Source organism: Helianthus annuus, chromosome 14, assembly GCF_002127325.2.
Source record: "Helianthus annuus cultivar XRQ/B chromosome 14, HanXRQr2.0-SUNRISE, whole genome shotgun sequence".
In the NCBI taxonomy this organism is placed as follows: Eukaryota; Viridiplantae; Streptophyta; class Magnoliopsida; order Asterales; family Asteraceae; genus Helianthus; species Helianthus annuus.
Window position 1 is genome coordinate 70390048 of NC_035446.2, and position 72089 is coordinate 70462136.

At 38.9% G+C, this 72089-nt stretch overlaps 2 long non-coding RNA genes across 2 annotated transcripts; both read right to left on the reverse strand.

Annotated features, from left to right (window-relative positions):
* Positions 1–23903: 23903 nt before the first annotated feature.
* LOC110892105 lies at positions 23904–25010 on the reverse strand. The gene is made up of 3 exons (XR_002565837.2): positions 24649–25010; positions 24140–24563; positions 23904–24059 (listed from the first exon to the last, which is right to left on the reverse strand). It is a non-coding gene; the product is annotated as an uncharacterized LOC110892105 (long non-coding RNA).
* Positions 25011–25508: 498 nt separating this feature from the next.
* LOC110892104 lies at positions 25509–26409 on the reverse strand. The gene is made up of 3 exons (XR_002565836.2): positions 26272–26409; positions 26027–26121; positions 25509–25566 (listed from the first exon to the last, which is right to left on the reverse strand). It is a non-coding gene; the product is annotated as an uncharacterized LOC110892104 (long non-coding RNA).
* Between the last annotated feature and the right edge of the window lie 45680 nt (positions 26410–72089).

The window sequence follows — 72089 nt, forward strand, 5'->3', positions numbered from 1 at the left end:
CTCGGCTTGAATTCTGGTGAATTCCTCTCTAAATCAACAAGAACGGCTCGAATTCCAGTGAATTCGTCTTTGAATATCTCGATTCAGCTTCCTAATGCTCTGATACCACTTGTTGGTCCCTGTGACGGGATCTTCCTGTTCGTAAACGTAGTTGAATCGTAAAGTGATCACTGTGCGGAATCCAGATAATCACATAGTAGATACACAAAGACAAAGTACTTCCATGAATCACCATCTGAGATTCTATTAATACTGATGTGAAAGTGTACAAGAACCGAATGAACTCAGACTAGTTTCTAGCTATGAAAGTGTCAAAGGTGCAAAAGTTATAAACAAGCTGGTCGAACAGCTATTTATAGGCAAAGTCAGGTTATGAGAGAGTGCTGGCCGATCGGCTGGGCTAGCCGATCGGCTGGCCATGCTAACCGATCGAACAGCCTAGTCGATCGGTTGGGCTGTCCGATCGGCTGGCAGCTTAGCACTTAACATTAACTACGTCGTAACCTGACTTGCTTTACATACAAAAACATATACAACTGTACAAAATACGACTACATGCTGACGGAAGCTACAGACGTTATTCACTAACAGTACATGTAAATTCTGCCTGGCAAGACACTTTTTGAGGTTCGAAACATGGAAATTCGGGTGGACGTTGCTAAGTTCCTCCGGAAGTTCGAGTCTGTAGGCCACCTTGCCAATCCTTTCCAGGATTTTAAAGGGTCCAACATATCGAGGCGCGAGCTTTCCTTTCTTGCCGAATCTGATCACCCCCTTCCAAGGTGAAACCTTTAGGAGTAAGTGATCGCCAACGTCAAATTCAAGGGGCTTGCGGCGTCTATCGGCGTAACTTTTCTAACAACTCTGAGTTTTCAGTAGGTTGTCTCGAATTTGCAGGATCTTGTCAGTCATTTCTTGCAGCAGCTCAGGACCGGTAATTTGCGCATCTCCGATCTCGTGCCATACAATAGGCGATCGACATTTGCTTCCATACAATGCCTCAAATGGTGCCATTTGAATGCTAGAATGATAACTATTATTGAACGAGAATTTGACCAAAGGTAAATGCGCGTCCCAATTACTACCGAAATCTATGACACACGAGCGAAGCATGTCTTCAAGGGTACGTATTATGCGTTTAGTCTAATCGTTGGTTTAGGGATGGAAAGCGGTACTTAGATTAAGAGTAGTACTGAGAGCAGATTGAAACGTTTCGCAAAGATGCGAGGTAAACCGACCATCGCGGTCAGAGATGATATCGCGAGGCGTCCCGTGTCGACAGATGATTTCGTCAGTGTAGATCCGTGCTAATCGTTCTACCTTAAAGTCTTTTCGTATCGGCAGAAAATGAGCAGATTTTGTAAGACAATCAATGATAACCTAGATGCTATCGTGACCTGATGGCGTGCGCGGAAGTTTTGTTATGAAGTTCGTCGCTATACTCTCACATTTCCACATAGGGATCTCGGGTTGCAGGAGTAAGCCAGAGGGTCTTTGCTGTTCAGCCTTGACTTTCGAACAAGTCAGGCATTTCGTAACATAGACAACGATATCCTTCTTCATTCCAGACCACCAATACCGAAGATGAAGGTCATGATACATTTTGTCAGCCACTAGGATGAATGGAATATCGAGACTTGTGAGCTTCAGTATACAGTATATCTCGAAGGTTATTGCGACTTGGAATCCAGATGTGATCTAGATAGTAATAGATACCATTTGATTTGGTGACAAAATGAGATTCAGCACCACACTTCTTCATTTCCTCTCGCAAGGTATTCTCAATGAAGCAGACGTGCTGAGCGTCATGAATTAAGGCTTCGAGGTCATGTTGTGCATGAGTATTACGAACGCTATGCAACTAGCTTCGTCGACTTAGAGCATCGTCAAAGACATTTGCTTTGCCAGGATGGTAACGAATCTCACAGTGGTAATCGTTGAGGAGTTCAACCCATCAGCGTTGGCGCATGTTTAGTTTCTTTTGATTCAAGATATGTTGTAGGCTCTTATGGTCTGTGAAGACCGTACACTTAGTACCGTAAAGGTAGTGTCGCAAGATCTTTAACGCAAAAACAACTACACCAAGCTGTAACATCTCGAAAAATTACGTCCAATAATGCATTGACACGTGTCATAGGCTTTGCATATGCGAAAACATACTTTAGAGGGACTAAAAATGACAAACAGTGAAAACTATGGAACGTAAGGGTCCAAAGTGTCAACAATGGATAAATAGACTCTATAATAACCCTACATGGTGTTTATAACCCTAAACGGATAGATCATGGATCATACGAAGCGGGAAATGCACGAAAGTGAGGAATTACAAACTACAGGGACTAAAAGTGTCAACATGTTGAATTTATACCTCTGAGTGATCTTTTAGCAGCCCCGAAGCTTTGTAATGCTAGAATATACTCACTAGGATATGTGGTAAAAATTTCATGAAGTTTCGTTATCGTATGAGAAAGTTATGGCCAAAACCGTACTTGAAGGGTTAAAAGCGTCAACGTCGAATTTCATGACTTTTCGGGTGAGCGCAAAGTTAACCGAGGACATTACCATGTTGGTAAATGTCCCAAGGTTCTTAAAAATCAGATTTGAGGGTCTAGGGGTCGAAATAAATGGCCAAAACCTCGTAACCAAAGTGCAGGGACCAAAACTGCAACATTTGACAAAAGTTTGGAAGCTGCAGACCCCAGGCGGCCCGCCTGGGCTGCCTTACGTGGGCCGTGACCCACTGCCAGATGCAGAAACTCGCGAACTGAAGTGTTTGGGTCCGAATTTTGAGTTGTATACAGCTATCAACACCTCCAAAACTCACCAATCATCTTACATGCAAGTATGGACACCTGTTGCACTCTCCAAACATCTGAAACACCCTTATAATCAGATCAATTCATCACTTTTGAGGACTTGTGATAGTAACCAAGAGCACACACAACATTCAAAAATTCACAAGGCAACTTCTGGAGCTTCCTGGACGACAAGGCACCTCATAGTGATTCCTAAGCTTCATTAGGACTCTTGTAAGCATTCATAACCTTCTCTAATTCGTTTTAGCTTTGATTATTAGCCGAAAGTCAATCCGTAGTAAATATAGTTTGACTTTTCGATTAAACAAAGATGGCTCTGTCATTTCTCAAATTGAAACTACTTACATGTTGGTATTTATGTGGGAAACAAACCCTCAAAAGGGTATTCTCTGATTCCCATTCTAAGCATGCTATTTGTCGAGTCAAAGTTGTTCTTAAAAAGTCAACAGGAAGTGTTTTTTGCAAAATCTAGTATAAATGGTAATGTAGATGACATGCAATCAGTTTGATCATCAAAAATAACTTTATAATGAATGTAAGAATATGTTTTACCATGATCAACTCGACAATCTTTAGTATAAGCCCGGATTGGAACCGAAAGTCTTACAAAACGACTTTTTCTTTGACTCTCGATTCGGATCCGTGCATGCATGTTTGAGATCTGCATTAGAGCTTATTTTTTGACCATTTATATTTATGTGTAACTCTCTGGAAATTTACAAATTGAATCAATGCTTAACCGATTCATATGCATGTTTCCAATTTATGCTTAAAGTTGACTATTTTGCCCTTTTTGATATAAAACGTGATTTTTGGAAAAGTGAAAGAGTAGAAATCTTTATTACTGATTTATAAACTTGCACCGAAAATTTGATATCAGTTGGAGGTCCAGATTTCGAGTTATGTCCGATATCGTAAAACTATAGCTTTATGTTAAATAAACGGCACATTTAGCGTATTACCTATTTAAGGCCACTTTTTGATATAAAACTTTTTACCCACTGAGGTTATATAATATTTTGGGATTTTTGAAGATTTTTATTTAATTTTTGGCTGATCGTATCATAGGTCGCTAAAGTTGATTCGGTTAATACCGGTTTTGACCTTTTAAGCCATAAAATGAGTTTTATGCATCCTTTTGACCCCAAACCTTTTTCTACTGATTTTATTTATTAAATAAATTATTTTGAGCATTCTGGAAATATAAAAATCTCAGCTTTCTTTTGAAAACCCGGAAACGGCTCTAAATCGCATTTCTAAGCGTTTTTAACGCATAGTATGCGTTATAACCATATTTAACATATAAGGATTATACCTACTGATGTATTTAGCATATTTTTATAAAATAACAGTAAGTATAAATTTTTGAACTCAGGTTTCCAGTTTTGAAATTTTTAGCCCTTGTGAAATTACTAAAATACCCCTACGGTGCATAGTTTGATTTTAAATGATAAGTTTTGTATATGGGTCATACCCTACTGTTATAATATGTCAAAATAAGTATATTCACTGTATAAATCAGACCTGTAACACAGATTTCCAATTTAACCCGTTTATAATCTTTTAAATGACCAAAATGCCCTTATAAGGCATAAATTGAGATTAAATTCATTCGGGGCATAATAGAACGTAACTTGCTGATATTATAACATATTTAAAGCATATTATCTCAGGGAACTTGCATATGACTCTTTTGGCTACCCGTAACGCTCTTTTAGCGCTCGGTTCGGTTTATGTAACTAGTTTGCATAAATTGACCGAAACGGGTCAAACGTTATCATTTTTGTCTCAAAATCCAGAATGTATTTAGTATACCCATATTATACAAGTATTCAAACTTGTCGGGTCTAAATCACATTCTATCCGGTCTTCGCTTAATCGTGCGCTTGAACCGTATCGTCCTTAAAACTAACCGGTCAAGCTTAGGCTTAAATAAAAGACCCGTTAGGAATCTAATAGGTTATTATAAACCTTTGTTCCAGAATAGGAGGCCCAGTAAAGCTACCCTCACTTGCCAATTGTGATTCATACTTACTCAGGTAAATACTATTAACTTATTTTCCCTATACGGGCTTGGGTTACGGTATATAGAATACCGCTTGATCGAGCGTACAAAATCTTGCACCCTTGGGTGTTCAATTGAATAATTTTGATCGGCTCGTTTAAACAGTCTTGTTTTACTTTAAGCCTTTGGGGGGTTAATGACCATGTCCCGGATATCCTTGGCATCATCTTACCAGATGGCCACGACCAGAGCACGGGGTGTAGGCGTACACCCGTCAGTGTATAACTCTATATTGTGGTGTGTCTATTAATCTTTAACCCGGTCTGTGAATCGGGCTACTGAACGCACGAGTAACATGTAATCCGTTCACAAGATTATATTGCATAATTATCCCAAGTTATAAAAATATTTTATGCCATGTGCATTTAAATCAATTTTCAATCATTTTCAAAATGAGTCAGTTAATTTGTATTTACCAGTGTAAACTGACGTATTTTCCAAAAGGTTAAGTGCAGGTACTACACGTACTAGGCTGGCTGTCTCCTAGAGCGTCCACAATAGTCTCGCAAGCTCGGACGACAATAAAACTGTTGAACAATTATCTTATTTTATTTGATCCGCCTGTGGATCCGTTTCAACTACTCGTGATATTTAATATTACATTTTATTTAAAGTTGAAATGAATCTATTTCTGCTTCCGCTGTGCATTATTATATTGTGTTGTTTGTCTATGATGATGCCAACTACGTCACCATACCCTCCACCGGGCCCACCGGTGACACGTGGAAATTGGGGGTGTGACAGGTTGGTATCAGAGCCAACGCTGAGTGAATTAAACACTAGTATTTTGTGTTTAATCTCAGTTACACAATTGCACATTCCTCGGTCCTCGAGTCTAGACAAAGAACTTAGGAAATATTCAAAATTTATTTTATTTCTAACTTTGTCTTATATATATTTTGTTATGCCACTTGTTTGATTTTTGACAGGTTCAAGATGCCGCCACGTGTAAGAGGAAGGGGACGAGGAGCATTCGCCACCTCTCATGACCATGAAGCAGGGCCTTCGCATAGGCGAACCCCATCAGCATCCCATAACACTGATGCCCGAGATCTTTGGAGATCGTTCGCTGAACCCGCCAGGCACTCAGCATCACTGAGTACCACACCTTCCCTACCACACTCTTTTGGGCCTCATTCTGAAAATGAGCCCCACAACTCCCACCAATCCTACATTCCTCTTCACCAGTCACCTTATGATTACCCAGCACCTGCCTATCAGGGCCTGTACAACCCTGATGATTACTTGGGAGAACCAGTGGGTCATAACCCACTTGGACCTGAAGACCACTTTCCGGGTGGCAACGAGATGGATGTCGATGAGGATACCGATCCTTCCATGCCACCGTCCGGTACACCGAACCACCCCATCGAGATCTTTGATGGGTCACCGTTTTTGGGATCACCTTACAATGGTCGCGACAGTTTCGAGGAGAGATTCAAGCAGCACGACTGGGTTTTTACCCCTAGTTACCATAACTCTCCCATGCACCAGTCCTACCACAACTCTCCCGTGCACTCCCAGCATCACTCCCAGCAGCAGCTTCAGCAGCAGCCTCAGCAGCAGGATCCTTCAGAGGGTTTCTGGCGCGACGTAGTCACTCCGCCACCGCCACCACCTCCGGTTTTGCCTCCTCCGCCTCAGAGGCGAAGGGGAAGGAACGCCCGGATGTCCACACGAGGAGGGATACGCATCGGCACCCCTCCGCATTCTGGTAGCAGCCGATATTCGCCTCTTCACGAGGAGCCAGAGATGGGAGAATCTTCGCATCCCGTCTCAGAGGTGACTTCTGCGCCTATTGCGCCACTGCCACCGCAGAACTTTGGAGAGCCAATCCCTGCGTATGCTAGCGCAGCACAGTTCAACCCTTTCGAGCCGACTTTTCCCCCAGGTTATGACTATACAGGGGATCCTTACTGGATAGCTTCGGGCTACAACCCTCTCAATCAGGAGAGTGCTTTTGGAGGTCCCTGGGCTACGGGACAGTCAACTTTTGGATACTTATCGCATGGATACCAGCAGCCGCAGCCTCCTCAACCACCGTAGTATCAGCCACCGACGCCGGCGCCGATGATGTCGCCACCGCAAGTTCAAGAAATCCTTCAGGGGATAAACGACGTGCGACGTGAATTGCGACATGAAATGCGGGAAGATCGCCGACATAACCGCGGAATGTTTAAGAAGATGGTTGATTTGATCAAAGGGAAGGGCAAGAAGGATTATTAAATCCTTTGTTTGTCAGCTTATTTACTCATGTCCCTGCGAGGACATTTATTCTGTACTCTGCCTCTGCGTGGGCATATTCTCTTGTTCTACCCCTGCGTGGGTATACTTATTTATGTTTGACCCCTGCGTGGGCCTGTTTGTTTGTTTGTTTGTTTGTTTATTTGGTTTAGCCCCTGCGTGGGCATGTTATTTGAGTAAAAGTCCCGTTTAGGACAAAGTTGTACTAGTCTATTTTATTTAAAAATGGTTAATTTAAGTTTTTCATTTTATCTATATGCATGAACATAATATACAAATAAATAAAAAATATCAATTATTATTTAATTTACCATTTTAATAAGAATCTTAAGAAGGTAAAACCTAGCTTGAATGTCTTATTAAAAGACCTGGCCAACATGGTAAAACCTGGTTAAAAAGATTCAAATCCCTGTTAACATCTGTAAACATGTTAACATTCTTGGCTAGCGTGATCTGTAAAATCACACATGTCACCCTTTTAATAAATTGTCCAAAATTATATTGTACACATGTCTGATTATGACTTGATGCCTACGGGTTATGACTAATGTCATATAAAACAAAAAGGCAGCCGTGGTTTATAAACTCCCTGCCAAGCAAAGGATTATTTGTTTTAATTATACAATTCTAATCCTATAAAAAAAATTCTAAATTTAAAATTTAGAAGTTTGTCCAAGTGACTAGGCCTATTGTGCCAATATATATATTTCCTTCTATGATAAAGTTGCTAATAAAAGTGCTGAATGAAATTAAATAAATTAACTAATATGGCTATTATTACCATGGTTAATAAATCGTCAAGAACGATAATACTGTTAGGTTTCTAAATAGACCTTGTCCTTACTTTTATGTAGCTCTTAAAGCTACATGGCCAAGTCGGAAGAAACAAACAGTCATTCTGAGGAAAACCCAGATAATACTAAGATTCATGTAACTGGTGCGGAGCTACAAGCACTGGTAGAAAATGTTGTTGCCAAGGCCATGGATAGGCAATTCAGGGAATCGAGCGGGACTCGAAGTAGGACCCGAACTGTACCACGTTCCAAATCCAAGAAGCATTCAGAGGCTCATAGCAAGCCACCCTCTAAGAATGACGTGTCTAAGAAAGAGGAGCTAAAGAAGGATGATGAGGATAACCACTCCTCTAACCACAGCAGTATCCCGAAACAGGAGATCAAGCAGAAACATGAAACGCACAGCAAGTCCTGTACGTATAAATATTTCATTTCATGCAAACCCAGAGATTTTACTGGGGAGAAAGGAGCGGTCGACTGTATGACCTAGTTAGATGAGATGGATACGGTTGTAGATATCAGCGGGTGTGCTGATCGGGATGTGGTGAAATACGTGTCCCAATCATTCAAAGGGGACGCACTGGCGTGGTGGAAGTCTCTCTTGCAAGCTGCCGGTAAGGCCACACTTTACAGTATGTCATGGGATCAGTTTGTAGTTTGTAGCCCTGATCAAAGAAAATTTCTGCCCGCAACATGAAGTTGAAAGGATCGAATCAGATTTCGTATCCCTGGTGATGAAGAACCTAGACTGCCAGGCATACCTTACCACTTTCAACACTCTATCTCGATTAGTGCCATACCTGGTAACCCCAGAGCCGAGAAGGATCGCCCGTTTTATTGGGGGTTTGGCACCAGAGATCAAAGCAAGTGTTAAGGCATCGAGGCCTATGACGTTCAGATCAGTAGCTGATCTATCTCTCTCTCTCACCCAAGATGTAGTCAGGTTGAGAGCTCATAAGAACTCGGAGGAGAATAAGAGGAAACGTGAGGATGACACCTCACGAAGATCGGAGAAAAGACACCGAGGGAACAACGACCACAGGAAAGGGTCAGGATCTAAGAGAGATTGGCAACCATCAGGGGATAAGCCCAGATGCAAGACCTGCAAGAAACACCATTTTGGGAAGTGTCGTTTGGAATCAAAATCCCAGTCTCAGGCAAAACAATGTGGAATCTGCAAATCCACATACCATAAAGCCTTGGAATGCAAGAAGCTAAAGGATGCAACTTGTTATGGTTGCAATGAGAAAGGGCACATCCGGCCTAATTGCCCAAAGAACGCTAAGAAAGCCGATGATGGAAAGAAGACCAATGCAAGAGTCTTCAAGATGGACGCTAAGGAAGCAGTTCAAGATGACAACGTCATTACAGGTACTTTTCTTGTAAATGATGTTTTTGCTAGAGCTCTATTTGATTCAGGAGCAGATAAGTCATTTGTAGATGATAAGTTATGTAAGTTGTTAAACCTACCTGTTAAAACCTTAAGTGTGAAGTATGAGGTGGAATTAGCCGATGGAACCATAGAAACCGCCTCAACTGTTTTAGATGGATGTGTTATATCCATTAGGAATCATTCTTTCCCACTATCCTTGCTTCCCTTTAAGCTAGCTGGATTCGATGTAGTGATAGGCATGGATTGGTTATCGCGTAACCAAGCCCAGATTGTGTGCAACAGAAAGCAAGTAGTGGTTAAAACTCCGTCTGATGAGTCACTCACTATCCAAGGAGATACCCAGCATGGATTGCCTGAGCAAGTGTCCATGCTCAAGGCATCCAGATGTCTGCAGAAAGGTTGTGTCATTTATATGGCACAAGTCACTATTGATAAGCCAAAGCCAAGGATTGAAGACATCCCTGTCATCTCAGAATACCTTGAAGTATTCCCTGAAGAACTCCCCGGTTTACCATCGGATAGGCAAGTGGAGTTTCGAATAGACATCATCCCGGGTGCAGCGCCAGTAGCGAGAGCACCATATAGGTTGGCACCAACGGAGATGAAGGAGTTAAGGACGCAGTTAGACGACCTGTTAGCTAAAGGTTTTATTAGACCTAGCTCGTCTCCTTGGGGAGTGCCAATCTTGTTCGTTAAAAAGAAGGATGGATCGATGCGTCGGTGCATCGATTACCGTGAGCTTAATAAAGTCACTATCAAGAATAGTTATCCGTTACCCAGGATCGACGATCTGTTCGATCAGTTGCAAGGAGCAAGCTATTTCTCAAAGATCGATTTGAGGTCAGGCTATCACCAGTTGAAGGTCAAGGATGAAGATGTGCACAAGACAGCGTTTAGGACTCGATATGGACATTACGAGTTCCTAGTGATGCCTTTTGGGCTCACTAACGCACCAGCCGCATTCATGGATCTCATGAATCACGTTTGCAAGCCTTTTCTAGATAAATTCGTTATCGTCTTTATTGACGACATCCTTATCTATTCAAAGAACCAAGCTGACCACGAGAAACACCTTCGTTGTATTCTCAAACTTCTACATCATGAGAAACTTTACGCCAAATTTTCGAAGTGTGAATTTTGGCTTCGAGAGGTCCAATTCCTTGGACACGTGGTAAGTGAGCGTGGTATCCAAGTAGATCCCGCCAAGGTAGAAGCAGTTATGAATTGGCAGGAGCCAAAGACTCCTACCGAGATTCGCAGTTTCCTAGGATTAGCAGGATACTATAGGCGATTCATCGAGAATTTTTCAAGGATTGCTGCGCCCCTAACTTCGTTGACTCGTAAGAAGATTAAATTTGATTGGGGCCCTAAGCAGCAGGAATCCTTTGACATTTTGAAAAAGAAATTAAGCAATGCACCAGTGTTGACATTGCCTGATGGTATAGAAGAATTTGTGGTGTATTGCGATGCGTCACACACTGGTATGGGATGTGTACTCATGCAGAGAGGCAAGGTCATTGCCTACGCTTCACGACAGCTAAAGGTGCACGAGAAGAACTACACCACCCACGACTTGGAACTGGGTGCCGTTGTATTTGCATTGAAGCTATGGAGACATTACTTGTATGGAACCAAGTGTATAATTTATTCGGATCACAAGAGTCTTCAACACTTGTTCAATCAGAAAGAATTGAACATGCGACAAAGATGATGGATGGAAACTTTAAATGATTACGACTGTGAAATAAGATACCATCCAGGCAAGGCAAATGTGGTTGCCGACGCCTTAAGCAGAAAAGAAAGAGTGAAACCGATCAGAATCAATGCCAAGCGCATTGAAATAAGGAATAATTTGAACGAAAGGGTGTTGGCTGCACAGAAGGAAGCTGTGTTGGAAGCTAACTATCCTGAAGAGAAGTTAGGAGTAACTGAGGAGCAGTTATCCTACGACAAAGATGGAATGCTAAGACTAAACGGACGAATATGGGTTCCAGTTTATGGAGGACTTCGGGATGTTATCCTCCAGGAAGCCCACAGCTCTAAATATTCCGTTCATCCTGGAGCTGATAAGATGTACCAGGATCTAAAGGCAAACTACTGGTGGATTGGTTTGAAGAAGTCCGTAGCAGAGCATGTAGCTAAATGTTTGACTTGTGCTGAAGTCAAAGCTGAGCATCAGAAGCCGTCAGGTTTGCTTCAAAAACCTGAAATTCCCAAGTGGAAATGGGAAATGGTGACAATGGATTTCATCACCAAGTTGCCAAAGACGAGAAAGGGAAATGATACCATATGGGTCATAGTAGATAGACTGACGAAGTCAGCTCATTTCCTACCCATCAAGGAGACGTATAGCTCCGATATGTTAGCTCAATTATACGTCGATAAGATTGTAGCGCTGCATGGTATACCTGTATCTATTATCTCTGATAGAGATACTAGGTATACGTCACATTTTTGGAAGAGTTTCCAACAATCGTTGGGCACTCGTTTGAATTTTAGTACGGCCTATCATCCTCAGACCGATGGTCAGAGTGAGCGTACTATTCAAACTCTGGAAGACATGCTTCGTGCATGTGCGATCGACTTGGGTGGTAGTTGGGATAAGAATCTACCACTAATTGAGTTCTCCTACAACAATAGCTACCATTCCAGCATAAAAGTTGCGCCTTTTGAGGCCTTATACGGTAGAAAGTGTAGATCGGCCATCTGTTGGGCAGAAGTTGGAGATGTCCAACTATCAGGACCAGAAATCGTTTTTGAGACGACGGACAAGATCGTTCAGATTCGCGATCATTTGAAAGCTGCCAGGGATAGGCAGAAGAGTTATGCGGATCCAAAGCGCAAAGATTTTCACTTCGAAGTAGGTGATAAAGTGTTACTTAAGGTATCGCCCTGGAAGGGGGTGATGCGATTTGGTAAGAAAGGCAAGCTAAGCCCAAGATACATAGGACCTTTCGAGATTGTCGAACGTGTCGGGTCAGTTGCTTATAAGTTAAACTTGCCTGAAGAACTTAGCGCTATTCATAATGTGTTCCACATCTGTAATCTGAAGAAGTGTTTCGCTGACGAATCACTGGTCATACCGCATACGGATATACACATAGAAGAGAGTTTGAAGTTCGTGGAGAAACCATTGTCGATTGAGAATCGACAGGTTAAGAAGCTCCGAAGAAAGTACATACCTATTGTCAAGGTCAAATGGGATGCCCGTAGAGGTCCCGAATACACGTGGGAAGTGGAATCCACGATGAAGGAAAAATACCCTCATTTGTTTCAGTAAATCTCGAGGTCGAGATTTCTTTTAAGGGGGTGAGGATGTAACACCTCGAAAAATTACGTCCAATAATGCATTGACACGTGTCATAGGCTTTGCATATGCGAAAACATACCTTAGAGGGACTAAAATTGACAAACAGTGAAAACTATGGAACGTAAGGGTCCAAAGTGTCAACAATGGATAAATAGACTCTATAATAACCCTACATGGTGTTTATAACCCTAAGCGGATAGATCATGGATCATACGAAGCGGGAAATGCACGAAAGTGAGGAATTACAAACTACAGGGACTAAAAGTGTCAACATGTTGAATTTATACCTCTGAGTGAACTTTTAGCAGCCCCGAAGCTCTGTAATGCTAGAATATACTCACTAGGATATGTGGTAAAAATTTCATGAAGTTTCGTTATCGTATGAGAAAGTTATGGCCAAAACCGTACTTGAAGGGTTAAAAGCGTCAACGTCGAATTTCATGACTTTTCGGGTGAGCGCAAAGTTAACCGAGGACATTACCATGTTGGTAAATGTCCCAAGGTTCTTAAAAATCAGATTTGAGGGTCTAGGGGTCGAAATAAATGGCCAAAACCTCGTAACCAAAGTGCAGGGACCAAAACTGCAACATTTGACAAAAGTTTGGAAGTTGCAGACCCCAGGCGGCCCGCCTGGGCTGCCTTACGCGGGCCGCGACCCACTGCCAGATGCAGAAACTCGCGAACTGAAGTGTTTGGGTCCGAATTTTGAGTTGTATACAGCTATCAACACCTCCAAAACTCACCAATCATCTTACATGCAAGTATGGACACCTGTTGCACTCTCCAAACATCTGAAACACCCTTATAATCAGATCAATTCATCACTTTTGAGGACTTGTGATAGTAACCAAGAGCACACACAACATTCAAAAATTCACAAGGCAACTTCTGGAGCTTCCTGGACGACAAGGCACCTTCATAGTGATTCCTAAGCTTCATTAGGACTCTTGTAAGCATTCATAAGCTTCTCTAATTCGTTTTAGCTTTGATTATTAGCCGAAAGTCAATCCGTAGTAAATATAGTTTGACTTTTCGATTAAACAAAGATGGCTCTGTCATTTCTCAAATTGAAACTACTTACATGTTGGTATTTATGTGGGAAACAAACCCTCAAAAGGGTATTCTCTGATTCCCACTCTAAGCATGCTATTTGTCGAGTCAAAGTTGTTCTTAAAAAGTCAACAGGAAGTGTTTTTGCAAAATCTAGTATAAATGGTAATGTAGATGACATGCAATCAGTTTGATCATGAAAAATAACTTTATAATGAATGTAAGAATATGTTTTATCATGATCAACTCGACAATCTTTAGTATAAGCCCGGATTGGAACCGAAAGTCTTACAAAACGACTTTTTCTTTGACTCTCGATTCGGATCCGTGCATGCATGTTTGAGATCTGCATTAGAGCTTATTTTTGACCATTTATATTTATGTGTAACTCTCTGGAAATTTACAAATTGAATCTATGCTTAACCGATTCATATGCATGTTTCCGATTTATGCTTAAAGTTGACTATTTTGCCCTTTTTGATATAAAACGTGATTTTTGGAAAAGTGAAGGAGTAGAAATCTTTATTACTGATTTATAAACTTGCACCGAAAATTTGATATCAGTTGGAGGTCCAGATTTCGAGTTATGTCCGATATTGTAAAACTATAGCTTTATGTTAAATAAACGGCGCATTTAGCGTATAACCTATTTAAGGCCACTTTTTGATATAAAACTTTTTACCCACTGAGGTTATATAATATTTTGGGATTTTTGAAGATTTTTATTTAATTTTTGGCTGATCGTATCATAGATCGCTAAAGTTGATTCGGTTAATACCGGTTTTGACCTTTTAAGCCATAAAATGAGTTTTATGCATCCTTTTGACCCCAAACCTTTTTCTACTGATTTTATTTATTAAATAAATTATTTTGAGCATTCTGGAAATATAAAAATCTCAGCTTTCTTTTGAAAACCCTGAAACGGCTCTAAATCGCATTTCTAAGCGTTTTTAACGCATAGTATGCGTTATAACCATATTTAACATATAAGGATTATACCTACTGATGTATTTAGCATATTTTTATAAAATAACAGTAAGTATAAAATTTTGAACTCAGGTTTCCAGTTTTGACATTTTTAGCCCTTGTGAAATTACTAAAATACCCCTACGGTGCATAGTTTGATTTTAAATGATAAGTTTTGTATATGGGTCATACCCTACTGTTATAATATGTCAAAATAAGTATATTCACTGTATAAATCAGACCTGTAACACAGATTTCCAATTTAACCCGTTTATAATCTTTTAAATGACCAAAATGCCCTTATAAGGCATAAATTGAGATTAAATTCATTCAAGGCATAATAGAACGTAACTTGCTGATATTATAACATATTTAAAGCATATTATCTCAGGGAACTTGCATATGACTCTTTTGGCTACCCGTAACGCTCTTTTAGCGCTCGGTTCGGTTTATGTAACTAGTTTGCATAAATTGACCGAAACGGGTCAAACGTTATCATTTTTGTCTCAAAATCCAGAATGTATTTAGTATACCCATATTATACAAGTATTCAAACTTGTCGGGTCTAAATCACATTCTATCCGGTCTTCGCTTAATCGTGCGCTTGAACCGTATCGTCCTTAAAACTAACCGGTCAAGCTTAGGCTTAAATAAAAGACCCGTTAGGAATCTAATAGGTTATTATAAACCTTTGTTCCAGAATAGGAGGCCCAGTAAAAGCTACCCTCACTTGCCAATTGTGATTCATACTTACTCAGGTAAATACTATTAACTTATTTTCCCTATACGGGCTTGGGTTACGGTATATAGAATACCGCTTGATCGAGCGTACAAAATCTTGCACCCTTGGGTGTTCAATTGAATAATTTTGATCGGCTCGTTTAAACAGTCTTGTTTTACTTTAAGCCTTTGGGGGGTTAATGACCATGTCCCGGATATCCTTGGCATCATCTTACGAGATGGCCACGACCAGAGCACGGGGTGTAGGCGTACACCCGTCAGTGTATAACTCTATATTGTGGTGTGTCTATTAATCTTTAACCCGGTCTGTGAATCAGGCTACTGAACGCACGAGTAACATGTAATTCGTTCACAAGATTATATTGCATAATTATCCCAAGTTATAAAAATATTTTATGCCATGTGCATTTAAATCAATTTTCAATCATTTTCAAAATGAGTCAGTTAATTTGTATTTACCAGTGTAAACTGACGTATTTTCCAAAAGGTTAAGTGCAGGTACTACACGTACTAGGCTGGCTGTCTCCTAGAGCGTCCACAATAGTCTCGCAAGCTCGGACGACAATAAAACTGTTGAACAATTATCTTATTTTATTTGATCCGCCTGTGGATGCGTTTCAACTACTCGTGATATTTAATATTACATTTTATTTAAAGTTGAAATGAATCTATTTCTGCTTCCGCTGTGCATTATTATATTGTGTTGTTTGTCTATGATGATGCCAACTACGTCACCATACCCTCCACCGGGCCCACCGGTGACACGTGGAAATTGGGGGTGTGACACAAGCTGGAGGTCATGGGTTGTATAATTCTTCTCGTGGATCTTGAGCTGTCGAGAGTCGTACGCGATGAACTTGTCCCATTGCATGAGAACCCAATCGAGACACGGGTTCGAGGCATCGCAGTAGACTACGAAGTCATCATTTCCGTCGGGTAACGCGAGGATAGGAGCATTGCAGAGCATATGCTTGAGAGTTTGAAAGGCTTGTTCTTGTTCAGTTCCCCAAACAAAAGACTCGTCTTTATGGGTGAGAGAAGTAAGCGGACCGGCGATTTTCAAAAAGTAAGCGATGAATTGACGGTAATAGCCTGTCACACCCGGACCACGTTAAAACAAACCGTGGCGGAAACGTCGGGGAGTGTTGCAACAGAATTATTGTTCCACAACCATGGTAACCAAATGTTTCGTTTTATTGAATTATTATGTAATGTACATTGTCTTTAAACCAAAACAAACAAACTACACATTGTTTATAACTGTTTTTAAGTCACTAAGGCCTCGTCCAGGTCCTATGTGACACAAGCTTCCTAGCAAACAGTAAAATAGGGGAACTACGTACTCACATAGTTACCACAAAACATGTAAAAAGAGGGGATCTATGTACTCACATGAAGTGCAAAGGATCCTCAATCAATAGAACTTCAACAAACTCAAGTAAACCAGAGAAATCAAGCAGCACCTAGTAATCGAACCACTAGTCAAACAATAGACGCCTAAATCGGAAGATCGGACAGAATAAGGTCTTGTAAACCAATTGAGTGTTGGAACTCATGTGATATGGTTTAACAAAGCCTACATCCTAAATTGAAACCTAACCTAAGTGATTTCGACCCATTGCGACCCATTAAGGTAGCTTACGCTACTTTAACGCGTCGTGCGTGCAAACCCGCGTTCGAGACGTCTAACTAGTCCTATGACAAGTATTATATGCCTAAACATGTTTAAATAGGTTGCATAATCAGTTTAGGTGACAAAAGTTAAGTTACATATGCTTAAAGTCCAATTATGCATGAAAAGGGCATTTTGGTCATTTACCTAAGGCATATAAACTACCTATCATACAACTACTTAAACTAGGTGACCATAAGGTATAACCTCGGAAGGTTATTCCCTATGCACCTATGGTCACTAATCATGCTTGGTCGGATCCTAATGATCGACCAAACGGGTCGAGTTCGAAAGTCTAAGCGGTGGTTTAGACCGCTTGACTTACGACTCTAAACAAGCACTAAACTAAAAGTGATGAGCTAAGCATGTTAAAACATGCTTAACTAAGTTAGAAAACAGGTTTTGATATCAAAACAAAGTGTTTTGATACCAAGAGTAGTTTGGTTGCAAAATACGCTTAAATGCGCATTTTGACCGAAACTACAACTCGTCACTATGCCTAGTCAACGTCGTAATCAGTAGGTATAGTCACAAGGGACTATAGCCATCTTGATTACGCTCACGTTGCGAAGTTCAAACGAACTTCTCGTTGACCATGGACTGGTCAAAGCTGAAAGTCAAACAGAGTTTGACTTTTAAGTTTTAAGCTAGAAAGCGATAAAAGAACGAAAGAGGACTTACAAAGGGTCCAAATAGATTTGATTCTAAGTATTCTCAGGTAGGTAGTGAATAATCACAACCACTTAGAGAAATATCAGATCAAATGTGAGGAAAATGAAATGAAAGCATGGCCTTATATAGTTTTTCGCAAACCGTTAGGATCATTTCTTGGCAAGGAGGGAATGATCTTGGCCATACAAATGTCAAAGAATGATTGGGGGACTTGTTCTCCACACAAACCAGCCCATAGCATGAAAAACTAGACATCAAAACCATCAAAATCGAGCTAAATGACAAGATTCAATGTTTTTGTCTTTATGTCTAACGCGGGCCGCGTAGCCCCATACACAAACTTACGCGGGCCACCTAGGCTACTTTGGCAGAATGACAGATTTAGACCCTGAACTTGTAAACTTGCATTTCGGCTCATTTTTGACACGTTTAAGCCCCGTTAACATCATTTCAAGGCTCTAGAATGAAGTTAAAGTATTGGGAACTCAAAACATGCTCAAAAACATCTCGGATGTCGGTTCGTTTGGTCGTACAATCGCGTTGTTCGGTTAATTACGACGGAAGTCGTAACGAACGCAAAATCGATCCAAATTAAGCGACGAATGGAATTTTATCATGCCAATCACTAAAATAAAATATTTTAATGATTGCAACAAATTTTTGGTAGTCCAGATATATTCAGAACGTAAGATATGCGCGAAAATGCAAACTTATGCACTTTTGACGCTTTTAGTCCCTTATTGATCAATAAAGTTTATTTTAGCATACCGAACCCCTCAAAGCCTATTTCTAAGCTATGTAAAGGATATTTATGGTATGTTTAACTTATGATCAAGTAACGGAATGTTCGTTACTATACAAATCGGTATATTTTCGCAGTTTGACACAAATAGTCCCTGCGATCGAACAAACTTGTTTTCGACACACCAAACCATCCAAAACTTATTTCTAAGTTATGTGAAGGTTATAGAACACAGTTGTCACAGTCTCCCCTACTTTAGGAAATTTCATCCCGAAATTTTAACTAGAGGAAACTTGTGCGAACAATTGCGGATATTTCGCCTTCATTTGGTCCTCACGTTCCCAAGTAAACTCTGGGCCACGTTTGGACTCCCAGCGAACCTTGACCAATCGAATCCATTTGTTCTTCAACTGTTTGAATGTATGGTCCACTATCTCCACCGGTTTCTCGACAAAGTGCATTGTTTCATCGATTTGGATCTCGTCGAGAGGAATGTGAAGATCAGCGTCAGCTAAACACTTTCGCAAATTGGACACGTGAAAAGTCGGATGAATATTTTCAAGCTCCAGAGGTAGCTCTAGTCGATAGGCAACCTTTCCAACTCTTTCAAAAATCTTAAATGGTCTAACATATCGTGGTGCAAGTTTTCCTTTCTTTCCAAATCTCACCACTCCCTTCCAAGGTGACACCTTGAGTAGGACATGGTCTCCAACTTGAAATTCTAGGGGCTTGCGTCGCATATCCGCATAACTCTTTTGACGGCTTCTAGCTGTCACAAGATTATCGTGAATTTTCTTGGTTTTGTCTGTCGCTTCTAGCTGTCACCGATCTCATTCCAACAGACAGGTGAACGACATTTTTGACCTTAGAGAGCTTCGAATGGTGCCATATTGATGCTAGCATGATAACTATTATTGTAAGAGAACTCGATCAATGGCAGATGAGAATCCCAATTACCACCAAAGTCTATCACGCATGCTCTAAGCATATCCTCCAAAGTTTGAATTGTTCTCTCGGATTGTCCATCTGTTTGGGGATGATAAGCAGTGCTTAGATTTAGTTGGGTTCCCAAAGCAGATTGCATGGTTCTCCAAAAATGAGATGAAAATCGAGCATCACGATCGGAAATGATATCCAAAGGAACACCATGTCGTGATACAATCTCATCAACATAAATCTTTGCAAGTATATCAGCAGATAGAACCTCGTGAATCATAATAAAATGAGCTGACTTCGTCAATCGATCGATAACAACCCAAATTGCATCGTGACCTTTAGATGTACGCGGTAATTTAGTAATGAGATCCATAGCAATGTTCTCCCGCTTCCAAACCGGTATCTCTGGTTGCACAAGCAAACCAGAAGGTCGTTGATGTTCTGCCTTGACTTTGAGACAAGTTAGGCACTTTGCTACACACAAGGCAACATCTTTCTTCATACCAGACCACCAATACCGAGTACGAAGATCCTTGTACATCTTATCAGCACCAGGATGGATAGAATATCAAGATTTATGAGTACACGTTTTGGCCTAATAGACTGTGCTCTCTCACCGGCATACGGCGAATGGCACGCATCCTTTCGGTTATTCGTGCAACTCGAGTCATTGGAATCCATCGAGACTTTGGTGAGAACTTTGTAAAACAAAATGGGGAGCGGAATCTGTCAATAAGATTCGGGTTTCACCCCTAACTTAACGACTTTATTCCTGTTTGTGTGATAAAATCACGAGATAGAGAGGGAGATTTGCGTCGAAGTATGGATTTCACTCCTAATTCAACGCAAATTCTCGTGTTTATAATAAAAATGTCCGTCGAACAAGCGATCTAATCGAGAGTTTGTGGTTTTCACACCTAGTCTCGATCCAATCACTCATTCATTTTTGAAAAGTCATGTGTGTCGCTAGCCTTTGGAAAGGCTAAGTGATAGTGCTCGACCTTAGGAAAGGTCGATAGAGTGTAGTATGTTCGCGAGTCGATCGAATAACAGAAATAGGCTCGCGCGGAACCCCTACCGGGTTCGCCCAAGGTGGTCTGTTGGTACTTAGACTATAGACTAGGTCGTTTGTAAGACATCGACCTGAACTAGGTCGAGTCTTGCCTAATTCCCTATAGTTATGGCTCTGATACCAATCTGTCACACCCCAACCGATGGCGGAAACATCAGGGTGAGGCACTGAGCAAAACAGATTTTCACAGAGAATCCATAACAACTAAAATTACCAGATATTTAACGTTACGTCCCATACCATAACATATCAAATAAAAGCAGTTATTACAGACATAGATGTTCTCAAAGACAAATCATAGTTTCGACAACTCATAAATTATTTAGTTCGTTTCTAGACTCCCCTAGCTTGATTCCACAAAAGCAAGGCATAGCACAACATCCTAAACACCTGTCACATATGTTAAAATAGGTCATTACACATAGTGTAAAGGTGAGCATACAAGTTTAGTAGTATAATAGTAGCGAAAGCGTTTTACGCATAACCAGCATGTAACATGTTGAAAAGTGAAGCATGTAAGCTATCGACAATGAAATATGCACAGACATGACTGCGAGTTGTAGAATGCGCAACACATATCACCATTGTGACACGTGAAGAAATACCCTTAACAACCCGTGTACATGACAGTTGCTGAGTCCAAACTATAATACTATTGTTGCTAAGGTGTCAGGTAACAATCACTGTGTAAACATAAAAAACAAGCATTCTTCGGGTAACACGTATAACATGCAGAGACGGTTAGCGTATAAAAAGTGTTTGCGTTATGTGATCGATGTGATTTGAAATAGGTAACGTATGTAACACCCAAAAGTGCATTAGCGAAAAGGGATCGAGTATACTCACAGTTCGTGTTTAAATGAATAAACACAAGCTTGGATTAAAGGGAGCGCTGGAGAGTTAGCCTGATCAGATAATGACAGTATAAGCGTTGAACGGTGCGTGAAATAGCGTGTCGGTGGAATAAGTGACGAAGGGTGATCTGATCGGATGACCTTCCGGACGGATGGCCGTTCGGTTGGAGGGTCGTCCATCTGGGATGGATGTGTGTGTATGAACTTTGAAGTTTTCGTTGTAGCATTTTAAAAGATGAGAAGTTATCAGGTCGTCCGGTCGAACGGTCATCCGAACGGATGGTCGTTTGCTCAGATGGCGATCCGTTCAAGTAAGATATTTCAAAGATTCAAGTCTCCTGGTAGGATAGTGATTTGATCGGATGTTCATCCGATCGGATGACTATTCGTTGGAAACTATTATTTTGTTTTTGAAGTTTGCGAAATTTGGTTAAGTGTTGGAAAATATCACAAGTCACCGATCGAGCTCCGAGCTTTTTGGACAAACCTACAAACCAGCACCAACGTTGTTCAGTCGGTATCTGTCTGGTGTGTTTCATCACATGTTTAACCCAATTAAGTGTGTTGTTTTAATCAATTCGTGTATACACATCAGTCACATATTAATATCTTTACTTCTATCCACGCGATTTAATCAATTCGTGTATACACACCAGTCACATATTAATATCTTTAGTTGTATCCATGCGAAAGTTTACATGAAAACATTATCCGTATGATGAATACGATCAACGGTTCATATTAATCCATGATATGACAATGTTGTTTTTAAACACCCTATTTCTTTTGCATTCGGGTCCGCTATATATACATTGTTGTACTTTAAAAGGGTAAAACAGTCCTTTAAATTTATTTACACCAATCATTTAATACACATGTAGCCAATTAGCCATTCAAGGGGCCTGTAATCTAGTTACGATGAGTTCAAAATCATTTTGTTGACTTTTTTCCCAAAAAAAATTAATTTTGACAAAGACATGAATGTTACCATCAATTATCAATAATAAACAAAACCTGGAAATAACATACAAACTAAACCCTCTACATGAAAACCTTAAATATCATTTGAACCCTATAAAACAACCAAAAAACACTTGTGATCGTGTGCTGCACTTATTATTCTTACCAAAGTACCATTGACATATGGTCAAATTTGTTTTACCAGAACTTCAGTTTTCACCTGTGATCCTCCACACACACAGCATTAGAATCTCAAAACCATGTTGGAGGATTTATTATTGGCCAAAACCGAAACACAGGGAGAAGTATTTAACTGATTCGGCATATCAGTTAACCCGTCCGCATTACCTTGACCCGTTTGTGGAGAACCTTGATCCATTCAAACTTCAATCCTAACAACTCGTTTCAACTTTCAGCCAATAATTCACAAAATTCTAAGGTGATGTTTGTTTTTTTCTGCGGGAAAAGGTCTGCAGTCTGCGGACCACATCTGCAGGCATCTGCAGGAGAAGAGGTGGACCAAATGTCTGCAGTCTGCAAGGAGAAGATGGTTTGTTTTTTATATAAAAAGATCTTCACACACATAACACACACACACACCTCTGCTCTCTCTCTCTGCCTTCCTCACCACCACCAAGCATCGCCGCCTTACACAACCACCGTCGTCACCACTACACCACCGCCCTTCACCGTCTCTCTCTCCTCTCACAGATCTCTCTCTCCTCCCTCGATCTCTCTCTCTGCCTTCATCACCACCACCGCAAACCCTAGCCTTGAACTCTCTCTCTACAAACTCTCTCTCTACAATCTGTCACCACCACCGCCATCTCCTTCTCCGGCCAGCCGTTTCTCCGGCACACCCATCTCCTTCTTTTCCGGCGCACGGCGGCGTGAAAGACCGGTAAGTTGGGGATCTTGAGTTGGTTGTTGTTTCTTCTTAAAACCGGTAAGTTGGGGATTTTTAGTGGGTTTTTGGATTTGAGGGGTTTTCATGGTGGTTGTGGTGGCAGGTGGATAGTGGTGACGGTAGTTGTGGTGGTGGCCGGCGGGAGTAGGTGGGGGTTGTGGCAGGTGGATGGTGGTTGCAGGTGGGGTGTGATGGCAGGTGGGTGTTGGTGACGGTGGTTGTGGCAGGGATGTGGTGGTGGCGGTGGTGGCAGGGATGTGGTGGTGGAGGTGGTGGCAGTGGTGGCAGGGATGTGGTGGTGGAGGTGGTGGCAGGGAAGAAGAGGTCTGTGCCAAGAAGAGGTTCCAAGAAGACATGGGTCATTGTCTGCGTGGTGAAGAGGTCTCGCAGACCTTTTTTAATGAAAGGTCTGCGAGAAAACAAACAAGCTGCAACATCCAAACGTCTACCCACGTCTGCGCGACGCAGATATAAGTTGCCAGAAGAGCTTCTGGCCAAAAAACAAACACCACCTAAATGTTGACCGAACTATACACGGATCTATGCTTCTGAATGCAAAATGTAAGAAAACAATCAGGATATCACCTCGTATGAATTGATATTCATTTATAGATCATAAAAAGAAAACCTTCATCTGTACTCAATACAAAACTAAAGTTGACATTAATATTTAACACACAAAATTGAGAAGATTTAATCCTTAATAAACCTTTACACCTGATCCAAAGTTCACGATTCATATAATAAATTAGGTCATGAATACATGAACTTCTGAATTTGTGTTTTTATATAAAAACCTGCATAGTCATAAACATACCAGTTTACACCTTTGTCGAAATCCACTTTACATGTGCCTCCAGAGTCTCTAGAAATCATACATGCAGAGACAAATCAACATTTTGCACAGATCATCTCATTGAGTTACATAAAACAGTTAAATCTTACCTGATCTAGAAGGAAACGGGGCATACACTGGACATCGTCGCATATCTGGTCGGAAGGGTAAAATGTGTTCTTTCTACTGTAGAAGGGTTAAATGGGAAAATAAGATGGTTAAACAGTATAGCTGCTTCAAGAAAAGGGCTGCAGTAATGGAACCACCCTGGCAGCTACCGGTGTTGACCATATCGGCCACTCCTGATTTCATTCCATCCCAGTAACTCAACTCGGCCTGACCCATTAACGACCTGAAACATCTCAAACCGAACTGGCCCATTAACGACCTGAAATGTATCGCCCGGTCCGTCATCGACCTGAAATGTCTCGAACTGACTCAGGCCGTTACAGACCTGAAACTCTTGACCCAGCCTGGCCCGTTAGCGAACCGAAACGTGTCGACCCTACCCAGCCCGTTAACAACCCGAAACACCTAAATATCCAAAAATGACTATTTGACCCCAAAGATGTCATATAATATGAAGTAAAACATGCTTATCCTAACATTAAAAACTTACAGAAAGGTGAACACCCTTTGATTTGCAGAAGTCTCTCAGTTTAGCTTGCTTCCATGAAGGGTGACATTCCACCTGGTTGACAGCTGGCGGAACGCGGGCTACATCCAACAAATCTCCCAACTTTTTGGTGGAAAATTTGCTAACGCCAATGGCGCGCGCCTATCTAGAATCATACAGTTTCTCCATTGCTTTCCATGTTGCTAGAATATCAACTGGAACAAGATTCTCGGGCTTAAAGCCCTCGGATCCCTTCTTCATCTTTACAGGCCAGTGGATCTTCAAAATAAATAAGTAACTTTATTCGTCAAATTAATCACATAAAAAAGAAAATTGTTAAAATGGATACAAAAAACACTCCGAATCAAGTAATTGACGTTCTGTCTAGTGCAATAGGTATATCTTCCGGTTCATGATCACGACACCTGCAGATTATATAATAACTAAATAATACCAGGAGCGTATGGATATATATATATATAAATATATATAGGTATCAAGGAATTTGACGAACCAGAGCTTAGAGGTAATCCACAAATCTTCACGTTTGACGACATTTTCTTGAAAGAGTCTCTTCAAAACTAACACAATCTGAAAGACATCAAATTTGAATGTTTTACATATTTAACAATTTGTCTTATCAACATTTTGCTTAACTTGGAAGTGAAAAACAAGACTTATGGTGTACAGAAGCAAAAATCTGTGTACCTCCTTCTCGTTGCCATACACTTGGGCACAATTGATATGTCGATACCCCATCTACATATGCATAAGAACCATGATCTGTAAGAAAATATAACTGGAAGTTATATAACTGGAAATAAAGGTACAACCTATTAAATCATAAAAGCGTCAAAGTTAAACCATACCTTCAAAGTTATAAAGAGTGCGCTAGTGGGAAACCTCTACCATTACTTAAGCCTACATCCGCAATTATTTGCATAAGACTCCCGTATAATGGTTCAAAAATCACAATAAAAACTTTTATAAGTACACCCCTTTAACTTGAATATATTTCTGAGCACCATGTTCATTAAACTAACCGCATTTATCCCATTTGGTTCACGAATTGTAGTTAAATAAAAGCCAAAAATTAAAGTAAAACCCTAGGGGGGTGTTTGGGGTTCCTTCTATTTCAACTTATTGACTTATTTGAGGCAAAAAGGACTTTTCAAAATGTTTGGAATTCCTTTGTGTGTGAGTGAATAAGTCAATAAGTCAGGAAATCCTGACTTATTACTTCTCAAATAAGTTGAAAAGTCATTTTCAAAAGGAAAGCCAAACATGCACTAGATCTACAAGTTTAAAACAAACATAAACATCAGATTCAAAAACTAAAGCATGTGACCTAAACAAATCAAAAGGAGGTCGCCGGACATACCTCAGTTTGTCTATCGGAACCTACGTCAATCACCATCTACAGCCGGGAACTCTTCTCCGTAGCCACCGATCTTTGCAGACTTGATTCCCTATAAACTACACGATGCCCGATTTGGTGAGTTATGAAACCCTAGATCTAAAAATCGTAATTATTGTTCCAAAACTCATGGATACTGAAATCCTATACCTTAAAAATCGTAATTATTGTTCCAAAACTCATGGATACTCAGATTCAAAAACACAAACCTGATGGTTGTTGAATCGGAAAAACGAACTTATTCGACGTCATATCTCCCAGATTTAATCTTCAAATCGGTGGTGTTCTGCGAAAGAGAGAAAAGATGGAGTCGTTCAATATACATGAGAAAGAGAGAAGATGGAGCCAAATGTTGAACCCTTTTTTCAAAATTCAAATGTCACAAAAGCTGTACAAAAGAGGGATTGTAGGACAGCTGTGGGGATCATGATCCGTGTGGAGTTAATGGACGGTAGGATAGGAACATGATAGTGATGGACGGTAGGATCATGCTCTGTGTGTTTTTGTTTGAGTTAATAAGGGTATAAATGGAAAGTAATGTTTTATGATGCTTAAAAGATTTGCACATCATGCTTTAGAGGTGTTTTAAGAAAATTTAAGTGACCTTAAGAAGTCCTTCTAATATACTTTTATATATACTAGCCGGAACCCGCACGATAACCCGCGCGATGCGGCGGCAACAATTTAAAACGCAGTACTCGTTTTGTGTATGGTACATTGGTTTTCTTATCGGTAGCATTGATGTTTGTCAATGACCCATTTATTATCAACCATTATATAATATACACAAGAATCTGTAGATGAGCCTCAACCACGTCATTAAGTTGTAAATATGCACCACAAAACGTATGATGGTAAAGCGGGCGAGTTGAGTCTCAAATCATAAAGCGGGTTACGACTTAGTCAATATAGATTCGAGTTGTCACTTAACTGAAAGTTTATACACAGCTCTATTTAGTCAAAGTTCATTTTCTTTTGTTTCATATTTTTCAAAATAAGTTAAGATATTTTCAAAATCAAAATTATTAACATTTGATTACAACATATAGAAAAATAATCAATTCGTAATAAACACCTCCATTGTTAGTAAATTTTCAAAAATAAAGTACATGTCAGATAGCATGTTAAAACCAAGTCTGTACGTTTTATAGCATAAATTAAAGAATTTTCGCATCGCATATAGTAAAGAATTTCATAATCAACATCTCGCCGCAACGCGGCGGGTGACGTCAACTCGTTCCTTTAACATTTAGTAAGCTCTTTGTTGTGATTTTGTTACACGACCTTTGATTCAATTCACGATAAACAGAAAGTTCCTACATATACACATACAACTTAGGGTATAAGGAGTGGTTAGACACTTTGAGAGTGGCAAACTAAAAAATCAACCAATCAGAGTGCGTCACGACAATCAGTGAAAAGTGTTTAAACTATGCTGAAAAGTGTTGGCAATGGTTAGACACTTGGTGAAGTGGTAAACTTTAAAAAAAAGGAAAAGGGTGTGATTGGTTGAGAGATGGCATGGACCCCACCACACAAACCCCTCTCTCTCTCCTTCCTCCTTTCACCGCTGCGGCATCCATTCACCGTTGTTTAACGAAACCGTTCGGCAAAAGGGGTCGACGGCGGTGTTGCAGCGTGGCAAACCCCCTTGCCGAACTCCTTTCCCGCACCACACCGTATACCCTTATACCTATAGTTGTAATGCATGAAAATCCAAAGTTCTGCATCTTGCAATGAAAAAAGATGGTTCAATAGCTGCCCATGGAGCATTTGAAGCCAACGTCCTTTCCCGTACGACACCAAATCCCAAAAAATGGTCCGCAACCTACAACCTCTTTGACAAAACAAACAAAAAAAATATTTTTAAGCATAAGCGGCTGCACCTATTTATTTCCTCATATCCTCCTCCTATTAAACATTAGAGATAATAATAATGAACAAAAAAATATAGTTTTGATCAAATTACTACTAAAATGCTGGTGACTTCAATACATATACAGATATGATAGCATGAAGCATGTGTTGGTTCAGTTCTGTTTATACATGAGGGAAAACATTAAAACATATCTGTTACAGCAGACAGTGTAGTGGAGAATCCAGTCAGAGATGATCCCATCGTGTTCGACATAATTGTCAGTGATCTTGTTCCTCCTTAGGGTGCTGACTAATGATAGTGACTAAGAAAAACCGACAAGGGAATCGGTTATGGGAGAGAGGAGGTCGATGATGATGATGTTATGATTAGGTTTTCTGATTGAGTGTGTAACCTAATGACCTCTACATAATTCTCCTTATATAAGCACCCAGGAGGAAACCCTAATTAGTTAATAAGGGTAATATGGTCTATCAACAATTACCAACTAATTAAATAATAGGTTATTATATATTTTGATCTATATTATATAAATGATTATAATGGCTATAGATTAAATATTAAATCATAATATATTTAATCTTACATTCTCTCACTTAGCCGAGTAATCATTTACCATGAGTATTAGAAAAGCCTGATCAGGAGTTAACACTCATTTTAGCCTTAAACAAGTACTATAGCAGAGAAATACAGCCGTTGAATCATTATGCGACTCAGGACCCCCATTAATCATACTATAGCCTTAATTTAAAACCTAATCGTCATGATCAAAATACGCATAAGCCCTTTGTTTGATTTGTAACTTTATTTGTCTATATGCCATTATACCGGTTGAGCATATTCTAAGAGAAATACAAAATCAAACTAAGGAAATTTCATTAATCGTAAAACATAAGCTAGTACAATATGCTCAAATATGGTCTTTACTAAATCCCATATTCCGAACATGTTCTTCGTAAACCTTAGGAGGGAGACCTTTAGTCATCGGATCCGCAAGCATATCTTTAGTACTAATATACTCGATACAAAGATTATTTTCCACAACTCGTTCACGTACGAACAGATATTTTGTATCGAGATATAAACCAGCTCTAGTCGAACTGTTACTGTTCGAGAAACTAACGGCAGCTGAGTTATCACAATAAAGCTTCAATGGTCTAGAAATGGAATTAACAATTTTGAGTCCAATGATCAGATTTCTAAGCAACATTCCGTGACAGGTTGCGTTATAAATAGCAATGTACTCTGCCATCATTGTGGAAGTTGTGGTCAACTGTTGTTTATGACTCTTCCATGAGATAGGGCCGCCTGCTAACATAAAGATATAGCCCGAAGTGGATTTCTTGTCATCTTTGCATTTGGCAAAGTCAGAATCAGAATAGCCCACCACTTCTAAATGATCACTTCTTCTATAAGTCAGTTTATAGTCTTTTGTCCCTTGCAGATATCGAAGTACTTTCTTAGCTGCTTTCCAGTGATCTAGGCCAGGATTCGTCTGATAACGGCCTAGCATTCCAGCAATATAAGCGATATCTGGGCGAGTACAGACTTGAGCATACATCAAGCTCCCGACTACTGACGCGTAAGGTATCTGGCTCATTTGCTCCTTCTCAACCTCTGTTGTCGGACACTGGAATGAACCGAAAACATCTCCCTTAACTACTGGAGCGACGTAGGGTTTGCACTGTTGCATGTTATACCGTGTAAGGACACGATCTATGTAAGCCTTCTGGGACAATCCTAAGATCCCCTTGTGTCTATCTCGGTGGATTTCGATGCCAATGACGTAAGAAGCATCTCCAAGATCCTTCATGTCGAAGTTATGCGAGAGTAAACGCTTCGACTCATGCAACATGTCTAAACTATTACTTGTTGATAGAATATCATCTACATAAAGGACAAGTATAGTAAAGTTACTCCCACTCATCTTGAGGTAGGTGCATTGATCCACTTGATTCTTCATAAAACCTTGTTTCTTCATGACTTCATCAAACTTGAGGTACCATTGACGTGATGCTTGTTTTAACCCGTAAATGGACTTCTTCAACTTACAGATTAGATGCTCCTGACCTTCAGGTTTAAAGCCTTCAGGTTGCTTCATGTAAACATCTTCGTCTAAGTCTCCGTTAAGGAAAACGGTTTTAACGTCCATCCAATGTAACTCCAAATCAAAATGAGCTACTAGGGCCATGACGATCCTTAACGAATCCTTACGAGAGACAGGTGAAAATATCTCTTGATAATCAATTCCCTCTTTCTGAGTGTAGCCCTTTGCAACCAATCTCGCTTTGTAGCGTTCAACGTTCCCATTCGGATCCAGTTTTGTTTTAAACACCCATTTACATCCTACTGGTTTGACACCGTTGGGTAATTCTACCAAGTCCCAAACGTCATTTTTCTTCATGGAATCAAGCTCATCAATCATTGCTTTATTCCATTCAGAAGACTGATCACTGCTAATGGCTTCATTGTAAGAGATAGGATCATTGAGCTTTCCGGGATCCATTTCAGTCAGGTAGGTGACATAATCATCCCAATTAGTAGGCCTTCTTTGCCTAGATGAACTCCTGAGTGGATTATCGGGTTCAGCGTTGTCTTGGTTTGAGCGTTTGATGTGCCTTCTTCATGAGGTATAATAGGTTCTGATTGTAGAGGTAAATTTGCAGTTGGTGTTGATGCACAATGTCTAAAGCCTGCGTCTTTGTAATGCTAGATTCATGTATAGGGTCCAAATAGGTCTTTTTGTATAAGTTCAGGGGGTCAAAATGTAATTTTATGAAGTTAATGTTGTAGGTCCGCTTTTGTGGCATGTGTCCACAAAAGCGAACCACCTTAGTTGACAGGTTCGCTCTTGTGGACATGTCACATGAGCGGACCAGTTGTCGTATATATACCCCCTGTTGTGTCTTCATTTGTAACCTTGTCTGAGATTCCACGTCGAACTGCTGACCGTACGACAAGCAATATACAAGTGAAGAAAAGTATTTTAAGTGTGAATTCTCTGTTTCTACTCCATTCTTTTGCTATTTTCTTTGTATCATGCTGAAAATGTGTTTCCGCCACATTTTCAGTAAGCACTAGCTCTGATTGACTCATTCGAGAGGTCAAAACTGATCCTACAATTGGTATCAGAGCCAGTTGTGAGTTAGTTTGCCCGATACAAAGCTTTTTACCCGTACTTTTGGAGATTCAGACAGTTTGAACGGTTGAAATGGACTGAAAAGTTGACATAAGGTGTAAAATCTACTAATAACAAACCCTTGAGAAGATTAGACTCAAATTCAGCCTAAAAGTGACCAAAAACCACTCGAGAAATAGATCCGCTTTTACGTCATCCTAGGTTCGCTTTTCTGGTCCGCTCCAAGGTGAAAGATTTTCCAGTTCGCTTTTGTGGTTCGCTCGAAATGTTCAGTTTCTTTGCTGGTTCGCTTTTGTGGTCCGCTCCAAGGTTCACAAGTTTTCAGGTTCGCTCCTAGGGTTATTGCTTGGTGTGACACCTGTGTCACCGCGACCATCAAACAAATACCAAGCCGATGAAATATTGTATTTCATACTTGGGATCTTGTATAAATATGTGTATGTTTTGCACATATCAATTATTGTTCAATTTCAAACTCTACATTGCTTTCTAGAGCATTATACGCAAACTGGTGCGTAAACGTACTCAGTTTAATGCGACAAATACTCCGGAACATCAACATATACTCAACATACCTTAGATAACCTTTACATAACTTAGAAATAAGTTTTAAAGGCTTGGGTATAGCAAAAACAAGTTAATTCGCTTACAGGGACTAAACTTGACAAACTGCGAAAGTATGCCAATTTGAACTGTAACGAACATTCCGGAACATGTCCATAAGTTAAACATACCCTAAATATCCTTTACATAGCTTAGAAATAGGCTTTGAGGGGTTTGGTATGCTAAAACAAACTTTTGGATCATTCAGGGACTAAAAGTGTCAAAAAGTGCATAAGTTTGCACTTTCGCGCATAACTTACGTTCTGAATACATCCGGACATCCAAAAATTTATATAAGCATCCTTATATTATGCCTTAGTGGTTGGCATGAGAAAAATCCATTCGTTGCGTCATTTGGATCGTCTTTCGCGCTTATGCGCATTCCGTCGTAATTAAGCGAACATCGCGATCATACGGCCAAACGAACCGACATCCGGAATATTTTTGAGCATATTTCAAGTCCCCTACACTTTAACTTCATCTTAGAGCCTTGAAATGAGGTTAACGGGGCTTAAAAGTGCCAAAAATGGGCCAAATTACGTGTTTCTGAAGTGCAGGGACCAAAATTGAAAATTCTGGTCTGGGAACCTTAGGCGGGGCGCGTAAGGATTTACCAAATCCTTACGCGGGGCGCGTGAACATGTCTGACAGAAAGATTTTGCATTTAATGCAAAATCTGGCCTTTCGAACGATCAAAGGACAATGCCTTTTCACCCAAATGAAGGGCCAAGGGTCAGATTCAGTGTATTTAATTCAGGGACACGTGTACGCACGAGATCAAGGCACGATATTCGATAAAACGATCCTAACGGTTCCACCTTTCCTATAAATACCCCCCCCATTTGAGTTAAAACCGACAAAATCAGACCTAAAGCTCTAAGTTGAAACCATTGTTTCATACCTGAGCTATTTGGTCTTGATTAGCACTCGGGGACCCTCCGTGCCGTTTGATATCCCGTGACCTCTAGCATTATCTGGTTATTATACAAGGAATTCAAAGCAATCTCAGGTGAGTACATTGAACCCCTCTTTTACTGTTTTCCAAACTGTTTTGGGGTGAAACACATGTGCCTACTTGCTACTTTCATGCTTTCCGGTTTTCACATCATATACTGCTATGTTCGATAGTACATATATAGTACATGATTTCATTGTGTTTATGCTATGTATGCCCATTGTGTGCGTACTTAGTACATTGCTTTACATCACATTTCATGCTACGTATGCCAATTGTGTGCATACGTAGTACATTGTTTCACATTGCATATCTGTTGCATATGCTCATCCAGCATATGAACACATTATTCTACATTTTGAACCGTTGTACTCTACAATACATTTCATGCTACGTACGCCCATTGTGTGCATACGTAGTACATTGTTTCACATTGCATATCTGTTGCATATGCTCATCCAGCATATGAACACAGTATACTACATTTTGAACCGTTGTACTCTACAATACATTTCATGCTACGTACGCCCATTGTGTGCATACGTAGTACATTGTTTCACATTGCATTTCTGTTGCATATGCTCATCCAGCATATGAACACATTACACTACATTTTGAACCGTTGTAACCATTTGACTATGTGAACCGTCTTACCCCTTTGATTTCATGAACCGTCTGTAACCATTGAACCGTGTAAACCAGTTGTATCCGTTGACATGGATTACATTTGACAATAGACATTTGACTATACATGAACATTTCTACCGTTGTTAAACATTTCATCTTGATGGTTTGGTTTGAGTTAGTGATTTAAGTAACGAGGCATGTGTAATATGATACAAGCATGGTGGATACGCCGCTGGTACTTCCTATATATAAGTGTTTGTATGGTATTACATATCGTAGCGTTATTTGAATCATTTCAATTTGAAACATAGAACATTTTATACAAATAACACGCTTTTCACAAGACATTGATTTACAAACAACAAATCTTATACAAACTCTTTTTTTTTTACATGGTTATTCAGTTAACCATGCATTGTTCTATTATTTATACATATCATTTGATCTTACCGTTTTTCAAATGATTTACAAGACAAAGCAAAATACGAGGTTCGTGACTAAACATTTTCTCAAACTCAAGTTATGAATTCCGTTTTCACAAAACCAATGTATCTCACAGGCATTTTTATGCTGACGTACCTATTTTCACATGTGTTTTCAGGAGATGATGCATAGGACTTATCAAGACATACTTAGGCGGACCTGTGCCTTAGTGACTTAAAATGAGACAAGAACTAGTTAATTTATGTTATGTACACTTTGATTCTTGTTCAGACAATGTAAACTTTCATGTCTGATTTATAAAACAAAACTTCATTTACCATGGATTTGAAACAATTGATTCTGTTACAACACTCCCCGACGTTTCCGCCACGTTTTGTATGTTCTACGTGGTCGGGGTGTGACAGAAAAGATGGTATCAGAGCCAATGGTTATAGGGAATTAGGTTATTAGTAATGCTTTGACCTAGTCTATAACCTTCCTAGGAACCTAACGCGAGTTTACTTGCGTTTAGTCACAAAACAATACCGTCACCTACCCTTAGGCGACGACCACAACAAGAACATAAATTTCGAAACCGCCTTGAAAGCTAATCATCTGTTCTAGGATGATTGATTACTAGGTTATGAACTCTCTATTGTAAGGTTTTGAACCCTTTGTTATAAGGTTTTGAACCCCTTTGAATTTTCAAAACTCCCGTCAAAGTTTTGGGTCCTAAATAGTGTGAACACGTGCGAACTGGAAGGGTGAATGCCTGTACCCTGGGTTTTCTGTCTAAGGTTAGAGTGTTCGTACAAATCCACATAATCGGACCAGTCACTCTTACCTGGGAACTCTTGGGGTGAGTGTCCACTTATAGGCGAGCATGTCTTCGCGATACACTATGAGGATCTATTTGCTTTGATTCAGCCCTGGTGTTGTTTGTTTGCTTCATGATTCAAACAAGTGACCATCAACCGTGATTATGGTCAGTGATTGTAACATCCTATTCTTACCCAATACCATTTTATTTGTTTCCTTTTTTCCTCTTTTAGAATGCCTCCTCGACGCGAACACCAGATAGCAACTGCCGAGCTGGCAGAAATTATTGCGCAGCAGATGGCTGCTCAATTCCCAAATCTCTTTGCTCAATGGAACCAAGCCAACAACAACAACAATGGTACATGCAATTTCAAGAACTTTAACTCGGCTAAACCACTCAAGTTTAGTGGTTCTGAGGGAGCAACTGGGCTTCTCCAATGGTTCGAGAGCATCGAGAATACCTTTCGCCACGTGCAGTGTCCGGAAAATCGCAAGGTCGAGTTTTCTTCGAGTATGTTTCAGAAGAGGGCTCTTACATGGTGGAACGGGGTAATGAGAGACCGTGGTGCAGATGTTGCTCTAGCACAAACATGGGCTGAACTGAGAGCACTTATGATGAGAGAGTTTTGTCCTCGTCATGAACAACGAGCGTTGGAGAAGGAGTTTGATGATTTGAAACAAGATAGTGGCGAACACAGGGCATATACTGATAGGTTTGAGGAGTTGAGTCTACTTTGCCCGACTATGGTCGCCCCACTCGGCAAGGCTATCGAAAGGTACATCGACGGCCTGCCTGACTCGGTACAAGACATTGTCACTGGTAGCAACCCTACCACACTCCGTCAGGCCATTGAGCTATCTGCAACCTTGACTGAATCGTAGATCAGAAAGCATAAACTTTTTCGAAAAGGTGACAAGAAATCGGCCGGGGAATCAAACCCAATCGAGGAATCAAAGACCATGGATGAACAGACTGAATCTCCTAAGAAGTCAAGGAAGCGAAAGGCTTCTCAGAACTTCGCCGTGGTCGCTCACAATGGTCAAGCCGTCCCTAACCAACCAGCTCAACCCCCTGCTAGAAAACCATACAATGGAACTGCACCCTTGTGCAACCAATGTAGCCTCCATCATCACGCCAATGTATAGTGCCGCAAATGCCAAACTTGTGGACTCTTAGGCCATACAACAAGAATCTGCCCAGCTGCAGCTGCACCAAACCAAGCTGGCAACAATCCCGCTCAAGGTCGTTTCCTACCAGGTTCTTGTTTCAACTGTGGCGAGATGGGTCATTTCCGAAGAAATTGCCCAAAGCTTGCTAATGCGAATCCAGCACAAGGATGATCACCCGACTGACTAGAAGACAACATCGTTTAGAACTAATCATGTCTTATGTATTAAGTTTCTTTTGTTGTCAAGATCCAAGGAACAGTTGATATCGTTGTTTATAAATAAATCTTTCATTTACATTGCAATGTATTTCTATGGTTGCATGTATAAACGACATATCCCTTGCAATACCGACAATCAAGGAACCGTATTCCTTGAAGAACAAACTACCCCCAAAATTCTCCCATTCTATAATCGCTTGCGTCTTCCACGGAATTCCTAAGTACCCGTTTATTCTAAGGAAACGAAGTACAAGGCGCAGGTTACAACACAAGACGAATACCCAAGGTACCACTATAAATCCTTAATAGGGTACCTAGGAATTTCCCGTAAGTCTTTAATTGTTGTATACCTTCATTCGAATGTGGTGATTCCTTGTAATCAAAAATCGAATTTTGGGAGATCTTTCTATCTTCTCAGATAGATTCCAGTGAACATTGAGATCCGTCGACAGGTTTCCATATCCGTATTCAATCGATAACAAGTTAATAACAAATTATTATCAAATTAAACAATTATGTGACTATGTGCTTATGTGTTTCCTTATGTATTGTTGTGTGATCCAAATTATGTTATCTAAATCTTCGTAGAATCTTACATATCCGTGTACAAGAGATTCATAGTAGGATGCCCAAAGGTATTACTTAAAATCCTCAATGGACTTCTATGTTATAGTTAAGTCCCTCGGATTATAAAGTACTACTTCATAATTAGACCCCTTGAGTGGTCTAGCTAAACAGATTCATCCAAAAATCTGGTTAGGGATATCATGTGATGATATAGCTGAAAGGACTCCTTGGTGGCCTAACCAAGAGGATCCCCTGTCGATCTAATTAAAAGGAACCGATGGAAGTCTAGTCACCCTCGTCACAAGTTTGATATCCTTCCCCAAAACATTACAAAACAAACTGTGCGGACTGTGCAAGGGATTACGTAATTATGGATGCATACATAATTATGGAATTTAGTGCACAGAAATCACAGCAAGTTCTGTCATGTGTCTAGAGTTAACCCTATTCATTTCCAATTCTGATGAAGCATCCGTTGAGGAAAAATGAACTAGCTATTCATTTTTCACTTCTGAAGAATATCCGTTGAGGAAATGAATATCCGTTTATCCTTCATTTCCAAATCTGAAGAATACCCGTCGAGGAAAATGACTCCGTTTGTTCATTTTTGTTCTGAAGATTTATCCGTTGAGGAAATGAATATCCGTTTATCCTTCATTTCCAAATCTGAAGAATACCCGTTGAAGATGACCCCGTTTGCTCATTTTCGTTTCTGAAGATTTATCCGTTGAGGAAATGAATATCCGTTGTGTAATCCTTCATTTCCAACTCTGAGGAAGCAACCGTTGAAGATGACTCCGTTAGTTCATTTTCGTTTCTGAAGATTATCCGTTGAGGAAATGAATATCCGTTGTGTAATACTTCATTTCCAACTCTGAGGAAGCAACCGTTGAAGATGACCCCGTTTGTTCATTTTCGTTTCTGAAGATTATCCGTTGAGGAAATGAATATCCGTTGTGTAATCCTTCATTTCCAACTCTGAGGAAGCAACCGTTGAAGATGACTCCGTTAGTTCATTTTCGTTTCTGAAGATTATCCGTTGAGGAAATGAATATCCGTTGTGTAATACTTCATTTCCAACTCTGAGGAAGCAACCGTTGAAGATGACCCCGTTTGTTCATTTTCGTTTCTGAAGATTATCCGTTGAGGAAATGAATATCCGTTGTGTAATCCTTCATTTCCAATTCTGATGAAGCAACCATTGAAAATGACCCGTCTGCTCATTTTCGTTTCGGAAGAATGACCGTTAAGGAAATGACAAGATATTGCCTTACATATCATTGGTGGTTATTTGGCAAATTCACAAATAGACTCCTACGAATAAATTTCGGGACGAAATTTCCTAAAGTAGGGGAGACTGTGACACCTGTGTCACCGCGACCATCAAACAAATACCAAGCCGATGAAATATTGTATTTCATACTTGGGATCTTGTATAAATATGTGTATGTTTTGCACATATCAATTATTGTTCAATTTCAAACTCTACATTGCTTTCTAGAGCATTATACGCAAACTGGTGCGTAAACGTACTCAGTTTAATGCGACAAATACTCCGGAACATCAACATATACTCAACATACCTTAAATAACCTTTACATAACTTAGAAATAAGCTTTGAGGGGTTTGGTATGCTAAAACAAACTTTTGGATCATTCAGGGACTAAAAGTGTCAAAAAGTGCATAAGTTTGCACTTTCGCGCATAACTTACGTTCTGAATACATCCGGACATCCAAAAATTTATATAAGCATCCTTATATTATGCCTTAGTGGTTGGCATGAGAAAAATCCATTCGTTGCGTCATTTGGATCGTCTTTCGCGCTTATGCGCATTCCGTCGTAATTAAGCGAACATCGCGATCGTACGGCCAAACGAACCGACATCCGGAATATTTTTGAGCATATTTCAAGTCCCCTACACTTTAACTTCATCTTAGAGCCTTGAAATGAGGTTAACGGGGCTTAAAAGTGCCAAAAATGGGCCAAATTACGTGTTTCTGAAGTGCAGGGACCAAAATTGAAAATTCTGGTCTGGGAACCTTAGGCGGGGCGCGTAAGGATTTACCAAATCCTTACGCGGGGCGCGTGAACATGTCTGACAGAAAGATTTTGCATTTAATGCAAAATCTGGCCTTTCGAACGATCAAAGGACAATGCCTTTTCACCCAAATGAAGGGCCAAGGGTCAGATTCAGTGTATTTAATTCAGGGACACGTGTACGCACGAGATCAAGGCACGATATTCGATAAAACGATCCTAACGGTTCCACCTTTCCTATAAATACCCCCCCCCCCCATTTGAGTTAAAACCGACAAAATCAGACCTAAAGCTCTAAGTTGAAACCATTGTTTCATACCTGAGCTATTTGGTCTTGATTAGCACTCGGGGACCCTCCGTGCCGTTTGATATCCCGTGACCTCTAGCATTATCTGGTTATTATACAAGGAATTCAAAGCAATCTCAGGTGAGTACATTGAACCCCTCTTTTACTGTTTTCCAAACTGTTTTGGGGTGAAACACATGTGCCTACTTGCTACTTTCATGCTTTCCGGTTTTCACATCATATACTGCTATGTTCGATAGTACATATATAGTACATGATTTCATTGTGTTTATGCTATGTATGCCCATTGTGTGCGTACTTAGTACATTGCTTTACATCACATTTCATGCTACGTATGCCAATTGTGTGCATACGTAGTACATTGTTTCACATTGCATATCTGTTGCATATGCTCATCCAGCATATGAACACATTATTCTACATTTTGAACCGTTGTACTCTACAATACATTTCATGCTACGTACGCCCATTGTGTGCATACGTAGTACATTGTTTCACATTGCATATCTGTTGCATATGCTCATCCAGCATATGAACACAGTATACTACATTTTGAACCGTTGTACTCTACAATACATTTCATGCTACGTACGCCCATTGTGTGCATACGTAGTACATTGTTTCACATTGCATTTCTGTTGCATATGCTCATCCAGCATATGAACACATTACACTACATTTTGAACCGTTGTAACCATTTGACTATGTGAACCGTCTTACCCCTTTGATTTCATGAACCGTCTGTAACCATTGAACCGTGTAAACCAGTTGTATCCGTTGACATGGATTACATTTGACAATAGACATTTGACTATACATGAACATTTCTACCGTTGTTAAACATTTCATCTTGATGGTTTGGTTTGAGTTAGTGATTTAAGTAACGAGGCATGTGTAATATGATACAAGCATGGTGGATACGCCGCTGGTACTTCCTATATATAAGTGTTTGTATGGTATTACATATCGTAGCGTTATTTGAATCATTTCAATTTGAAACATAGAACATTTTATACAAATAACACTCTTTTCACAAGACATTGATTTACAAACAACAAATCTTATACAAACTCTTTTTTTTTACATGGTTATTCAGTTAACCATGCATTGTTCTATTATTTATACATATCATTTGATCTTACCGTTTTTCAAATGATTTACAAGACAAAGCAAAATACGAGGTTCGTGACTAAACATTTTCTCAAACTCAAGTTATGAATTCCGTTTTCACAAAACCAATGTATCTCACAGGCATTTTTATGCTGACGTACCTATTTTCACATGTGTTTTCAGGAGATGATGCATAGGACTTATCAAGACATACTTAGGCGGACCTGTGCCTTAGTGACTTAAAATGAGACAAGAACTAGTTAATTTATGTTATGTACACTTTGATTCTTGTTCAGACAATGTAAACTTTCATGTCTGATTTATAAAACAAAACTTCATTTACCATGGATTTGAAACAATTGATTCTGTTACAACACTCCCCGACGTTTCCGCCACGTTTTGTATGTTCTACGTGGTCGGGGTGTGACACTTGGTCCGCTCGAAAGACAGTTTTCTGGTCCGCTCCAAAGACCATTTTCTGGTCCGCTCCAAAGACCATTTTCTGGTCCGCTTTTAGTATCATTTCTGGTTCGCTCCAAGAAACATTCTGGTTCGCTGATAGAGACATCCTGGTTCGCTGATAGAGACATTCTGGTTCGTTGATAGAGACATACTGGTTTACCCTTAGTGTTAGTTCTGGTTCGCTCCTGTGAACATCTGCTGGTTCGCTTATATAGTCAGTGTAGATTCGCTTTTCAGAACAGTTGTTTGAAAATTTCTTCGTTGTGACTGAAAATGGAAAACCAAGACTTTTATAACATGTTTGCGGGTAGTGGTGGAGTTACTCAGAGTCCTGCTAGCATCATGCAGAATGTAAATTTGGAAAACGAGCTCAGAACTATGCAGAAGCCGCCGAAGTTAATGAGTTTGGATGAGTATTCGGGGTGGTCTGGGAGATTCAAAAACTGGGTGCAGGCCAACCATCTAGAATGCTGGATGAAAATCGAAGGCAAATATGTTCCTCTGATGGATGGGTTGAATATGTTGAAAACTATTGCAAGTCTTACAGATGCGGAGCAGATCGAGTTCAAAGCAGAAAAGAAGATGGTTAGCATTCTGCAGCAAGCGATAAAGGAGGATATTCTAGTTCTGCTACAGCACGATGAAAGTGCACAGTCCATATGGCAAGCTTTGGAACAGAAATTCAAAGGCAGTGCGTCGATGATCAAGAGTAAGAAAGCACTGCTAAAGAAAGAATTTGATATATTCACGGGAATTAAAGGTGAATCGACAAAGCAGCTTATCGAGAGGTATTGTCATCTGGTGGTAGAGATGAGAAGGTTGAATATCGAAAAGACGAATGAGGAGTGGATAGACAAGTTATGTGATGCGCTTCCCTATGAGGAATGGGGAACATATTTGATGATGTTGAAAAATAGTTCAGATTTCGTGAACTATAGTTTGAGCGTGTTTATAGAGAAGATCGAGGCTCATGAGTTGGAATTGGTAAAGATCAAAAAGATGAACTCAGCGAATATGCCACAAGATGTGTCTTTGTATTATAAGAATAGTCCAGCAACATCGAATGTTCAGAGTCCGAAGATTCAAACCGGGTTTAGTGCAGACAACACATCTACTGCTGCTTCAAATGCCTATCAGTCAAATCAGTCGACTCCATTTGCCAACTTCGAGCCAAATGTCAAAGTCCTAGAGCAGAATTCTCCTCAAAGTTCTACAGGTTCAAATCAACAGACTTTTGTGTCCGGTGTTCAATGCAACATAGCGGTCAACATCAAGAATGGGAATGAGATCACCGAGAATGCAGCCAAGCAGCACATTACTTTACTGGCATCAGTTCTGGAAGCTTATGAAGGTTTGGTAGCTGGAAGGATCGGTAATCCCGATATGACTAAAGAGGATTAAGATCAGATCGATCCGGAAGAACTTGAACTGATAGATATGAAGTGGTGCATGGCGAGTCTGGTACGAAGAGCTCAACGCTTTATGGAGATCACTGGTAGAAGCAGTTTGTCAGGCCCTGATCAGAAATTAGGGTTTGATAAGTCAAAGGTTACTTGTTTTAAGTGCAAAGAACGAGGTCATTTCAAGCGCGAATGTCCCAATCGTGAAGTGCAGAATCATCAGAACCTGTTTACAAACGATTATTACAGACAAGCTATATATCATCGACCAAATCAACAATCTGCTGCTCAGAGGCCTCAGATCGAGAATAAACCAGAGAAGGCGCTTATTGTAAACCAAGATGATGAAAAAGTCGCTTATGGGTTTAGTTGGGATAAGTTTATACCGGGAAAGGATGACCAAGCAATGATGGCGGAGGTAGTTGAGATTACTGAGACAGTTGCAGAGTTGAAGGTTATTGATGAGGTGGTTACTGAGAATGTCGTTGAAGTAGTTTCTGAGAGTGTTGTTGAGTCTGGTTCTGAGGTGGTTGAGGAAGTAGTTACTGAGATGGTAGATGAAGTTTCTGAGGTGGTGGTTGAAGAAGTTGTTGAGGTTGTTGATCAAGTGATTCCGGAGGTTGTTGAAAAGGTTTCTACAGATAGTTCTGCAAAAGCTGAGGAATCTGTGACAGAAGTTCTCAATTTTCAATCACGACAGGAGGAATTTGTCTATACTATGAAATCAATTCTACCTTCTAACGTTTTTTATTCTTTTGCAGATTATTTTGAAGAGACAAGAACTGGAACATGTCCGAGATTTGAAGCAGAGAAAGAAGAAGTCGAGGAGATGATCGATGTTTCAAAGGAAATGACTGGAGAAGCTCTAAAGGAAATTGCAGATAAAGCGCTGATGAGCAAGTTGAAAGAGGTAGACACAGATCTCCAGGAGTCAAAGTCAGTTGATAAGATGTCAGTTCTAGGAAAGGATATTGGAGGTCTAGAGGTCAAAGTTGTCAAATCATCTGAGTCAGAGTCAATTCAAGTCGGTAAAGTTGTCTGTGAGGATAAGAATGTTGTTGAAAATGTTTCAATCTCTGAAACACCATGTCAAAGTTGTTCACAACCTTGCATGGAGTGTCTTGAAAAAGACACTAAGTATCAGGAATTGAAACAACATACTGATTTGGTGAAGTTTGATTTAGAACAAGTAAAAGAGGCATATGGTACGTTATCTAGGTCAATCAAAATGATCCAAAAAGAGAGTATTGAAAATGATAAAGCAACAAAGCTGGCACAATCCACGTTGTTTGACAAACAAAGAGAAGTTAATTTTCATCTTGACACGATCGCATCTTTAAGAAAAGAACTTGAGTTGGTTAAAATTGAAAATGACAGAATTGATCAAAAATTGATGAGCTATGTGGCTTCATCGTATGTGTTAGAACAAATTGTACCTCAACAGCTACATGCTTCACCTGTCTTTAACAGCGTTCCACCCCCAATGTGGAATCATTACACTCAGAAATATCCAGATGGGGTGGAAGTTGCGCTAAATCTTAAGTTGAAAACTATTGACAGCGATCTACCTGATAACATTGATATCACTTTCACTGCATCTGACACTGATAACGAATCTCAGGTTATCAAAAACGTTATCGATCAGGTGTTGGATGATGAAAGTGAAAAATCTGAGAAAGCTAACTCAGTGGAGTCTGTGAGTGATTCTGAGGAGGATGGGAATTTCATAGATGGTTATTTGTCGAAAACGGATAAAAGTGCGAATGATGATCCGATCTTGGTGGTTTACACTATGGTTGGAACTGACAAACTTTATTCCGACATTGAGTTTCCGCTTCAGAACATCCAATTCGAGAATGTTGAGAAAGTTTTTAAGTTGGTTGAACTAAGTGTTAACGAAATCAAGAAAAATGATTTCTTTTCGAAATTGAAAAAATCAGTTGGTTCTTCACGTCCCACTAGTTCGGAAAAGATAGATGGGGTGGGTAAAAGCCAAAACAAGAAAAATCAGTTAAAGAAAAAAGGTATTGGTTTTGAGAAGAAAATGGCTAAGCAGGTAGTCAAGCCGAAAGATAGGATTGATGATGTGTTTGTCGCTGGTCCTAGCACTGAAAATGAAAAAGAATATATCTTTTGTCAAAAAGCTGTTGACGATTTCAATGCAGCACAGAAGCTGAAAGTGGAAACTGTTACTACCACTTTTGTAGAGTATGATAAACGTGTGTGCTATCGCTGCAATGAAATCGGACATATGGCTAAACAATGTCAGAAAGTTTTTAAAAAACCGGTTGTTGAAAAAGCTGTTCAAAAACAAATGGTTGAGAAACCAAAGGTTGAAAAACCTAAGGTTCAAAACAAGAGTATTTCAAAACAAATGGTTCAAAAATCTCGACCAAAATCACCGGTTGTTGCAAAGGGTAAACAAGAAATGGTTTCTCCGATCCGTATTCTTAAAAGAGGTGAAACTTTGAAGTCAGAGGATAAGCCGAAGTCGTTTTTCGAAATTGGCGAATCTTCTAAGTCTCACAAGACTTCAAAGTTTTACCCCAAAGCAAAAGTTTTAGAAAATCAATCGTGGATCGTGAAATCGAAACCGCCAGTTGAAATCAAGAAAATGGAAAGTGTTTTAAAAAATGAGTCAAATCTTGTTAAAGATGATGTTGTTGAGTTTGAGACTGAGCTTGATAAGTTTTTGTCAGAATTTCCACATTTGAACAACAAAGTAAAACAAGATGTGAAAGAAAAAGAGGCTTCAAATGTTACATTTAACTTTCCTAAAACAAATGAGAAGTGCAATGTAGTGTTCGGGTCTGTGTCAGAAGTGAAGAAATCGTGGGCATCATTGTTTGAGTAATGTGTTTGTGTGTTGGTTGCAGGGGCTGCCCAAGTCTGTTCTTTCGAGGTGGATAATGGACAGTGGAGCATCACGCCACATGACTGGGTCATTAGCTCTCTTGTATGATGTCAAGGCTATAAATGGAAGCTACGTGGGGTTTGCTGGAAATCAAGGAGGCAGAATTGTCGGCCAGGGAAAGCTTACCAATGGCGTGATATCTTTTGACAAAGTGAACTACATTGTAGAGTTGACAAACAACTTGTTGAGTATATCACAAATATGTGATAAGGATTTTAGCGTTCATTTTACAAAATCAGAGTGTTTTGTTTTAAAGCCAGGGTTTAAAGTCCCTGATGAGTTGGTGCTGTTGCACGCTCCGAGGGTTAACGATCTTTACATTCTAGATATGAGCGCTGCAACGCCAACAACTCCTCAAAAACAATGTTTTGTCACTAAATCAAAAGCAACTGAAAAAGAATCGGTAATGTGGCACAGAAAAATGGGACATATTCATGTACGTAAAATGAATTTTCTAGTGCACAATGATTTAGTTGAGGGTGTAAATGTTAAGAATTTTCATTTGCCTGATGATTGCATTGCTTGTAAAAAGGGTAAACAGGTACGAAAGTCACATCCGCCAAAGATGCTCAACACAATCAGGTTACCTCTCGAGAGATTGCATATGGATCTCTTCGGGCCTGTCAACATCAAAAGCATCAGTGGGGATTCTTACTGTTTGGTTGTGACAGATGATTATTCAAGGTTTTCGTGGGTTGCTTGTTTGGAGAAAAAGGATGAAACGTTTGATACTTTGATGATATTATTCAAAAAGATGGAAACGGTGTATAAGTTGCCAATCCGGAGAATTCGGAGCGATAACGGAACGGAGTTCAAGAATAACAAAATGTACAAGTTCTGCAACGAGAAGGGGATACTACATGAATTCAGTGCGCCGTACACACCACAGCAGAACGGCGTGGCTGAATGAAAGAACAGGACCCTGATCGAGACTGCACGTACAATGTTGGCCGATTCCAAGCTTCCGATTTACTTCTGGAGTGAAGCAGTTTCAGCGGCATGCTATACTTTAAACCGAGTTCTCACCGAGAAGAAATATAAAAAGACGTGTTTTGAGCTGCTGCACCGTTACAAGCCAAATCTTGAGTTCCTAGAACCTTTTGGCTCTCCGTGTACTTTCATAGATATTGATGGTAAATTCGGAGCAAAAGCAAATCAAGGGTTCTTTGTAGGTTACGCCAGCCCGCTAAAAAGGGTGTTTGTACCATGTCTGGGGAAGGTGATTCAGGTCCATCATGTGGATTGTCAGAAGCACACGCCATCGCAACAACTTCCCGGACAAAGATTCCTGTTCGACTACGACAAGCTTTGGGAATCGTTTCATTTGCCGTCCGAGCCGAGTGATGAGGAACTTGCTCTTATGTACCTGTATCAGCAAAGTCAGTCGCAAGAGCCAGAATCTAGACCGCTAGATGTTCCTACACCCACCGTGGGTACTCACGATGATGAAGCAGGACCAAGTGGAACTATTCATGCACCGCCAGAGGAGGAACAAGCTCCTTCATTTGACGTTTCTGACAACTCAGAGGAGGAACCCGCTCTTACCTTTGACGAGGAACCAAATGCGATATTAGAAGAGGCTGTTGATCAAATCGTTGATCTCGACATTTCAAATCTGGAATCGGAAGTTGTGGTGCCTGATACTGTGATGCCACGGACACTGTCTTACCACCCTTCAGAACAAATTATCGGCGATCTACAGAGTGGTGTCAAGACGAGACATCAGATAGACCGTGCTTTTACATGTTTTTATTCAGATATTGCTGATATGCAGAAAGAATTCTCACTCAAATGTTTTATTTCGCAGATAAAGCCCAGGACCTACAAAGAAGCATTGACCGAAGACAGTTGGGTGAATGCTATGCATGAGGAACTGCAACAGTTCGAGAAATTGGGCGTCTGGAGACTTGTTGATCTGCCAAAGAATCAGAAGTTGATAAAGACGAAATGGGTATTTAAATGTAAACGTGACGATAGAGGAGTTGTGGTGAGGAACAAAGCACGTTTAGTGGTCCAATGCTTCAGCCAGCAGGAAGGAATAGACTATGATGAGGTTTACGCGCCGGTTGCAAGGCTTGAAGCAATTCGCATCTTTCTAGCATTTGCATCTTGGAAAGATTTCAAGGTCTATCAACTCGACGTTAAATCAACATTCCTGTATGGCAAGATTCGAGAAGAAGTTTACTTGGGACAACCACCAGGGTTTGCAGATCCACTGAACAGAGACAAGGTGTACCTACTGGATAAAGCATTATACGGTTTACACCAGGCCCCGAGAGCCTGGTACGAGACACTCTCGACCTACTTGCTGGACAACGGGTTCACAAGAGGAACAGTAGACAGCACCTTGTTCACAAAAGAAAAAGCAGGCCACTTGCTGATCGTGCAGATTTACGTTGATGACATCATTTTCGGTTCCACCAACGACGATTTGTGTAAAGAGTTTGAGAAAGTAATGAAGAAGAAGCTCGAAATGAGTTCGATGGGGGAGATGAAGTTCTTCCTCGAGTTACAAGTTGAACAGATGCCTGATGGAATCTTCATTCATCAGACAAAGTATGTAAAGGACGTGCTAGACAAGTTTGATATGACAGATTGCAGTCCTGCATCAACCCCCCTCGCACAGAACCATGGGATTTGTCCAGATGAACAGGGAGTGAAGATGGATGAAACGTTATACAGATCAATCATCGGTTCCTTAATGTATCTCACAGCTTCCCGGCCCGACATCATGTACCCGACATGTCTCTGTGCAAGATATCAGTCGAATCCGAAGCAGTCACACCTGACGATCGTCAAACGCATCTTACGGTATTTGAAGGGCTGCCCAAGAATCGGCTTGTGGTACCCTCGTTCTGGTGACTTTACCTTATCCGGTTTCGCTGATTCAGATTTTGGTAGCTGTAAGCAGAACGCAAAGTCCACCACTGCTGGGTGCCAGTTCTTCGGAACTCGGCTCATTACCTGGCAGTGCAAGAAGCAAACTGCAGTTGCGCTCTCCACGTGTGAGGCTGAGTACGTCTCAGCCTCTAGTGTTGCTCGCAGATCCTCTGGATCCAACAGCAGATGCGCGACTTCGGTCTGCAATTCTTGGATACTCCGATATTTGTGGACAATGAAGCAGCCATAAATGTTACTAAAAATCCGGTTCACCATTCGAAAACAAAACACATTGAAATCCGACACCATTTTATTCGAGATTGTGACGAAAAGAAATTAATACGGATTGAACATGTGAGCACCGATGATCAGAAAGCTGATTTCTACACAAAACCGTTTGATAAAAAGAGGTTTTATTATCTTTTAAGGTTAAATGGGATGAAAAATCTGCAATCTGGGAGGGTAATCGAGTGTGAAGCCGAATTGGGTGGCGATCTAACTTGAACCGTATTGTGTTGTCAATTTTTTTTCTTTTGTACAGTTTTTTTTTTTTTTTTTTTTTTGCTTTTCGTTAAAAACAAAAACACAAAAATATGTTTTAGTTTTAGGGGGAGAAATTCGTAGAAAAATACAAAAACATGATAAAATCATAAAAATCCAAAAAAATTAAAAAATTCAAAAAGAGTTGTGTAGTATAGGGGAAATGATAGTACATCAGCTAGACGAACGCAGTACGCTAAAGAATTGTAATGTATAAATGCAATTAAGCAGTCTCGCTAAAGATGTGCTGGTAAGTTCTTACAGAATTAGTAGATCAGTTTGGGATTTAAACCTAAATTTAACTTGCGTTTTCGTGGGGAACACCTCCAGGATATATAGGTAACCCCTGAAATCCTGTTTGAAAGGTCCCGTATTCTGAGATACTAGGTCTTTATGCTCAGTGATATCTGGGGTATTATCCCGGGACTTCTGCTGTATGGAAATACTGACCTAGTCCCCGGATAATACTTTTCGCAAAAAGCTTTGATACATAAGCTTCACCCTCAGCATGCTGATGAAACAATAAAATTGATAGTCGCTGCTGTTGAAACATAAAAGATCCTCTAAAGGGGACCCACCTAAAGTCGAACCGTCATCTCTCTGCTGAACGGAAGTTCTGACCTGAGCTCTCACGGTTTCGCATCTACCCCCAACAGATATCAGCTGTGGTATATTCACCTGTAAAACTGAATACTGGGATCTGGATACGGGAGTATATACTGAGGTGGGAACACATGTTAACGTTTAAGTCTTTAAAACACTAATTACGTATCCCGAACAGATTGAAAGTTTTGCGAGAATTTAAGTGGATCAATATATCGGCAATCTACGCGAACTGTTTAATGCTTAAAATGTAATATCAGCTTAACGGTACTTGTGTTCTGTCGGCAGCTGATATGATCCCCTAACACGCTCGAAAAAATAGTGTGTGTATATAGTTCAGTTTGTACAGTTAAAATTCCAAAAAGATTTTCATTTCTCATTTCATTTTCGACAACCGATATTGGGAATTGGAAGATCAAAACCTGTGTGCAGATCATGTCAGAGACTGATGAGGGTTGGGTAAGCTGAAGATTGCAAACAAAGATTGGTATAGTGTTTAACAGATAAAACGTGCAAATGTTTGAAATGTTGAAAAGTTCATTAATTTGAACTGTTTTTGAAAAGAAACGACAGGGTATTTCATAAATCTAATCATCCAAGGCCATTAATTTGGACTTGGTAGGTCAAACAGTTGACCAGGGTCATTAACTTGAACTTGATCAGCTGGGTGTCAGCATGTTAAATTGAAAAAATTGAAAAAGTGAATAAAAATGAATTTTTTTAAAAAAAATTAGATGCTGGTTCGCTTTTAAGGTCTATTGAGGTTCGCTCATCTGTCATCAGTAACAAATGGTCCGCTCATGAGAACATGTCGTATAAGCGAACCAGACCCCATATAAATAGAACAGGGGTCCGCTTTTCTTGACATAACCCGGTCCGCTTATCAGTCATTTTCTCTGTGCGATTAAGAGCGATTCTACCTGTTCATCAAGATTTCTCATTGTTTGAGCCCTGTTTTTCTTCGTTTCTTGATAGATCCTTATTCGTTACATCATGGGCAAGGTAAGTATGCTTTCAATTTCATCTATTTCATGATATTTTGTATCTGTCGGTATGTTTGTATGAACGGATCGTGTTTTTAAGCCTTTAATTGTCATATTTGTTTGAATTGAACAGTGTTTCAGTGTCGTCTGGTGTTATATAAGGTAGTATTGTGTGTTAATTGCTGAAATTTGATTGTTTGAGTTGTTTGTCGATGATATGTGTATTCAGTGTTAGATCTAGGGTGATTTAGGCAAGTTTGACAAAATCAAAAGACACCCCTAGTCTCGGAATGATGTATAGAATGTGATTTTGGCATCAATTTTAGGGTTTTAGCAGTTTTGACAAGGCTAGGGTTAGAATCGCTTTTGCAGAATTTTAACTTAGGTCCGCTCATAAGTCACCTAATAGATTCGCTCATGTTTACCATATAAGGTCCGCTCTTAGTTACATTCATCAGGTCCGCTCATTAGAACACTTTTAGATCCGCTTATATGTACCACGCAGGTCCGCTTTTAGAGCAAATTTTTAGGGATTCGCTTATGTGTACTAGGTACGGTTCGTTTTTTGTGTGTTTTTCTTGGTAGGTTCGCTTTTTAGTCATCTATAGGGTCCGCTTATAGGGATACATGGTTTATGGTTCGCTCTTGTGAACTTAAACTCTATGGTCCGCTTATGTGGTATTATATTGGTTTGCTTTTGTGAATTATGGACATTGTTCAAAATGTGAAAATTTTCTAAGTCATTGTTCTTGTTGTTGTGCAGGCATCAGCAAATGTTTTATTTGATCCAGTTCACAACAGCTGCATTGATCTAGATGTTGAAAAGAATCCTTTACTGTCGGAATTCAGCAGCATATTAGATTTTATGAACCGAATTCCAGTAAAGAAGGCGATGACGGACCAAAGACCAATTTACAGATCACATATTAGCCGTTTCTGGGAGAATGCTACGTATGACGAGGCTAGCAAAGTGATATCTTCAGTAGTGGAAGTGAATGGAAAGCAGGAAACTATTTTGGTGACAGAAGCTTTAGTCCGTGAAGTGATGAACTTTCCTGATGAGGCCAACTATCCCACAAGATTTCCTGAACGTTTGGTGAAGGGTTGTATGCTACGATTGGGATACAGAGGTGCTTTGAACACCGGGAACTACTTGAAGTCGAAATTTCAGAAATCATTCAAGTTTTTAATTCATTGTATTCTGATTTCGCTTAGTCATACAAAGGGTAGTTATGATCAAATGAGGGATTATCAGATGAATATGCTGACGGCGTTAGTGTTGAACAAAAAGTACAACTTCTCGCATATAGTGTTTCACTATATGGCGGAAAACATTACAACGAACGTTAGAGCATGGAAGTATCCGCGGTTTGTGCAGATGTTAATCGATCACGCATATCCAGGGATAGATAGAAACATTCAAAATGATCTTTTAGTACAAGCTCACATGTCAAATAATACTTTGAAGCAGTTAGTGAAATATCATCCAAATCACCCAGAGCCAGATCTTGTTGTTGAAAACTTTGGGTATATCAAAGATGTGAAGTATGCTGATCCTGATCCAGAGTGTTGGTGCACTACATCTGCTGATTACGTCTTGTATCGAGTCATAAGTCTTAGATGTTAGATCTGGGCACAATATACGAGAAAATGTGAAAATGTATAGAATTAGGGTTATTGGATCGCTTATATAGTCCATTAGTCTTAGGGTCGCTCGAACGGACGGATAAGCATGGATCGCTCGAATGGCAACTTGCTGGATCGCTCGAGTGGACCGCTCCAATGTCATATTGGGCCGCTTATTGGGCCTGTCCAATAAGCGGTTCCAGATTAGTATAAATACCTTTGGGGCGATCTCATTTGTAACAGTTGTTGAATCTCGTACCGAAGTGCTGCCGGATCGAGAACTGTTTGTATTTACCGTCAAATCAATATAGAAAGAGTTTAAAGTGAACTGCAAGTTATTCCTACGTTGATTACTTGTTTTCCGCACCTGTAATTGACGAAAACACCTCTGATCGACTCATTCGGGTCGCCAAACGATCCTACAAGTGGTATCAGAGCTTCAGGAGGAGGAGTTCTACAGGAATTAGCTGAAAATCATCAAAGTTTCTATCTTCTACTCATTCTTTTTCAGATTCAGATACTTTCAACGGTCGAAATTTGCTGAAAATCTCAGGGATTGTGCACGATAGCATAGAGACAAACCCTTGAAAGTTTGGTGTTGAAATTCGAAGAAATAGTATGTCAAAATGATGTCCGAAAGTTGTCCGTTTTTCTGAACTGTTCTGGACCGCTCGTAATTTCACATTTGTGGACCGCTCATTCGGTTAATTGTGGATCGCCTATTCGGTCGAGTGATCTGGATCGCTTGAAATTTCGCATCTTTGTGAACCGCTTGTAATTTTGAATCATCTGGACCGCTCGTAATTTGGAATCATCAGGACCGCTCGTAATTTGAATTTTCTGGACCGCTCATTCGAAAAGACTCTGGTCCGCTCGAACGGACAGTGTTGAACCGCTCGAACGTACAAGTTGTGGACCGCTTATTCATACATCACTTGAATCGCTCGTTCGAACACTTATCAGGACCGCTTATACGGACCCATCTGGTCCGCTTATTTGATTCTGTTGGACCACTCTTTTGACAAATTGAACAGTTTGACCGCTTTTGTGACCGATTGAACATTTTGTCTACTTTTGTGTACAGATTGAAATATTATTCGAAAATTTAAAAATGGACGAGGCTTTCTATAACGCATTTGCTACCCCTAGTACCCCAATCACCGCTATTCAAACCACGATGTTAGAAAACAAAACAGGAACAATGCAAAAACCTCCCAAGTTAATGAACATCGAAGAATATAAAGGTTGGGAAGGTCGGTTTGAAAATTGGGTGCAAGCGAATTATCTTGACGCTTGGGAATGTGTAGAAACAAAATATGTGAGACCATTGAACGATGATGAAGAGCCAGTTCCAATCAAAGATCTTAGAGATGATGAGAGGAAGAAGTACAAAAATGAGAAAATGATGCTTAGTCTTCTTCAACAAGCAGTGAAGGAAGATATCATGGTTCTTTTACAGCATAATGGAACTTCGTACTCGATCTGGAAAGCTTTATGGTCGAAGTTTAGGGGAAGTGAAGAGATGGTTAAAAGCAAGAAGTCGCTTCTAAAGAAAGAATTTGATCTTTTTCGTGGGTTAAAGAATGAGAGTACACGAGAGATTATTGAAAGATACTGTAACTTGCTTGCAAATATGAAAAAGGTTGAGTATTGAAAAGAGTAATGAAGAATTGATCGACAAACTTGCTGATGCGTTGCCATATGAGAGTTGGGGCACATACTTGATGATGCTCAGAAACAAGAAAGGTTTTAGTAATCTGACGCTCAGTAAGTTCATCGAAAAGATCGAAGCTCAAGAGATGGAACAGAGAAAAGTGATTAGAATGAAAGACTTCGATGGTGAACAAGACATCGGGTTATATTATAAAGCTGGGGTAAATGAGAAATCGTCGAATTCATCTCCAAAGATTGTTACTGGCATGAGTGCAAAAAGTGTGTCTGAAAGTCCATCATCTGGATCAAGCAGCAAAACCAGTTTTACTTCATTTCCATCATTCGATCCAAACATCTCTGCAACTAAAAATGGGAGAAGATTACAGTGCAATATTGTATTGAATCTTGAGAATGATCAAGATTATTCTGAAGAAATTGCCAAAAACCAAATGTCTTTATTAGGAATGGTTTTGGAATCTTATACTTGTTTTGTTGTAGGTCGTATCGGCAATCCAATGCTAACCAAAGAAGATTATGACCAGATAGATGCAGAAGAGATGGAATTGATGGACATAAAGTGGTGTCTGGCTAGTGTTTTACGGAGAGCTGAGAAGTTCAAACAAATCACGGGGAGAGATGATCTTCCTGATGCGAATGTTTCTACTTTAGGTTTTGACAAGTCTAAAGTCACTTGTTTTCGGTGCAGGGAAAAGGGACACTTCAAGAGAGAGTGCACAAACCGAGAAGCAAGTGGAGCTCAAAATCCGTTCAACAACAACAACGATTATTATTGCAAAGCCATCTATCACCAAGTTGGTCAATCATCTCAAAAACAAAAACATCAAGCTCAGACTGCACATGGAAGAGATGTGATTGAAGATACCGAAAAGAGAGCTTGTGTGGTTAATCCAAATCAAAAGCAATCATTTACCTGGGACAATTACATTCCAGAAAATGGAAAAGCTTGTTTGATTGATCAAGAAGATGAAAAGCTTGCACAGGGTTTTAGCTGGGAAAATTTTACTTGGGATGATTACATTCCTGATCAAACTACAGCTTACACTGCATTTACAGCAAAGATTGTAGATGATAGTGATGATGATACAGAGTATTGGGCGAGAAAATACAGAGAAGATATGAAGTTGCTTGCTGAGAGTGATAGCGAAGATGAAAAAGTCAAGAAGGAGAAGAAAAAGAAGAAGATCAAAACGCCGGTGAGTAGTGATGATGAAGAAGTGCCGGTGGTGAGAAGGCAAAAGATGACAGAAGTGCCTAAGTTCAAGGTTGATGAAGGTGTTGATGCGAAAGAGGTTCCGGTGAAGTGTGAAAACTGTGAGATTGTGAAAAAGCAGAACAGCACGTTGATTTACAACTTAAACAGTCTGAAGGAGTCATATGATGTGCTGAACAAGACAATGAATCAGTACCATCAAACGAGTGAAGAACAAGCTGTAGCTATGAAGACTCTTCAGGGAGTGTTTATGAAGAAGCAGAAAGTTATAAACAATTATATTGAGAAGTGTGCTGCTTTAGAACAGAAGCTTGAGTTGCAACGAATCGAAACAGAGAGAGTTAATCGTTTATTGAAAAGTTACTCATGTACTTCCTATGTGATTGACAGGATTTATCCTACAGTTGAAAGCATGAAGGTCTGGGAAGAAGATGAGATAACTAAAGAAAAAGCAGCTGAAGTTAGTGCTGAAGAAAAGATTGCTGATAAAAAGAAGAATGACAGGAAGAAAGACTCTGAAATGACTTCATCTGGTAAGAAGAAAAGTGTTAGTTATAACAGATGTCTACCCCCGCTGGAAAACGGATATTTGCCTAGACATCCTAATGATGAAAGAGTCAAAAAGGCCACAAATCTACAGTGGGAGTCAGAGTCGTCAGTCAATCTTCCAGATAATATCGATGTTGTGTTTACATCGTCTGACACTGATCAACAGTCTCAATTGATGAAGAAAGTTGTGGATCATGTGTTAGATAGTGATGACAGTGACGAGTCAAAGTCGGAGTCCGCGTCAGAGTCAAAATCTGAGTCAAAAACTCCGGTGCAAACAGAAAAACAGGGAAAATTAGTTTATGATAGAAAATTCCTGTTATCAAAGTCTAATTTGGATGATGGGTTGTTTAAAGTTGCTTATACTTTGAATAATTCGGACAAATTATATTCTGATGAGGAATTTCCATTAAGAGGTGTCAAAACTGAATTGATAAACAAGGTTTTCAAACTCACAGAAATTAATATTTCTGAAATTAAAGACTTATGTCTTAATGAAAAACCTAAAAAATACACCTCAAGAGTTCAACAGATATTAAACAAGAAAAAGAATTACGGTTCTGGTTCAGATTTCCAAAAGAAATCAAACCATAGCGGTAATTTCAAAAAGAAAGGATTAGGTTTTACTCCTACAGAAAAACAGAAAAATGAAAAATATGTTCGTGACTTTAAATCCAAAATGTCTTTTGTATCAGGTACTTCAACCGATGAAGAAGAAAAGACAAGTTTCTGGAGGGAAATGAACATTGAATTTTTGAAAAAGAAACAAGCTGAACTAAAGAAAGACTCGAGAACCTGTTTCAAGTGCAACAATGTTGGACATATCGCCAAAGATTGTTCTCAGGCGATACAATCAAAACAGGGAGTTTTTCGAAAAATCTCAGAAAAAGTGTTTGCGTTCGAATCACCACTTGATCGAACAAAATTGTTCAAAGATTCTATTTTTGAAATTGGTGAGAGTTCGAACAAGTTTTACAAAAAGAGAGCCAAATCTGACAATCAAAAATGGGTTGTGAAGAAGGGTGGTGAAAGCTCTAGCGATGATTCTGATGGATCAAAATCAGAGGAGCTATCTTCAGGCGATGAAACTGATTCCATAAAGTCAGTTGAGCCACAAGTTGTTTCAAAATGTGAATCTGATGTAAAAGTTGAAAAATCAGTTCCGATTGTGAATGATGAGGAGTTTCCATCACTTCGGGCTGATAATTACAAGAAGAGAATTGGTAAAGTTGAGATTTCTAACCAATCTTTCCATGATGAACAGGAATTTGATGCTGAGAAGGTGTTTAACCCCAAGGTAAAACACATTTTTGGCAAAATGATTGATCGAAAAGTCAAAGGGGTTAAGGAATTTTACGAGAAGGAAACAAAGAAAGAAAAGGTTGAACCATCCCTGGTTTGTGACTGGGATGGTACATATTATGAACAGTAAGTCTCAGGACTTGCCGGAGCTCCCAGGTTGGTAAGCGTGGAGCATGAATCGGCATCTTTCTTGAATCTTATTCGGTAACGTCAATCATACAAACGGTAAAGAGGTTTGTTTATGTTTGTTGATTATAATTACAAGTGGTTAGATGATTTGATTGCATATGGTAAATCAAGGACATTAAGTTGTACTTGTATTTTCCTACATTGGTCGAAAGACAAGATGATGAACCACATCCCCGAACATTTGTTGGATATTCATACAAATGGTAACCTACAATTGGTAAAATCAAATAAACTTATTTTCCGGAAAAACCATTTTAATTAAAACAAACTTAAGTGTTTTGAAATCTAAATGGGAAAATAGTTTGTTGATAGGGGGAGTTCTGATTGTTTATGCCAAGTGAATGGTGATTTGAGGTGATTTGATATCAGTTGTCATGTTCTGTACAGTTTGTTTTCAATTTTCATTAGATGTATTTGAATTTTAGGGGGAGTAAGAATTTTTAGAAAATCCAAAAACATCAGAAAATTTGAAAAAGCCAAAAACATGATAAAATCAAAAATGAGTTTTGTTGCGTAAAAGAGGAAATGATAGTACATCAGTGGACTATCACAACACGCTAAAGAATTGGAAAGTTTAAATGTGATAAACAATCTTACTGTGGATGTGTCGGTAGATTTTCGCACATTTAGTAAATTGAAACGAGATATAAACCTAAATCAAACTTGCTTGATTTGTGGGTAACTATTCTTTGATATATAGGTAACCCCTAAAATCTTGTTTGAAAGGTCCCGTATTCTGAGATACTAGGTCTTTATACTCAGTGATATCTGGGGTATTATCCCGGGACTTCTGCTGTATGGAAGTACTAACCTAGTCCCCGGATAATACTTTCTGCAAATGCTTGAAAAAGCACCGCTCTCAGCAATCTGATTAAACAATAAAATTGATAGTCATTGCTGTTGTAAAAAAGATCCTCTAAAGGGGACCCACCAAAAGTCGAAGCCGTCATCTCTCTGCGTATACGGAAGTATTGACCTGAGCTCTCACGGCCCTCGCACATAACCCCTTTACAGATATCATCTGTGGTATACTCACCTGTAAGACTGAATATTTGGGATCTGGATACAGGAGTATATTCAAGTGGTGTGATACACAATTAAGTTTAAGTCTCTAAAACATTAATATCGTATCTCGAATCAATTGAAATCTGTGTGAAGATTTAAGTGGACAAACATACTGACAATCTAGGTAAATTGTTTAGAACTTAAAATGTTTAAAGCTTAACGGTGTTGGTGATTTGTCTCATAAACTGATATGATCCTCTTGCACGAGCTCACAAAAATATTGTCTGTAAATATTTCATTTCTGCATTTACTTGCTTTCAGAAAATTCAAAAAGATTTTTGGTGTGTTTTAGCATAAATTTTGAAAAGTCAAAAAGATTTTCGACAACTGATGTTGAATAGCTGATTTTCAAAATTCCGAGTGCTAAACATGATGAGAAATACTTGAGGGGGAGTGTTTGTGTGAAATTAACTGTTTTCATAATTTAACCTTTCAAGTGGTTCATCAGAATCTGTGTTTGTTTTGAAAGAGAGTCTGAATTGGTGCAGGGTTATATGTTTGAAATATAGATGTGAATGAAATTTACTTTGAGGTAAAGGTTATGCAGGAAAGCCAGACAAAGATCCTGAAGATATTGCTGAAGAACAAAGGAATACCAGCAAATCGAGAGGGGGAGTCTGTAGATAGAGAGCTAGAAGCCCAAAGACTGATCAAGACTGAAGATGTGAAGACACAGCATTGGTGTGACTCGATAGTCGACTCCATCAACATCTGAGGGGGAGTCTGTTGGTGCACTACATCTGCTGATTACGTCTTGTATCGAGTCATAAGTCTTAGATGTTAGATCTGGGCACAATATACGAGAAAATGTGAAAATGTATAGAATTAGGGTTATTGGATCGCTTATATAGTCCATTAGTCTTAGGGTCGATCGAACGGACGGATAAGCATGGATCGCTCGAATGGCAACTTGCTGGATCGCTCGAGTGGACCGCTCCAATGTCATGTTGGGCCGCTTATTGGGCCTGTCCAATAAGCGGTTCCAGATTAGTATAAATACCTTTGGGGCGATCTCATTTGTAACAGTTGTTGAATCTCGTACCGAAGTGCTGCCGGATCGAGAACTGTTTGTATTTACCGTCAAATCAATATAGAAAGAGTTTAAAGTGAATTGCAAGCTATTCCTACGTTGATTACTTGTTTTCCGCACCTGTAATTGACGAAAACACCTCTGATCGACTCATTCGGGTCGCCAAACGATCCTACACAGAGAATCATCAGAACTGGAGAAATCAGGAAGAAATGAAAGAAGCATTATACGCTGATGAGCTGAAGATTATGGAAAAATTCAAAGATGTAAAGAACGAATGGTATGTGAAGGAGTCAGGTCGCAGACGTAGACTTGCAACTCCTACAGTAGACGGTGAAGGTTCTTCGTCTAAGCCGAAAAAGAAACAAAAGAAGAAAGTGCAGACAACGTTAATTGATGAGCCTGATGAAGATGTTCCTGAGGTGAATGTTGAAAAGGAACAAGAGATGACTGGTGCTGAAAACATAGTAATTGAGACAGATTTGTTTACAACAGATGCATATTTTGTTGATAATGTTGTGCAGACGGTTACTTCTGATATTCAAAAGGAGAAAGAGAAGGTGTTAGATGATGTTGAAGGTGACGACGTTGATAAAGACACTACTAGTTCTTCTAGTTCATCAGAAGATGAAATGATTGATGAGGTTGAACGCGAAAGGAGAATGAGAGAAGAGGTAGAAAAAGAAAAGTTGATCAAGAAGAGGAAGAGGCAAGAACAGGAGGATGCTCCTTATGTTCCATCTCTGGAGCATGTTTCGGAGTCACAATCTACTCCGAAAGGTCGTAAGAAAGCTGCTGGTCGAAAGAAAACAACGCCAAAATTTAGAGTGTCAAAAAGACCTCAGAAGATTGTGCAGAAGAAGCAACCTGAAATAGAACGTCAAAAGCCTCCAACACCTCCTCGTGAACCAACACCTCCACATTCACCTATTCACCAATCCCCACCAAGACAGCCCACACCTCCAAGACAACCATCACCTACTCCTCAATCAACACCACCACCACAACAACCATTGTTCACTTCACAAGATATCTTCGGCACACCTCCACTCACCCAAGTACACCCTGGTTCTTCAAGTAAAGGTTTGCATACACCACAAGATAATCTGCTAGACGTTGGTGATTTTGACTTTGCAAACAATTCGCAAGTGTTGAAATTGGAAAAGAGAATGGAGAATGTAATAGCAGAGAATAAAAGGTTGGCTGCTGAAAACAAAAGGATTGCTGATAGAGAAAAGACTCTTGCAGGTAGGGTGCAGAAGTTAGAAGGTGAAAACAAAGAATTGACAAAGAAAGTTGAAGCTGATCAAACAGAGATCGACATTCTGAAAGTTCGCGTGTCTGAGCTTGAAGAAGAGAAGAATCGTCGTGATAGTCAGAACGAATATTTCCAGCTTAAAAACAAAGAACTTGCAGCAGCTAAAGCAGTAAGTGACCATGAAGTATATATGCTGAATAGAGTGGTCAAAAGTTTGCTTGGAATGTCAGTTGATCAAAAGTTTGAAGAGTTGAAGCTAGAAGACCTACGTGCTGAACGTCAAGCAGAATTAGAAAGGCAGATGAAAGATAAGGGTAAAGGGGTTGAAGGAAGTTCAGCTATGCCTGAAATGGCTCTTGTACCTTCGATGGTGATCGATAATCCTGAGCCTATATCTGCAGTTTCTGGCTTATTCGAAGAAGAAACTCCAACGCATGAATTAATTGGTGGCGAAGATGAAGAGGATGATGAAGATGATGATGAGGATGAGTTTGTATATTCTGCAAGCAGTCACAGTTCTAAAGGTGATGATGATGATGACGCTGCAGGAGGTTCAGGTGTTAGAGTTTCCGAAGCTTCAAATGAAAAAGTCGTTGAAGATTTGATGAACGACACTGTGAATGAAGAAAGTGGAGAAGCTGAGAGAAAAGGGGAATCAAGTAAGACGCAGATTGTTGAGTATCATGAGCCATTGTTTGTGCGTCTAGAGGTGTATAAGGAAATGCTTAAAGATGTAAACCCTGAAATTCCCTTCGATTTTGAAGAGGATTTAGAATCGTTTGATATTAATAAACAGCAAGATTATAAGTATGACTATGTTGAAGATGCTGATATCTACGATCGGGTTGAAGTTGAAGATTGTTCTGATAGTGAAGATGTTCCTGAAGATACATTAAAGCTTCCAACTCTAATGGAATTCTTCGCAGCTGAGAATAGAGAAGAGTTACGACAAAAGGTGACTGAAGCTGTGAATGACAATGGGTTTGAATGTTTGAGGAAAGATGCTGAAAAGGAAGGCCAGTCGAATGTAGAAAAAGAAGATCATTCTAAATGGTTTAAAGATTCTCATGAAAGAAAGTTCAAGAGGCCTTTGAAGTATTTCCAACGTGATAGAACTGTTTCTCTTGGCGATATTATAAGTTGGGGTTTTCTGCCACAAGTGAACGTGTATGCTATTCGTAGGGAGTACGGCGTCCAATACTTTAAACGTCTATATGACATCATGTCATTACCATGGTGGGACGTTGAAGAATTATCTAAAGTGAGAAGCTTGGATTACCCAGTGAGGCAAAATGACATGGCGATGTGGGGATACATCAAGTATGAAGCTCTACAAGGTTTTCCAAAGTGGAAGCCTCATCGTCCTAGACGTGTTCAAAGGGTAGATCCAGTGACTGGTGCTACTGAAACAATTCTGAATGTAAAGCCTCCAAGAACTATGACGACAATTCCTATGCCTGAAATGGAGCAAGAGTTCTATAAAGGGTTTATTGATTGGGTTTACAGTTGTATAACAACTGAAGCAATCATAACTTACAGAGCTGGTGGTGAACTTAGATATATTCACGTCTATGATCCTATGTGGTTGGTGAACTGCTCTGCAAAAGACATAGAATGCTTGTTCATTCACAAGATCCGTTATAATGCAGCAGACATAGAACAAGCACTACAATTTCAACGTGTAGTTTCACTGTGCTTTCAGAAAGGTATCAACTCCGAAAGCAAGTGGAAATCTTCTTGGTGGTCATTAGATGAGAAAATGAAGAAGAAAGCGAAGCGTGAGCGTGAACGTGAGAATCAAAGGATGGAAGAAAATAGAGGAAAGTTTATGAAGCAACAGGAAAAAGAAGAGAAAGCGAGGAAGAAAGAGAATGAAAATATCAGAGTTGCGCTGAGTAGAAAGCCGAAACCGAAGGAAGAGAAATTCAAAGCTATCTGAAGACCTACTTTCAAGACAAAGACTGCGGCTTCATCCAAGGGGGAGTTTGTTGATGCACAATGTCTAAAGCTTGCGTCTTTGTAATGCTAAATTCATGTATAGGGTCCAAATAGGTCTTTTTGTATAAGTTCAGGGGGTCAAAATGTAATTTTATGAAGTTAATGTTGTAGGTCCGCTTTTGTGGCATGTGTCCACAAAAGCAAACCACCTTAGTTGACAGGTTCGCTCTTGTGGACATGTCACATGAGCGGACCAGTTGTCCTATATATACCCCCTGTTGTGTCTTCATTTGTAACCTTGTCTGAGATTCCACGTCGAACTGCTGACCGTACGACAAGCAATATACAAGTGAAGAAAAGTATTTTAAGTGTGAATTCTCTATTTCTACTCCATTCTTTTGCTATTTTCTTTGTATCATGCTGAAAATGTGTTTCCGCCACATTTTCAGTAAGCACTAGCTCTGATTGACTCATTCGAGAGGTCAAAACTGATCCTACAGTTGGTGCAGCAGCTTCAGGTACAGTAGTTGCATTGGGTACAAGAGGAGTAATCGGATTAATGGTAAGCGACGAGTCTCCCCCCCCCACGCTTGGTTTCAACAATACGGGTGACATGGGAAGGACAATAGAAACGATAACCCTTTGAATTATCAGGATACCCGATAAAGAAACAGGTAACTGTTTTAGGGTCAAGTTTCCTTAGGAAAGGATTGGAAAGTTTTGCTTCAGCAATGCAGCCCCATACTTTCATATATTTAAGACTCGGTTTCCTTCCTGTCCAAAGTTCATAAGGAGCTTTAGGGACAGACTTAGAAGGAACTCTATTGAGTATACGAACAGCTGCTTTTAACGCTTCAGTCCAGAGGAATAATGGTAAATTAGTGTTGGATAACATACTGCGCACCATGTTCATAAGGGTACGGTTTCATCTTTCAGCGACACCATTCTGCTGAGGTGTACAAGGCATGGTGTATTGGTTCACAATCCCCTGGCCCTTACAAAACTCATAAAATGGACCAGGAGCTTGACCCATATCAGTATGTCTTCCATAATATTCACCGCCTCTATCTGATCTCACAACTTTAATCTGACGATCTAATTGCTTTCCAACTTCAGCCTTATAATCTTTAAAAGTTGTTAGAGATTCAGATTTCTCCTTAATAAGATACAAGTACATGTAACGAGAATAATCATCAATGAAAGTGATAAATGAAGTATGTCCTGTTATGCCAGCGATTTGGTAGGGACCACTAATATCAGTATGAATGAGTTCTAATAAATTAGAGCTCCTAGTGGCACCTTTCTTATTCGCTAATGTCATTTTACCTTTAAGACATTTGACACATGTTCCAAAATCAGAGAAATCGAGAGGAGGTAAGACTTCATCCTTTACAAGACGATTTAATCGTTCTTTTGAGATGTGGCCTAAACGTTGATGCCACAACATGGATGAATTCTCTAAGTCTCGTTTCTCTTTCATCTTTGTGAGTGATTCATTAATGTTATATGACAACAAAGATTTGGACAAGCCATCATCTAGTTCTAATCTATAGAGACCACCATCCAGAATACCGGTACCATAAAGAACAGAATCATAGAGGATAGAGAGTTTGCGATGACCATGGGAAACAATAAAACCGTCCATGTCTAACTTTGGTCCTGATACAAGGTTCCGAGTTACCTCAGGAACATATAAGGTATCGTAAAGTTTAATACATAAACCAGTTTTCATAACTAATTGTAATGTTCCAATGGCCTTCATTCTAATTCTCGATCATCCCCAACCTTAAGCATTCTTTGGTTTCTTTCCAGGTTCCGGATTGAAAGGAATCCCTGAGTTGAATTGGTAACATGAACCATAGAACCAGAATCAAACCACCAAGAATTAGCAGGAACACTTAAATTATAGGACTCAAGTATCATAAAATAATCGTTACCTTTCTTAGCCAGCCACTCCTTAAAGTCAGGGCATTCCTTCTGCATATGTCCTGTCTTTTTACAGAACTTGCAGCGGATTCTGCCTAAGAAGTTCTTAGAGCTGGAGGTTGCACTTGTATTGGGATTAGGCCTTTGGACTTTTGAAGCATCCTTCCTCTGCTAATTGTTCTTCCTTTTCTTAGAGTTGGAGGTAGTGAAGTTAGCAACATCGGTAGTGCGATCCATCCTCATACGCTCTTCCTCCTGTACGCACATAGCGACCAGCTCACTCACCGTCCATTTGTCCTTCTGAGTGTTGTAATTGATCTTGAATGCTTCAAAGGATGAAGGAAGCGAAGTGATGATAACAAGGAAACCATCACTGATCTCCATTTCCAGCCCCTTCAGCTTATTGGCCATGTCATTCATCATCATGATGTGCTCGCGAATGCCGCTCCTCCCATCATACTTAGTCGTCACCAGCTTGAGGATAAGAGTACCAGCGTGTGCTTTAGACGTCCCCTTGAACTGCGCCTCCACAGAAGCCAAGTAGGTTTTAGCATCTTCAGAATCAGGAATAGCTCCCCTGATTGCATTACTGATGGACTGCTTCATGAACATGAGAGACATGCGGTTACACCTAGTCCATTTTTCATGAACTATCTGCTCAGCAGCAGTACTTTGAGTGGTAAGGTCCGCTGGCTTATTCTCTCTTAGAGCATAATCAAAGTCCAGCAATCCAAGTGTGAGCATGAGGGCATCCTTCCATGCAGCAAAGTTATCACCAGTCAAAGATGGAATCCCCTGATTTGGTGTTGATAGTGGAAATAAGATGAGCAAGTTATGATACTAAGGAAAATGTGATCTAAGGGCACGTTAAACTAAGGCAGACATAAATAATGACCATTTTACATTATGAAGCTGTGATATTGTCTATTACTAACATCAAAATAATAGACTTAGTTAAAATTCTACTTAAACGAAGACAAATTAGCTTTGGCCAGAAATGTAATCATTTAAGCATATGTGCAAAGTAGTTGTAACAAATCAGCTTTGGCCAGAAATTGAGACAATCACTTTAGTTATGCACTTGTTAAGTATGCCATCTATGAAAGAATTAAATCAGCTTTGGCCAGATATAAAGACATTCATGTTTATGATGCACACTTAACATAGCTTTCGTAATACTTAAATGATAAGTAGACGTATCAAGTCAGCTTTGGCAAGAAATGATACATCAAAAGCTCATTCAAGTTAAGCCATTTTGGTTTTGTAAAACATTATATGATTCTGATTAATTAACTAAGTAATTACAAAGCCAAATTTTAGTTCATATTAACTGCTTAATAAAGTAATAGGATTTCAGACAAGTCTTGACATTTTATGAACACTCATGATTTCGGATGATTTATGTCTTGGATTTATCCGAAAAGAATGATTTTGAATGATTTCGGATGTGTTCAAGGCGCGTAAGTCGGATGATTTCGGGTGATTTCGGATGCATTTCGGATGAATGATTCCGAATGAAATATATCTTGTAATCATCCGAAATGGTTGATGCTTAGTCCGAAATGGTTAGTCCGAAATGATCCGTGATGCTCCGTAATGATCAGGCAGATGTTTATCCGTAATGGACGCTTAGTCCGAAATGGTTAGTCCGAAATGATCCGTGATGGTCATCCGAAATGTGTTCCTCAAGCTGTCATTTCCTCAATTTAGGCAGTTAATAAAGATAAGATTTAAATCCGAAATCTTAGGGATTATGGGATTGAGTTTCCTGTTTAAATATTAATTATACTTATCTGTTTATTTCGAAAATTATATCCATTAATAGAAAAACATATTTTCGAAAATTTAATTAGATAAAATGGATCAAATAGGAACAAAAACACCCAATAATCGGAATTCATTCCAAAACTAAAGGAATTTTTCGAATTTAATCAAGAACTCATGATGAACCCTAAATCAGAAAATTCAAACATTCATCCGAAATCAGAACTTTTGATTTCGGAACAGTTATAATGGATGAATATCTGATCCGTAATGGATCCGAGATGATCCGAAATGACATCTATTTCATCCGGAATGGCATCTCAGATGCAGTTATATGAAAACCTCATCTGTGATCCATCCGGAATGATATTTCGGATGACAGAAAACAGATTCTGTTATGGTTTTTCAAGTCTGTTTTCCAGATTTAATCCAGATTTTCGGATGCAAAAACAGAACCGAGTAATCAACATATGCTCTGATACCACATGTTGGTTCAGTTCTGTTTATACATGAGGGAAAACATTAAAACATACCTGTTACAGCAGACAGTGCAGTGGAGAATCCAGTCAGAGATGATCCCATCGTGTTCGATATATTTGTCAGTGTGATCTGGTTCCTCCTTAGGGTGCTGACTAATGATGGTGACTAAGAAAAACCGACAAGGGAATCGGTTATGGGAGAGAGGAGGTCGATGATGATGATGTTATGATTAGGTTTTCTGATTGAGTGTGTAACCTAATGACCTCTACATAATTCTCCTTATATAAACACACAGGAGGAAACCCTAATTAGTTAATAAGGGTAATATGGTCCATTAACAATTACCAACTAATTAAATAATAGGTTATTATAGGGTTAGGATCAAATACAAAGGATAAAATAAATAAGAAGGGTAAGAAAGATTTTAGTCCATTGATCTTAGATTTGGAGGGTTGAGATTAGTTGTAGGGAAAATAAGATAATATAAGGGCATAAAGGGAATCAAATATTTATGGATTTTCTCTCTCCACATGCAAGGCACATGCCAATTCCCCCATCGATTTAAAACGTCCATAACTTTTTCATACGACATTTTTTTTAAAAACAAAATTCACCATAATAACGAGCGTTTTTTTATCTTTAATATGAGTACCATATTATCATATAAAAATCAAATAAAAAATTTCATTTTTACTGGTTTTTTTTTTTTGCATTGTGTTAAAGGTTCAGGTCATTGTGTCTTTTAACTGGGTTTTGGTCAGTAGAGTTTCTATACATTGTGTTATTATCAAAACCTATAACACAATGTTAATTTGGGTTCTATCCATTGCGTTTTTATAAGAACCTATAACACAATATATGACACAATGAAGATGGTGTTATATCTGGGTTTTCTATAAATTGTGTTATTAGTTCAGGTCATTGTGTTTAATATGTTATTCATTGTGTTTTAATATGTTGTCCATTGTGTTTTAGTAATTTGTTCAATTTTTTTTATTATCTTTGTTCATTGTGTTTTAGTTTGTTGTGTCTTGTGTTTTTAGTTTATTTTCCATTGTGTCTTCATCTGCTCTCCATTGTGTCTTTTATCTGCTGTCATTAATTGTGTCTTTTATCTGTTGTCATCAATTGTGTTTTTATTTAGTCTGATACTTATTGTGCTATATGTTATCACCATTGTGTTATACGTTATGGTCATTGTGTTTTAGTATGTTGTCCATTGTGTCTTTATCTGTTATCATTGATTGTGTTTTTGATCTACTTTACATTGTGTTTTACATCATGTCCATTGTGTTATTATCAAAACCATGGGTTCTATCCATTGCGTTTTTATCAGAACCTATAACACAATATATAACACAATGAAGATGGTGTTATATTTGGGTTTTCTATAAATTATGTTATTAGTTTAGGTCATTGTGTTTAATATGTTATTCATTGTGTTTTAATAATTTGTTCAATTTTTTTTTATTATCTTTGTTCATTGTTTTTTAGTTTGTTGTGTATTGTGTTTTTAGTTTGTTTTCTATTGTGTCTTCATCTGCTCTCCATTGTGTCTTTTATCTGCTGTCATTAATTGTGTCTTTTATCTGTTGTCATCAATTGTTTTTTTATTTAGTCTGATACTTATTGTGTTATATGTTATCGCCATTGTGTTATACGTTATGCTCAATCCAAGTGTGAGCATGAGGGCATCCTTCCATGCAGCAAAGTTATCACCAGTTAAAGGTGGAATCCCCTGATTTGGTGTTGATAGTGGAAATAAGATGAGCAAGTTATGATACTAAGGAAAATGTGATCTAAGGGCACGTTAAACTAAGGCAGACATAAATAATGACCATTTTACATTATGAAGCTGTGATATTGTCTATTACTAACATCAAAATAATAGACTTAGTTAAAATTCTACTTAAACGAAGACAAATCAGCTTTGGCCAGAAATGTAATCATTTAAGCATATGTGCAAAGTAGTTGTAATAAATCAGCTTTGGCCAGAAATTGAGACAATCACTTTAGTTATGCACTTGTTAAGTATGCCATCTATGAAAGAATTAAATCAGCTTTGGCCAGATATAAAGACATTCATGTTTATGATGCACACTTAACATAGCTTTCGTAATACTTAAATGATAAGTAGACGTATCAAGTCAGCTTTGGCAAGAAATGATACATCAAAAGCTCATTCAAGTTAAGCCATTTTGGTTTTGTAAAACATTATATGATTCTGATTAATTAACTAAGTAATTACAAAGCCAAATTTTAGTTCATATTAACTGCTTAATAAAGTAATAGGATTTCAGACAAGTCTTGACATTTTATGAACACTCATGATTTCGGATGATTTATGTCTTGGATTTATCCGAAAAGAATGATTTTGAATGATTTCGGATGTGTTCAAGGCGCGTAAGTCGGATGATTTCGGGTGATTTCGGATGCATTTCGGATGAATGATTCCGAATGAAATATATCTTGTAATCATCCGAAATGGTTGATGCTTAGTCCGAAATGGTTAGTCCGAAATGATCCGTGATGCTCCGTAATGATCAGGCAGATGTTTATCCGTAATGGACGCTTAGTCCGAAATGGTTAGTCCGAAATGATCCGTGATGGTCATCCGAAATGTGTTCCTCAAGCTGTCATTTCCTCAATTTAGGCAGTTAATAAAGATAAGATTTAAATCCGAAATCTTAGGGATTATGGGATTGAGTTTCCTGTTTAAATATTAATTATACTTATCTGTTTATTTCGAAAATTATATCCATTAATAGAAAAACATATTTTCGAAAATTTAATTAGATAAAATGGATCAAATAGGAACAAAAACACCCAATAATCGGAATTCATTCCAAAACTAAAGGAATTTTTCGAATTTAATCAAGAACTCATGATGAACCCTAAATCAGAAAATTCAAACATTCATCCGAAATCAGAACTTTTGATTTCGGAACAGTTATAATGGATGAATATCTGATCCGTAATGGATCCGAGATGATCCGAAATGACATCTATTTCATCCGGAATGGCATCTCAGATGCAGTTATATGAAAACCTCATCTGTGATCCATCCGGAATGATATTTCGGATGACAGAAAACAGATTCTGTTATGGTTTTTCAAGTCTGTTTTCCAGATTTAATCCAGATTTTCGGATGCAAAAACAGAACCGAGTAATCAACATATGCTCTGATACCACATGTTGGTTCAGTTCTGTTTATACATGAGGGAAAACATTGAAACATACCTGTTACAGCAGACAGTGCAGTGGAGAATCCAGTCAGAGATGATCCCATCGTGTTCGATATATTTGTCAGTGTGATCTGGTTCCTCCTTAGGGTGCTGACTAATGATGGTGACTAAGAAAAACCGACAAGGGAATCGGTTATGGGAGAGAGGAGGTCGATGATGATGATGTTATGATTAGGTTTTCTGATTGAGTGTGTAACCTAATGACCTCTACATAATTCTCCTAATACAAACACACAGGAGGAAACCCTAATTAGTTAATAAGGGTAATATGGTCCATCAACAATTACCAACTAATTAAATAATAGGTTATTATAGGGTTAGGATCAAATACAAAGAATAAAATAAATAAGAAGGGTAAGAAGGATTTTAGTCCATTGATCTTAGATTTGGAGGGTTGAGATTAGTTGTAGGGAAAATAAGATAATATAAGGGCATAAAGGGAATCAAATATTTATGGATTTTCTCTCTCCACATGCAAGGCACATGCCAATTCCCCCATCGATTTAAAACGTCCATAACTTTTTCATACGACATTTTTTTTAAAAACAAAATTCACCATAATAACGAGCGTTTTTTTATCTTTAATATGAGTAACATATTATCATATAAAAATCAAATAAAAAATTTCATTTTTACTGGGTTTTTTTTTGCATTGTGTTAAAGGTTCAGGTCATTGTGTCTTTTAACTGGGTTTTGGTCAGTAGAGTTTCTATACATTGTGTTATTATCAAAACCTATAACACAATGTTAATTTGGGTTCTATCCATTGCGTTTTTATAAGAACCTATAACACAATATATGACACAATGAAGATGGTGTTATATCTGGGTTTTCTATAAATTGTGTTATTAGTTCAGTTCATTGTGTTTAATATGTTATTCATTGTGTTTTAATATGTTGTCCATTGTGTTTTAATAATTTGTTCAATTTTTTTTATTATCTTTGTTCATTGTGTTTTAGTTTGTTGTGTCTTGTGTTTTTAGTTTGTTTTCCATTGTGTCTTCATCTGCTCTCCATTGTGTCTTTTATCTGCTGTCATTAATTGTGTCTTTTATCTGTTGTCATCAATTGTGTTTTTATTTAGTCTGATACTTATTGTGCTATATGTTATCACCATTGTGTTATACGTTATGGTCATTGTGTTTTAGTATGTTGTCCATTGTGTCTTTATCTATTATCATTGATTGTGTTTTTGATCTACTTTACATTGTGTTTTACATCATGTCCATTGTGTTATTATCAAAACCATGGGTTCTATCCATTGCGTTTTTATCAGAACCTATAACACAATATATAACACAATGAAGATGGTGTTATATTTGGGTTTTCTATAAATTATGTTATTAGTTCAGGTCATTGTGTTTAATATGTTATTCATTGTGTTTTAATAATTTGTTCAATTTTTTTATTATCTTTGTTCATTGTGTTTTAGTTTGTTGTGTATTGTGTTTTTAGTTTGTTTTCTATTGTGTCTTCATCTGCTCTCCATTGTATCTTTTATCTGCTGTCATTAATTGTGTCTTTTATCTTTTGTCATCAATTGTTTTTTTATTTAGTCTGATACTTATTTTGTTATATGTTATCGCCATTGTGTTATACGTTATGCTCATTGTGTTTTAGTACATTATCCATTGTGTCTTTATCTGTTATCATTGATTGTGTTTTTGATCTACTTTACATTGTGTTTTACATCATGTCCATTGTGTAATATGCAACTGGGTTTTTGATTTTTTTTTTTTTTGAAAAATATAACAATATGGAACTCATATTAAAGATAAAAAAACGCTCGATTTTATGGTATAATTTTTTTTAAAAACAAATGATGTATAAAAAAGTTACGGACATTTAAAAATTGGGGGGTGGGGGGGAATAACATGTGACTTGCATGTGCATATTCTCTTTCCTCTTGTAGACAAAATTAACTTTTCCATTTAATTCCTTCTATGACACTTGTCACTCTCTAATGGCTTCTTACCCTTCTTATTTTTAAACTCTTTGTATTATAACTCAACCCAGTTATTATATATTTTGATCTATATTATGTAAATGATTATAATAGCTATAGATTAAGTATTAAATCATAATATATTTAATCTTCCAGCATGGAGTATGAAGTTTTTCTTTTCTTATAACACAAAGTATTAGGTCTTTTTCAAGATATTTTTTACGTAGATCGATAAAGAGGTCGTGTCAGGTTCTCTAACATGTTTTAGTTTGATTCAATTTATATGATTTAAGATATTAGCTCGTTCATTGATATAAAAAATAAACTATAAAATAATAATAAATTTGTTTTAGTCAATACAAATCATTATTCTCTGGATTGGTAAGAAAATATTTCAGCAAATGATATTTATTTATAGGATTTTTCGAAAAATCATTCCATGTTCATTTAGTTTACAAATGTTCATTGAATTAGTGCCTCTTTGGGTAAACTTATTTTGGGCTACTTATAACTTATTTGTTTATTCTAAAAGCAAATAAGTAAAAAATCTGTTTGGGTAAAGTAATAAGTACTTGTAAAATAACTTTTATAAGTAGCAAATAAGTTAGTTTTGAAAAGTCATGAGATTGAGACTTTTCAAAATCTGCTTATTACTTTTCATCCACAAATTACCCAAATACCCTCTACCCTAATACATGCTTGTTTCTTCTCCACAAAACAACTTTTTAAAATGTCTTTTTTGGTAATTTTACATGAATAAGCTAAGCCAAACACTTTTAACAAAACAACTTATTGACTTATTTACTTTTCCCACCCAATAAGCTTCTAAACACTTTTTTAAAAACTTTTCTCAAAAAGTCATAAGTAAATAAGTCATTTTCACAAAAAGTGCTTTTTGAGTTAAATAAGCTTAGCCAAACAGGCCCTTAATATTTTATAACATCCGCTAGTTTATTAAAACATTACATATTTTTATACAAAGGTACATTCAATCTAACTATACATCTTGGCGGAAAACAAAAATCTCGTGAGGCCGAAACTTTCTAGAATTCATAATTTTCTTATTAATAAAATTCTAAAGTAGCAAATGGATGTCAAGTTTACATGTTTATTGAAATCGATTTTACCCCACTATAATATTTGTTAGATATAAAATTTTATAAACTGTTGTGTGAAGGTCCTATCTTTTAAA